The sequence below is a fragment of the Cricetulus griseus genome, chromosome 4 (genome assembly GCF_003668045.3).
Source record: "Cricetulus griseus strain 17A/GY chromosome 4, alternate assembly CriGri-PICRH-1.0, whole genome shotgun sequence".
In the NCBI taxonomy this organism is placed as follows: domain Eukaryota; kingdom Metazoa; phylum Chordata; class Mammalia; order Rodentia; family Cricetidae; genus Cricetulus; species Cricetulus griseus.
This window is the reverse complement of record NC_048597.1, coordinates 207,786,884-207,847,831: the sequence shown is the minus strand read 5'-3', so window position 1 is coordinate 207,847,831 and position 60,948 is coordinate 207,786,884. Positions and strand designations below refer to the sequence as shown.

At 48.1% G+C, this 60,948-nt stretch overlaps 1 protein-coding gene and 1 long non-coding RNA gene across 5 annotated transcripts; one reads left to right on the top strand and one right to left on the bottom strand.

Moving 5' to 3' along the window:
- The first annotated feature begins 437 nt into the window (after positions 1 to 437).
- On the top strand, positions 438 to 44,344 carry Mras (muscle RAS oncogene homolog). Of its 4 annotated transcripts, XM_027414268.2 has the most exons (7): positions 11,296 to 12,399; positions 12,885 to 13,023; positions 23,821 to 24,030; positions 35,578 to 35,731; positions 36,855 to 36,954; positions 39,972 to 40,051; positions 41,264 to 44,344. In XM_027414268.2, the coding sequence occupies exons 3-7, from the start codon at positions 23,838 to 23,840 to the stop codon at positions 41,361 to 41,363; spliced, it is 627 nt and encodes a 208-aa protein (XP_027270069.1). In that variant the 5' UTR covers positions 11,296 to 12,399; positions 12,885 to 13,023; positions 23,821 to 23,837; the 3' UTR covers positions 41,364 to 44,344. The 4 variants fall into 4 exon arrangements, with proteins under 4 accessions (XP_027270067.1, XP_027270071.1, XP_027270069.1 ...); XM_027414266.2 differs by lacking the exons at positions 11,296 to 12,399; positions 12,885 to 13,023 and adding an exon at positions 438 to 820; XM_027414270.2 differs by lacking the exons at positions 11,296 to 12,399; positions 12,885 to 13,023 and adding an exon at positions 438 to 820 and having other exon boundaries at positions 36,855 to 36,958.
- A 79-nt stretch (positions 44,345 to 44,423) lies between these two features.
- On the bottom strand, positions 44,424 to 46,419 carry LOC113835516. Its single transcript, XR_003485103.2, has 3 exons — positions 46,281 to 46,419; positions 45,189 to 45,479; positions 44,424 to 44,541 (listed from the first exon to the last, which is right to left on the bottom strand). It is a non-coding gene; the product is annotated as an uncharacterized LOC113835516 (long non-coding RNA).
- Positions 46,420 to 60,948: the final 14,529 nt, after the last annotated feature.

Genomic DNA, 60,948 nt, shown 5'->3' with positions numbered 1-60,948 from the left:
CCGGTCGCTAGCAAATTCGCATGAACTTTGAGGCCTGAAACTTCGAATCTAGCAGGCCCTCAGAACCCTGGGGGTCTGGGGACGCTGTTGACAGGAGTCGTCTAGGCCTGGGGACGTGTCCGCAGGTCTCAAATTGGCGGCCACTACTGAGAATTAAAGATTGGAGCTCTGACTGTTTTAAAGTCGCCCGGGGCAAATTCCCATTAGGTGTCCTAAGTTCGGCGGCGGCTCCCTGGCTGTGGGTCGGTGCGGTGGGTGCCTGGGGCTCTGGGAGACCCTGCCCGATGCCAGCTGTCCCAGCGCCTCAGTGGTGCGGGTTTTGGGGTCGCGGCGGCTAACTGGAAGGTGCTCGAGGCGCGGGGTGCGCGGTCGCTTTAAGACGGCTGTGGGGCGGGGACGGAGGCGGCGGCCGGGCTGGCTGGCGTGGGGCCGTCAGTCGGCGGCGCGGGGCCCGGCGGGTGCGGGCGCGGCGCTCCCTCCTCCCGGTGCGAGCGAGGAGGCGGCGGCCGAGGACCGGAGCCCAGCCCGGGCCGGAGCGCGCGTGAGCGGCCGGGCAGCCCAGTGGGGAGGAGGGCGGCGGGCGCTTTGTTCCGGGGCTGGAGGTGTGGCCGGCGGTGTGGCCCGCTCCGCGCTCGCTCGCCCTGCTGCGCTGCACCCGGGCGCCCGACGCTGGCTGTGCGTGGCCTCTGCTCCCACCAGCCGCCCCAGCGTAACGGTGTGCGGTGAAGTCGCTCGCCACCGACCTCAGTGGGCAGGGCCTGGCCACCGCTCAAACAGACTCCTTTGACTGTAGTCACCCCGGGGTTCCTCCGCTGCCCGGGTAAGGACTCAGCGGGGAGGTGGGCGGCAGGGTGGCGGGGCTCTCCTGGCTTAAAATGGCGTTAACCGGGTTAGGGATCTGCCGAGGGGTGGCACATTCATGCGGATAATGAAAAGCAGCTTGCTTCAAAAACAACTCTTTACTACGCCCCGAGTTAGGATGGCTGGGGCTCCGGTCACAACTGGGGCCTGCGCTCACACACTTAAGTGACGCGGGCCCGGTGCCCCACCATGTGTCAGGCTTAATGCCAACTCCTTTCCCACCCGGAGGGCAGGAGCATGAACTGAGCGACAGCCCAGTGCGGTCAGTGGGAGAACTCAAGAGACCCTATTCAAGGGTAGGAGGTCCCGAAGACTCTGAAGAAGAGCAGATATGAGCATCTGCGTGGGCTCTTGACATCCAGTTGGAAACTCCCGCAGAGATGAGCTGGCCTGGGGTTTGGGGCAAAGTGCAGTCTGGAGAGGGGACAAAGACAGCTTCACCTGGGCTCTGACCTGAGCGTTGGAACAGCTCCTGGTGGTGGGGAACCTCCTTGGGCTTGTTACAATGGTGTTTGCTCCTCTGGACCAAATTTGAGAGTAGACTGATGAGGCTCAGGACTGTGGCCTCTAGAGGTCTGCCTGGATGAGGGCTTTTGTAAGCAGAGAACACTTAAAAGCAAAGCTTGCCAAGACTGGGCACTTTTGGGGATTTACCCATTGTCAGTCAGGGCGCCGGCAGAAAGATGTTATTGTGGTGGTATCCAGAAAGGGGGAAATGGACAGACACCCTACCCAGGACGGTGTGGAAATGTGTACTTTTGACCCTGTGTCTGTTCTGGCCTGTTGTGAGTGGGGCTCTATGGTGCCTGGTTTGAAGGCTAGTGCAGCCGCGGTTGTGCATTTATAGTGCAGCAGTCCTCGAATCATGCAGTCGTGGGTTGAAGTGTGAGGTGGCGGCTATGGATATTAATAACTGACACATGTCAGGGCTTAGCTATGAACAAAGCGCTTTCACTGAAGCAGTTCTTAGAGTTTCTCCTGCCCCCCTTTCCCAGAGAAGAAATTTGAGCTGCTAACATTCCGTAAATCTTCTAATTTCCTGTAAATTGCATGTCCCTGCTGACTGGGGCTGAAAATGTTTCAGGCCATGGTGTTTACTCATGGGTCTGCTCACACTACCCAGCGGGCAGTTAGCATCTCCTCTGTCTGTGGTTTATGGCATGGTTGGGCCTTTCTCTCCTGGGGTGGGAGGTGTGGGCTCTGTGGCAGTGGGGTTTCAAGGTCAGTCTCTTTGTAGTGGGAGGTTAAGCAAGTTCCATGCGCTGATGCTCAGATGTGACCTTGGCTTTTTCTTATGAAGAGGAAAGGCCCTCTGGGGCTGCAGGTGACTGACTACCTTCTAGAGCTGTCAGCCTTGCTTCTGCATAAGGCCATTTCCATAGCCCCGACTGTCCTGGAACTCTCTCTGTGGACCAGGCTGGCTGGCACTCACTGAGATCTACCTTCCTCTGCCTCTTGAGTGCTGGGATTAATGTCACACACCACTACACTTGGCTGCACTTAGAAGATTTGTGTGTGTGTGTGTGTGTGTGTGTGTGTGTGTGTGTGTGTGACAAATGTAACTTTTACTAGTTTCAGGCACAGATATTTCACACTCTTTGGTAAAGTGACAGATCCACACCCTCCCCCAGGTTGGTCCCTGATGCCGGTGATCCTCCGGAACTAGAGAGGACTCTAATGAATTGAGCTCTTTGAGTGACTAGTCCTAACATCATATGTTTACCAGCCGCTGGGGTCTACTGAGTTCACAGGAAATTGTGATCTCTATGCTATATTTGATACATGTTGTCATTGAAATCTTGTCTACTGATGAAATACCCTCAAACAGTGTGCCACCCTAAAAGGAACCTGAAAATTCACTGCTCCTACATATTGTGTTAGCACTGTACAAACAGTGCTAACTGGAAATTGGTCCTTGAGCAAAGCTGGAATGTGCTGGAGTGTCTAGAGAGTATGAATGCAGGCATGAGCCAGCTATGGGGTATCATCACCTTTATATGGAGATTGGAAAATCAAAGGAGCCAGATGTGAGCCCCTTGCAATTTGTAGCACCTGGCAGATGCTCTTCTACAGGTGCTGAGCAGAGCATTTTGTTGATAGACTCCGAAGCCTTACCTCATAGTTTTGTATGATGCCTCTGGGCCCTGTGGTCCAAAACCATAGGGATTCATTGGACTGCAAGTAACAAAACTCAAATAACAATAGACTAGACAAGGCTCGGTTCTCCCAAAGGCACCCTCAGCTCTTGTGAGATCTTGTCTACTTCCAGCAAGGTACTCTGTGGGACACATAACCTAGGAGGCTGAGGTTCTGGAGTTTTAGAGTCATGGTTTTCATGATCTTGAGACACCACTTTTTAAGATATGTGTATGAGAAATCAGAGAACGTTGGTGTGCAGAATTGAGCATGTGTGTTGGTTATTTCACTTGTCACTGTGACAAAATGTCTGACAAAAACAACTTATGGAAGGAATGGTTCATTTTGCCTCACAGTTTGAGAGTAGAGCGCCTCCTGACAGAGAGTGCTGATGAGAATGCTTCTCATTGGGATGGCAAGCATATGAGATGGCTGGTCACACTGCATCCATAGTCAGAGAGGAGGAGAGATGAATGCTGGCTTTCCTCTTGTTTCCTCCTTTTTTATTTAGTTCAGGGGCCCCAGCCCATTGAATGGCATCGGCTACAATCAGGGCAGGTATACCCTCCTGCATTAAACATGTCCTGAAACAACCTCACAGACATGCCCAGAAGTTAGTCTCTCATATGGTTCTAAATCTCATCATGTTAACAAGATTAGCAGTCATAGCATATGACAGGGATGGTTAGGAATCTCTGAAAGTGAGCCACAGATTGGCCCTCCTGATCTAATGCCCATTGCTTCAGCACTGGTTTTTGAAGACTGTTGTGTGACCCAGCTGGGTACTGTTCTCTAGAACAGCCTAAAAGGTCAGATCTGTGTCCTCAGCCTGTAGGAGGCTCTGAGAAAGGGAGTTATGTTGTTACTGCAAAGCCAAAGGCCAGGCTGAGCCCATTACTACCTGCTGTGCAACCCACAGTGGTCCTCTAGGTAGCATTCTTATTCCTTGAGAATGTCACCTCACCAGCCCTCCTTGACTTGCCTTCCACACCCCCACACTCCCCAGAGAACCTTTTCGGCTGGCCAGTGTGCTCCAAGATCATTTTCTCTCATGGAAGTCATGGGGCAACCTTGTGAATTTATCCTGTTACTGTCCTTTATATGCCTGGCAGCTCCATTAGACTGGCTTGAGGATAGCCAGATGGCCAAATGAAAATATGGGTCCTCCCCAGCTGCTAAGGTGACACATTGGATCTCAGAAGGGCTTATTCCCTGTCTGGAGAGGTTGGCATAAGGTGACCTCTCAATGGATGAAAGTTACAATTTATATTTGGGTTGTTCCATTAGTGAGATTTTGGAGACTGCAAGAATGAAATTGAAAAAAAAAAATGGAATTGATTCTGTAGCAAGGAGTGATGGGCTAAACTGGGCAGCTTAGGGAGCTCTAAGCTTATTCCTGTTCCTCTGACTGTCTAGAGGACTTGGGTGGGTCCTGTGCTGGGCAGGCCCAGGCTCTGTTGGTGGTTTCTCTGCAGGTTGTCATGGCAATTAGATGAAATACACAGATGAAATATGCTGATAGACTAGAGAGGGCCACAAGAATTAGAGCATAATCAGGGTTGTAGCCATCTCAAATAACCGAATCCTGACCCAGCAGGCCCCTCCAGAATATTTAATGTAGTCATGCCCAGCAGAACCATTTCTCCTAAGACGTGGTACAGACAAATCTCTCATTTGAATATTTGTTAGTATGATTTACTTAAAAGAATAAATAAGCAGGCATCATATCAGACTAGTTTCTTTTTTTTTAATGGAAAATTTTCTCAGGTTTATGCTTCAGAAAGAATTTAGAGCCAGGTGTGGTAAATACAAGCCAGTAATGATAGCACCCGAGGTAGAAGCAGGAAGATCGGATTAAAGTCACCCTAAGATACATAGCAAGTTTGGGGCCAGCTTTGGGCGACAAGAGACTGAAGAACAGTGAGATGGCCCAGTAGGTAATGGCACTTGTTGCCGAGCCTGTTGACCTGAGTTCCCCTGGGACCTACATGATAAAAGGATGGGACTCGATCCTGCAATTGTCCTCTGCCTCCTGTGTGCACATGCACACACCCATAAGCAAATGAGTAAACTAACAAACAAAATCAAAGTAAAAGGAAAAGAGAAAAATTTACTAGGAAATAAAGTACTTTTAGAAAGTGTATTTTGGAGGTAAAGATTAATAGCGGTTGATCAGTGGACAGACATGGCCTCAGTGGGAAGTTAACCCTGTGTAGAGGATAGGCAGCTTTCCCCAGAGGAGTCCTTCCCTCTGTGACAGCTTTGGCTTCAGCTGGACCCTTGAAGAGTGGCACTCATTGCCCCTCAGGTTAGTCTGTTCCATTGGGGATTTTCTCATCGTCTCAAAGTTCTTTCCTCACCCCTTACCCTGGCCGGCACACTCCAGTCATGTGTTTCGTAGAGTGGGCAGTTTTGCTTTCTTCAACTTCTCAGTGGCTTGGTTTAAAGACATCCTATCTGTATGGTCATCTATACATCCATCTGCCTATCCATCTGTCTGTCCATTCATCAACCCAACCTGCCCACCCATTTACCTGCCCATCTTCCCTCAGCAAACACCCATGGACTTGCCCTGTCCTGTACACTTTATATCTGCCATCCCTGAACTTCAGAATGGTTGCTGGGTGCTGCTAGCCTTTTGCGCTTGTGGATTCAGGAAGGCTAAGCAGGTCTCCGTCATCATGAGCTTAGAGATGCTGTGCCAGGGAGGAGTCTGAGCAGTTCTATTTCAAGCATATGCGACTTCTGCTGCATCTGCTGGTCCCAGAACTGGAGGACCAAACAACCCAGTCCCCTCTCTGCTGGTGCTGTGAGCTCTGGTTTCCAGGTATGAGACCTCTGTCTGCCCTCATACCCAGGTGACCCACTAGGGATGCCTATAAAAGCTCCATCCTCTTCCTGTGACCACACTGGGAAGTAAGGTGTTGTGCACTGTTGGGCTTTGACCTTTCTCAAAGGTCTTTTTTCAAACCTGTCCATCTGTTCATCATCTGCCTTCACAAACATCTGCCTTGATCACTGGGTTTCAGAGCAAAATTTAGTTCTAACCCAGATGTAATTTAAATGGAGACTAGAAGTGGTGGTTTGGAAAAGAGAAAAGCTATGGCTCTCTTTTTAGAATCTGGTGATTTGTGACGTTCATCTTAAACACTCACTGAAAAAAGTCCATAGTATATTCTGAACTGTAGGAGTAAGCTGGGCACAGTGGTGCATGCTTGTAATCCTGTTATTTGGGAGGTTGTGGCAGGAGGTTCAGGGATTCAAGCTCATCCCAGCTATATTTTAAGGCCAGCCTGAGAGACATGAGACCCTGTCTCAAAAGAAAAGTATAAGGTCGGGTATAGTGGCTCACAATGTTAATCCCAGCCCTTGGGATACAAAGGCAGGTGGATCTCTGTGAATTCAAAGCCAGCATGGTCTACATAGTGAGTTCTAGGACAGCCAGGGCTCTGTACAGAGACCCAGTCTCAAAAAACAAAAACCAAACTAACCAAAGTACAGGACTAGCTTTAAGGAAGCCAACCAAGTAGAATGGAAGCACTTTCTGATCCCCAATTCTTCATGTTCCTGTTTTTCTTTTAGAACGAGCCCCAGGTGCCTCGTAGGGGATTCTGTTCTCTGCCAGGCAGGGATAACCAGCTCTTCAGCTGCAGAGGGTGGAAGCACCTGGTGACTTACTGGAGGCAGCCTCTTCTTTACACCCACAGGCTGAGTCCTGATAGCATTCAGCTTGGGCTTGAGTAAGAACAGCAGAGAACTACTTCATAAAGCTGTGGTAGAGATGCAGAAGGTTCTGGAAGGCCTTCCTTACTGGCAGATTTTTTTCCAATGTGTCACTAGTAGGGGCTGAGATTCGAACTAGTTTTGTAATACGCCACAGGGACCTGGGGTGGTCCTCAAATCCTCATGAACTGGTGAGGATGAAGCTCCTGTTTTTTGAGTTGCCCGCAAGAGGTCATACTTCTGGAGCCTACTCCAGATGATGGAGATACTACAAAAGTCACCAAGACTAGGAGTGGAGACCTCAGAAGGACCTAGGGTTTGTCTTACTGTCCAAGTGGCACCACTGACAGTAGCCACATATACTATAGAACTAAGTTCTATTTGATTATACAGAAATGTATGGATGTGTTGTCTACAGACCCAATTTCTAAAGAAAAGTTTGGGTTTACAAGAACCTACGCCATGGACTGGAGAGATGGCTTAGAGGTTAAGAGTACTGACTGCTCTTCCAGAGGTCCTGAGTTCAATTCTCAGCAACCACATGATGGCTCACAACCATCCGTTATGAGATCTGGTGCCCTCTTCTGGTGTGCAGAGATACATGGAAGCAGAATGTTATATACGTAATAAATAAATAAATCTTTAAAAAAAAAAAAGAACCTATGCCACATATTGTGTGTTGGGTTGCCCACAGTATATACTAAGCACTGAGATTAAAATTATTTGTAGTCAAGTGACGATGTGTGTGAATTGGTGGAATCACCAGTAATGAGGAGGGGACTTGGGGGGACCAAGTAACTCTTTAAGAATTGATCATTAGGGGAAACTTTGGGGCAGGCTCCTGCCTCCCAAAAGTGTTACATTAATTTCAAAAGATGGATTAATTTCAAGGTATTTACTATCTTTCTTCTTTTTATCATTTAGAATTTCAACACACTTTCTGGGAAATTCCCCCCTTTTTAGATAATCACAAATCCACCTCTTCATGCTTGAATTAACACCAGTGGAAACTGAAGCTCCAATAGAGAGATCAGAGCAATGCATCTTTCTCAGTCAGGGCCATCCTCTTAGGAATTGTGCCCAAATCCAAAATAGCCCCTTGCCGTGTGCTCTTGCAAAATCTGCTTTATCGGAGAAGAGGGAAGAAGGGTGGAGACACTGTCCCAGTGCCTTGGGGACATATATTTTCTTTTTAAAGCGTTGTATAAGATACGTCTCCTCAGCCATCCTTCCACACCCACATTCTTCAGGTTGAGATTCTTGGCAGAGGGTGGGAAGGTCTCCCACTACACACACCAAGCCCTTTTCCCGCTGAGGAAATCAGGGTCTACAAAGGTCAGGTGCCCTGTTGGCATTTAAGGCCGTCTGGCTTCCCAGCCTCCTGTCCACTCCACTCAGTGACCTAAGCTCCACCCACCCTCCGTGGATTGTGGCCTGAGTCCACTTATCTGGGACTGGGTGGGTGTTTCCTGCATGTTTAAGATTTTATGGAGGAAATAAAAATAAAGGAACAAAGCCTTTGTTTTATTTCTGGACTCCAACTGGGGATGGCTGGAAGGATGGAAAGGGGTGCAGGAACTGGTCACTTGGCACCTTAACAAAATAACCATTCTCATAGAGAAAGAAGTTCACAGGGACGGTCTATTTAGGGTTGGTGAATAGGAAAGATGGGCAGAGGGCTTGGAGAGAGCTGTGCGTGGGTGGGATGGAATAGGACAGGGTGGAGTGGCATTGCGCTAGACAGGGTCTCCAACAGTGCCAGGCAGGGGTCTGGGGCCACCCAACTCGGCTTCCGAGCAGGCATCCTACCCTTAGGGACTCTCTGGTTTGTCTTTCTTGGAAGAAGTCCCTGCTGTAGTTTCTGCCACTCTCTGTTGTCTGTGTGAGCTTAAGTGAGTCCCCTATTTCTGTGTCCCCTATTTCTCCCTTCCAAACATAATAGAAGAGCTGCCCCAGCCCCCTCTGTCTGCCTTTCCCCTCTGGGTCAGGCCTCCATTCCACACGTGTGGGGAGATAGGTATCCAGTATTTCTCAGTTCTTCCCGGAGGATTTTCTCCTTACCGAAATTCTTCAAAGGTACCGTGTTTTTGTTTTTGTTGTTTTTTTTTTAAGTTGCTTGGGGCTGGAGAGATGGCTCAATGGTTAAGAGCACCAGCTGGTCTTCAGAAGACCCGAGTTCAATTCCCAGCACCCACATGTGAGGATATGACTACAGTAGGCTTGGCTTATTTACTCCCTAAGCCCTAACCGACCCACTACTGTGTTATACAACAGGCTTTCACCAAGGGTTTAAGAGAAAGGGGATTGCCCATGGCTCAGAAAAGCCACAGGTAAAGTTGAGTGACATTCATCTTCTTCTTGCTTGGTCATTCCCTTGGAGAATTTCTCCAGTGGTTGTCTGTCTCTCTCAAACCTAACTTACTACAGCTTCCCAGGGACCAGTTTTCCTGGACACTTTCGGGATCCCAGAGCTAACAACTCCACACTTCTGTCTCTTGATTGCAGAGCAGTGATGGCAGTCTCTTCTAGACTAAGCCTGAGCCAAACCCTTTAAATCCAAAAAGGGCCATTAGAGCACTCCTCTGAGCAGAATTCAGTATGCTAGACGAGAACACGGGTGCCATAGGGTGGTTACTGCCTCCATTAAGGCTAGTGTAACGTCTGAAGTCAGGCTGCCTCTCCTGTGACCAAACCAGGAGGGAGCAGAAATGATAGATGGTCACTGAGCTCCGCAGGGATGTGCCTTGACCATCGAGTGGGGAAGTCACACTACATCATATACAACTGAGCATTAAGTACCAGCCTGTGAAATATGGTCAAGGTAGATCGCAGGGTGCTCTGGGAGGATATAACTGGAATCTCACCAAGTCCAAGTCACGTTAGGAGTCAGGGCAGTATATCATGGCGCTTAGGATGTGGTCGGGGTTTAATGAACAGCTGTTATAATGATACACCCTGGCCACAGGCCTCAGCCTGGTTCTTCTTCCAGCTGGTTGCTGCTGTCTGTCACTCACCAACAATAGTTTTGCACAGTTGTTAATTTGCTGGTGATTATGCAGCTAGCAGAGGGGCAAGATTGGTATATATATATTTTTTTTCCATGACAAGCTCTTATGTATCCCTGGCTGCCTTCAGACTTGCTATGTAGTCAAGAATGACCATGAATTTGGATCTTTCTGTCTCTGATTTCCAGGTTTTGGGACTTTGGATGTAAGCTGCTTTGTGTGGTCTGTGGAGTGCTGAAGACCAAACCCAGGACTTCATGAATGCTAGGCAAACCTCTACCAACCGAACTGCAACTCTAGCCCCTAGATGAATGATTTTGAATGGAAGTGCTATATGGAAAGCAGAGGGATCTAAGTGTGGTGGCACATACTTTGAATCTCAGCACTTGGGAGGCAGAGGCAGGTGGATCTCTGGGACTTTGAAGCCAGCCTGGTCTACATAGTGAGTCTACAGAACAGCCAAGGCTACATATTGAGACATTGCCTAAAACAAAAACAACAACAACAACAACAAGACAAAACAAAACAACAACAACAAAAAAACCAATAAAGGAGGGAAGGACATAAGCAAGCAAGCAGAGGGTGGGCCAGTGGCCACCCAGTCAGTGCTGACCTTTGGTTGAGCCTTGCCCTTGGGTCTAGAGAAGTCTGTCTGTTCTTCCTCTCTCTTCCAAGTAAGATCTGTTTGGTTAGGAAGGCAGAGGAAAACAGAGAAAACCATAGAGCTCAGAAGGTGAGATGTAGCAAGTGGCCCCTGCTTTTTCAGCTAGAAAGCTTAAAATCCTGAGTTTGGAAAAGTTGCTGAGAAAGCACCCTGCCCTGCCTTGAGCCTTGGTTGGATGCTCAGAGCCAGGCAGCTGGTCCTCCTCCCTGTGCCAGTCCACAGGCCTTCACACAGGAAAATCCCATCAGCCCGTTCATTGCCATGCCCAGCTCGTTTCCAGGAAGTTTCCCTTTATTTGGCTCATGCATCTGGTTACTCTTTGAAAATGGAAATTAGCTTGCCTCACCCTACCCCTGGGAAGAGCCTAGTCCCCATTTCTTTCTTTTTTGGTCAAGCATAAAACACGTTCACATTCTTTGATAATGGCGTTTAATGTTTTGAAAATAAATGAGGAAAACAAAATCCTATTTGAATGTGCCTTTTGCCCTCCACCTCCCTGGGTCTGAGCCACTCCTGAGGCAGGCTGTGTGCCCTCTCTGTGGAGAACACTCCACTGGAAATTTCCCTTCAGGCTGAGGAACCCCTGTCGCTGCATGGGGTTAGTTCCACTGCTTTCATCTTTTGGCGCTTTGCAGCTGATCCAGGCCAGGCTAGCGGTGAAAAGAGTCATCTGTCCCAGGCCACCACAACCCTAGGATTGTGTACATGCTGAAAAGAGCCAGGGAGGTAGCCATTGATCCAGGACAGAGCTATCATGAGGTATGGGGATCATTTGTTTGGCTTATACAATGAAAAACCTTTTAAACTGGTGGTAAGCATTCTAATTTATTTTTGTGTGCAGTGGTGTTTTACCTGCATGCATATCTGTGTGAGGGTGTCGGATCCCCTGGAACTGGAGTTCTAGACAGTTTTGAGCTGCCATGTGAATGCTGAGAATTGAACCTGGATCCTTTGGAAGAACAGCCAGTGCTCCTAACCACTGAGCTTTCTCTCCAGCCCCATTGGTCAGTATTTTAAACTCTGGAGTTCTCACACAAAACCCTAGACTTCTGGTTACTCTAAAATGGAAAGGTAGCTATTTGTTGGGAGGTGGAGGCAGGATAGCAAGTTCCAGGCCAGCCTAGGCCAGTGAGACCCCGTCTCAGAAATGGACCCAAACAAAACATCTGGCCTGCTTAGGTATCTGTGGCTACAGCTGCCAGCTGGGTCAGTTGAGGGTCTGCCTTCAGCCCCCTTCTCCATGCTAGCAGTAGACCCTGATAGAAAGGGTGGCATGGAGGGACATTCTCCTTAAAAGAGACAGTATGGCCATGTGGTCAAGTAAGAGCTTTGTGGTCAGACCTCAACTAGACATGTACCAAGCCACAGAACCCTGTTCTTAGACTGCCACTGGGAGTCTGCCTGAAATTCCATAGACTGAAACATAGGGCTCCATGGAGCTCAGAGAAAGAGGCCTCTCCGAGATTCAGTTCAGAAGGGCCTGCGAAGACAGAGGCAGCTCCTCAGAGTGTTGGAGTTCAGTTCGAAGGTCCTTACTGGAAGGCTGACTCTGGGCACCGGCACTCTGCAGCCTGGACACTATCCCTGCCCCTGAGGACATCCTGCTAGGCAGGCATTAGTGGGAGCAGAGATTGTACTGGGGAAGGAGTGATGAGCAGCTGAGGGAAAGCCCGGAAGGCCCTGTCTGTTCAGAAAGCAGAGATTCCCATGCACAATTTCCCAGGAGGGCCTTTGTGCTCAAGGGCAGCTAAAGAGTAACAGTGCTCAAGGATTGGGAGGACTGTGCTGGAGGAGGGAGCCCAAGCTGGGAGCAGACTGCAGCCACTGAGTGGGCAAGCCGCATGCAGCAGAGGTCCTGGACCTTGGTCTTGATTTTTGTGGTAAAAGGATGAAGTGAAGGAGGAAGAAAGCAAGAGAGTGTTAGCTTGGAGTGAGAAGGTGGGAAAGCCTCCCTGTGTGGTGCTAGCTCATCACCTCCTTTGGGACACCTGAGACCATCCGAGAACACAGGTATTTACATTACGACTCATAACAGTGGCAAATTTACAGTTACAAAGTAGCAACAGAAATGATTTTTATGGTTGGGGGTCAGCACAACACAAGGGACGCAGCATCAGGAAGGCTGAGAACGGATGTGCTAGCTGCATCTGTGTAGCCTGTGCACAGTTCAGTTGGATGGAGCTGGGGAGTAGCAGTGAGAGGAGCCGTAAGAGAATGCAGCTGAGCGAGAGCAGCGGAGGGGGGGGGGCAGGACTGTGGCCTGCTTGACTGTGGTGTGGAAAGCCCTCAGTGTGGGGAACCCTCCCTGGGAAGTGACCACTAGAGTGACCTTCCCAGTCACATGCAGATTCCTATGGTAGGCTGAAGAAATTCTGTCCCTTCGCTGCAGATGAGACTACCCCAGCACTGGGGAAATATTGTTTGATAACCCCACCCCCAGGGACTGAGAACAAGGATTTACAAAGCAAACCAACCACATCTGCCTCTCCTCTCAGCTGCCGCTGTAGCTGGAGCCCCACCCTCACAGAACCTGCACGGTTCCTCACCTCTCAGGACTGAGATCTTCCCATTCCTCCTGTCCTTGATGAGGTGCTGGGGACACAGTGAGAAGCAGAGCTGGGCTCCGGAGGCCAGGTGAGACCTATAGCCTAAAGGCCGCGTGGATCCTGAGATACGGAGGCCCCTGTCAACCCCTCAGCTCTAGGAAGTGAGACAAACTAGTACTCTTGCAACTTGGCCAGGGCTTGGGAGCAAAAATCTCAGCCTCTCCCTTCACTAACCTTTGGGCAAATGCCTCAGTATCTCTGACTCTGTCTCCCCTTTGATAAAATGGAGTAGCAGCCCTCCTTTGGTTTCTGCCACTGGACCTCACCTGGGTTACCTGTCTCTCTTTCTGTCCCTTTGGACTTTCTAATCTTCCCCTAGCCCTGCTGGTCTCCTCCAAGCTTCCTGTGTTTGGAGTTTGTATTGTTTGTATCTATCCAGCCTCACACACACTTGGCTGGGATTCGTCTACTGTGTAATCTCCCTGTGGCCATCACAATGAGTTGGAGGCCCTGTATCTCTGGGCAGCAATGCAGAGGGCCTAATTGCACGACTGTGTTGGCCTGCGGGTAGAGAGGATCTGTGGGCCTCTAGCATGTGCAGGCTCGCCAGAACCTCACCTGCCTAGCCCTGCAGCCCTGACCACTGGTTCCCTTATCATCGGATGTTTCTCAGGCAACCACTGTGTGCTGTTGCATCACACTGAGTGTAAAGGTGCAAAGATGAAGATCCCTGGTCTCTGACTCACCCTTACTCTCCTACCTCGTCATCCTCCACTCAGCCATCTCATAGTTTATGGCCCTCACTGTGCCCTTGGTTTCCTATCTCTGAGCATCACAGCTTTGTAGCTTCTGTTCCTCACCTGGGACATGCTTGTCCTTATTGTTTACCTGGCTAATACCTGGTGTGGTCTGAAAGACTCCATTCTGGCATTGCCTTTTACCAGGAAGACTTCCTCAGAGGGTCGTCCCCGCCCAACGTGGCTAAAATGCCCCTATTCCCAGAATCTTACTGTTGTGGAATATTTAAGATGTCTTACATTCATTTATGCTGTGGAATATTTGTTTAATGATGCAAAGATGTGTTGCATTCTTTTATGTTGCATTGTTTATGTTGTTTAATTCTGTGAATCTGTATTACTTTGCCTATTGAAAACACCTGATGATCTAATAAAGAGCTGAATGGACAATAAATAGCAAGGCAGGAGAAAGGATAGGTGGGGCTGGCATGCAGCGAGAAGAAAGAGAGGAGCAAGAAAAAAGGAGGAGAGGAGGATTCGAGGGGCCAGCCACCCAGCCAGATATGGAATAAGAAGAAAAGATATGCAGAAATAGAGAAAGGTAGAAGCCCAGAGGCAAACAGTAGATGAGATAATTTAAATTAAGAAAAGCTGGCTAGAAATAAGTAAAGCTAAGGCAGGGCATTTATAAATAAGAGTAAGTCTCCATGTGATTATTTGAGAGCTGGGTAAGGGGCCAGCTCCAGGCCCAGCCAGAAGCAGCTCTGAATGTGGATGGGCTGGGGGCAGGGCCCATATGAGAGTTATACAAAAAGAGGATTCAGGGCTGTCTAGTTTCTCCCATTTCTTTCTGGTCCACAAGGTATCTGCTGAGACTGGATCTGTGCAGCAGGCTTTGTCCCAGAAGGGAGTTGGGAAGTGTGTGTGTGTGTGTGTGTGTGTGTGTGTGTGTGTGTCTATCCATAGGTACTTGCATTTGCCCTGCCCTGGCCTGCCTTGCTGTCTGCTTGTGGGGCCAGTGATTTGGCCCTGGTAGTGTCTGACCCTGACACAACCTCCCTAGCTCACTGCTGTGCCCTCTCTGCCCTGGCCTGACTTTGCACACATATGTCCATCCTCCTGCCAGCCATAGGATACCCAGAGTGGTGAGGTGGAGGTGGCTCTGGGGGCACATTACTCCTCTCTAGCTGGGAGACCTTGGGGGAGTAATTTTAACTTCTCTGTGTCTCAGAGAGATTACATTTTCTTATTTATTTGTTTAGCTCATGTGTTTGTATGTGTACACATGCCATCATGTATGTGTGTACACACCATCCAGTGTGCATGGAGGGCAGAGGACAACTTGTGAAAGTCAGTTCTCTCTTTTTTACCATGTAGGTCTCAGGGTCTTCTTGGCAGTGCATCTTTTACCCACTGAGCCATCTCATTGGCTCTATGTTTCTGGAGCTGTAAAAGTGGGTTTATCAAATCAGTACTTAAGAATTAAATGAGTTGTTTGAATGGCAGATTCTCCCAACAGTTTTGACACATTCTTTGTGTTAAGTGTTGGCTGTTGACACAATCATTGCTCTGACTGTAGGTTCCTGCACACTGCTTGGAGACTCAGTGCTAAATGGCAGCTGTGTGCCCAGGCCCTGTCCAGAAGGCACCTTATAGTTGTGAGTTGGTCCCAAGTGTTAATGGTTATGATAGAAGAAACCTAAGGTACAGGGTGAACAAGGCACCAGGGCTCTCTCCTTGCTTGCTTCCAGTGTTATCCTTCTGGTTCTCTTGATGGTGGAAGATATTGGCAGAAAAGAGGAGCTATTGAGTTAACAGAAGACAATGATAGAGTCATCCAAAGATGACCAAGCAAAATGCCCCCAAAGACCCTGGGCCCTTCCCAAGCAAAAGGATAACCACTTCATGAGGTGCTTAGCAAGGACAAGAAGGGCAATGAGTTAGATCTGGGGTGCCAAATACATTTTCTACCTATGCCAATCACCTTGTTTCTGCCTTTCAGGAAAACTAGGTAGGAAGAAATCTAGGAGGAAGAAAGGGACCCACCATCAGTCATTGGCATCTGCCATGGCTCAGGGAAGGAGCAGTCCTCAGCCACACATTTGTCATATGGACTTGGGCTTTAAGTCCTATGTGGGGAGCCCTTACATACATAGCTGGATGGTGGTTAAATGCTAGGGATAGAGGGAGCTGGGTGCAGAGGTGGCTGCTTAGAGGTGATGAGTGGTCCAGGGACAGTGCTGGCACAAAGGTCATACAAAAGAAAAGGGGAAAGAGTTAGGGGTGCTGCCAAGTGCCCCAGACTCCTGGTGGGTCCTTCATTACTTACAGCCTGTAGGTCAGCAGCTGGGGGAAGCATCCCATTTCTGGGAATTGTGCAGAAGGGAAGGGCAGCTCCTGGAATGCACAGCCATTTCCTCTATATGGGTTGGGTCGCTCCCCCCAATGCGCCCTCATCCCCCAGTGCAGGGCACACCCAGACATCACAGAGATGAGATTAGCTTCCCAGGACTGATTCAGCTCCATGTGAATGCACTCTCAGAAGAGAATGCCATTAATAATGAACGCAGCCTCCTCTCCCAGACTGCTTTACTTAGAAAACTCCAGCCCAACTGCTGGGCTCAGGAGGCATTTTTAAAATAATCAGTATCAAACCAGAGAGGCAAAAGAATGGTGAGTACCAGATCTTCACTGAAATCGGCAGCATCGTTGGGGCACTTGTACCCTTGCTCTGGCCTCTTAATGATCTGTAGCCTTGTTTTTAGTGTCAGAGAAGCTGCCACAGGATGGACAATGCCCAGAGTAGAGAATCTCAATAGCAGCTGAAGTTGTGTGGTGCTGCAAATGAATTCAAGGTCAGTTAACCAAACAATCAGAGGCTACATGGCACAATCTATGGCATCTGTTCACTCACAGCCAAGATCCACTAAGGAATGGCAGTTGTTACCACTCTGTGCACCATAGGTTTAACCAGGACTATATGACATTGCTTTGAAAGTAGAACTAGGTGAGGTCAGTGGGTGACCAGGGACCTCCTTGGACCCCTTGACAGCATCTGCCACCAGCACCATTTCTTTAGCATGCATAGGTCTCTTGGAATAGTGGGTAGTGGGTTGGGGCTATGCTCTGTGGGACTTCTAGAACCTGGGAAGAAGGAAGCAGACTGATGTCAGGGTGAGCATCCTCCCTCAGCCCTGTGTGGGCTGAGCTTCCTCCCTCACCCCTGTGAAGGCTGAGCATCTTCTCTCACCCCTGTGTGGGGTGCCCTCAGTCCGGCCCATGCATGGACAAGGAATTGAACTAAGTCACTGGAAGCTAGTAGGTTGGAAGAGGAAGCAAGCCCAGTTAATTCCCCTGTCACACACATGTGCCTTTGCTTAGGTACCTTCCACATTATTTCCACTGGGTCCTTGTTCTCCTGTTGTTGTTTTTAACTGGGGAAACAGAGGGTCCAAGAGATTAAGAAGCCTCATCTTGGGACATTATTGTCTGCCTGGCTGCAGAGTCAAGACTGCTACTGATCCCCGTAGGCTGCAATACTGACAGCTACTGAGCTTTGTTTGGTCTTCTTGTCCCTGGTTTTTCTGAGATGTAGTCACCACACTTATTTATTTACTTTAATTTTATGTGCCTGAGTGTTTTGCCTGCATTGTTGTCTGCACACCATGTATGCACTAGGAAGACAAAAGAGGATATCAGATCTCCTGGAACTGGAGTTACAGATGGTTGCAAACCACCATGTAGGTGCTAGAAATTGAACCCTGGTCCTCTGGAAGAACCGCCAGTGCTGACCCATCTCTACAGCCCACCATACTTTGAAACTTACTGAATGGCAAGATTATGCTAGACCCACCACCCAAACAAACACCTGCTTCTCACGGGTGTGAGCTGGCCTCTAGTGGAAGAAGCGACATTGGTGGGCAAAGGGGGTAGAAGGGCTAAGTGGGGCAGGATGGAATGGCTAGCGAATGCACAGACCCCTGTAGCCCTGTGAGGGGATGGGAAGGTGTGGCTGTCATCCCCATGGAGCTTCTGATCTGCTTGGGGAGGTGGTTCTGGAATTCAGGAAATAATTTCATGTTAAGATGGTGTTATGGAAAGAGACGGGTAGAGGGGGCAAAAAAAAAAAAAAAAGACAACCAAAGAGAAAGCTTACTTTCCAATTTAATGATGCTTGAGGGTTCTTATATAAAACCATTTTTAAAAGCAACATTGCCTTTTAGGAGGAAGTTTCCAGTGCGAGTATTGGTTTAGGCTGCTGATGCAGCCTGTGGGCTGGGCGGGGTTCTGGGAGCAGTGGTTACCATGGGAACTAACTCAGCTGCCTCCACTGCCAAATGGCTGCTGTTCCAAAAGTTGGTTCCTATGTGGAGGGAGCTGGAACCTCAGCGCCTTTCCCATGGAAACAATGCCCTAAATGATGGGCGGCATTCCCACACGGGCCTGCATCATCTGGCTGTAATGGAGATGAGGTGGCAGTGGATTTCAAACGAGGGAAGAGGCCATGGCTAGGAGTCACATGACTGAGACGGAGATGCTTTTTGCTTCTGGGAGCATAGTAAACAGGGGAGAGAGGAAATATCTGGGTGCCTTTTCTGAACTTGGCATATTTCGTGCTGTTTTATTTCATGCTTAGAACAGATTCCAAGGCCATGAAATGTGGCTTATACAACTGGTCAGTGGACAGAAACACAACAGAGGATGAATGGCAAAATGTGATGAGAAACCATGCCTATCTTAAGCTATGCCCTACCTTCAAGGGGCCACCTATGACCCCCAAAAGTGAAGAATAAACATTCGGCAATGACTTCGGCAATGACTTCTACTAGAAGAACAGAGCACTACAGATGTAATCAGTTTGCTCTATGGCTACATGGCAAGTTTTTTTGCTCCTGTGGTGACTGTTATCTTAGCCTTTGAGATTTAAGAATCTCTTTTCTTGCACCATACAAGGCCATCTTATTTTGTATAAGTGTGGCATGTACCCCCATCATCTTCATGACTCCATTTACAAAGACACTTGATCCATGTTTCTTCCTGGGTGGAAAAAACATGGCCCCCCAGGAGAAGACACAGCCAAAACCACTTCTGTGTTAGGGTCTCTCTGGATCCACTTTGTCATGGTAGCCCTCTCTTCCTTTTGGCTCACACTTATTCGAAAAGAGTCCCATCTGTGAGGGTCATCTGACCCCTTGGACACAGTCCCAATGCCTGGCTGAGAGGGGCTCCCTTAGTCCCGTGTTTACTGAGGCCAGCTCTGTGGTTGGCAGGTTGTGCAATTCTTTTGGGAATGCCAGTGCTTAAGCCCTGGAGCTTTCAGTCTCTTCTGTGCTAGGCTTTGTGAGGATAGAGGGGAACAAAGGCAGCCCATGCCCTTGGGTACATAACAAATGTGTAGAAGAGTCCAAGTGTGATGGTGGCTTCTGCATGGGGACCATGGGGCTCTAAGCACAAGATGGAGGCTGTGTCTCCCCTGTGAAGTGACTCTTGGGCCTGAGCTGACTAGAGTGTTCTGTGCCCCCTCTGCACACTGACATTCTGTGCACAGTGGGCATTTTATGACTGTGGGGCACACTGGGAGAGCAAAGGCTAGTTGGGGTGAGCGTAGAGTGTGGCTGGCACACAGGTGTGGCTGACTGATGCAGTTACTGGGGGCTCCTGGGGATAGGTTGTAATTAAATGCTGGGTGTAGGAGTTTAGACTTAACTCATCAGCCGAGGGTGGTATGAGAAGGATTCCTAGCCTGACACAGTGTGAGCCTCTTCCACTGAGTCCTAGGAAGAAGGAAAGACCAAGAGAAAGGGAACCCTGACCTGATGCAGTTCCCTGTGGCCTAGGAAGCCTCAATCCCTGAGGTCAGAGCACTCTAAAAAGGAGGGGGCCCTCAACTCACCACTTCCTGCCAGCTGCCTTAGCAACAGGGGCATGTTTATAGCCAGTCCCCAGGTGACTCTGCTGTGGGTGGTCTGAACTGTGACTCAGAGGGCAAGTTTGGGTCCTCTCTTGCTAGTGCGCGTCTCACCTTGTGTTCTTTTGAGGAACACAATCCACAGAAATGGTTTATTTCCTCACCCATTCCCATCTGCTGCTGCTGCTCACTTGCTCCTATGGCTTCCAGTGGAGAATGGAAAAGTGTCTCTTTCACTAGCAACCACCTGAGCTCATTGTCACCAGTGTCATTGTCCACTGGGGAGAGGACAGTAGTCGTTCGTTAACAGGGGGCAGTGGCACCAGCTCCACTGACATGAGAGGCACAGAAGAGGATGTTTGTCCCGCCTGCCTGCCCTTGTTGCTATGGTCCTGTGGTCTGTGGTCCACTCTCCTGTGGCCCTGTATTCTGCAGCTCAGCCAACCGAAGCTGTAGGTCATGCCATTGTTGATTCTGGGGCTGCAGCCACATCCAGCTCCACCCCAAAGAGCTTAAATGAAAGTGGAAAGAACATTTTCAGGTACCCTGAACATTTTATTTTGTGAGGGACATTTTAACACTGTCAGATTGTTACACTATGCAAATCTATTACAGGCATGCCTTGGCATGGGATTGGAGCCTTGGTTTCAAGACCCCTGACAGATATCCAAATCTGTAGATCCTCAAGTCCCTTACATGAAATGTCATAGCACCTCCCCATACACTTTTAATCGCCTCTGCATTATACATGCCCAATACAGTAGATATGCTGCATAAATAGTGACAGCCTGAAGATGACCTTGAACTTCTGATCTTCCTGCCTCTACATCCCCAGTACTGGAATTACAGGCATTCGTCACTACATCCAGTTTACGGGTGCTGGAGGTTTAGTGCATACTGAGCAAGCACTCTACCAACCAAGCTACAGAGCCAGCCCCAAATAATTGTTTCACATGCAGAAATGTTTTTATCAATATAGCATATACAAACTATAAAAGAACGTATGCTTTAATATGTGCATTGTGATACAGGGGTGGAAATTCAACATCCAGGGCTGAGAGAAGGCTGGGAGAAGAGTGCAGCAGGTTATATTCCCAGTGCAGCAGTCCTCCTCGCTGAGATCAGCATCTGGCCATGCAGTCTCGAGCACTGGAGGGGAAGAGCCTTTCCCCTTCCAGACAGGTGTCATCAGAAGCCGCAGGGGAGCTTTAGGTTTCCCACTGATCTTTTTCACCGTGAAAGTTAGTTGGTTTTGTTTGAGGGACTGTCGGTCTTCTCCGGCTTTTCTCTAGTACTGTTGACAGTCCCCAGCGCCTACCTGCCAGCTTCAGGTAAGGCTGGTGAAACACTGACCATTTTTGATAATCATGTTAAACCTGTGATTTCCCACTTAAGGCCTTTAGCTCGTCCTTAGGAACCACATGAGCTGTCCTTAGCAACAAAGATCAGAGCAGCCACTGTAGATCTCCAAGAACCCTACCTCAAATAAATTTTCAAATATTTACAACCTATGGTTGGTTGAATCTGTAAATGTGAATCTCAAGGCTAAGGAGGGTTGACTGTGCATGTGTGCGTGCGTGCGTGCGTGCGTGCGTGTGTGTGCGTGTGTGTGTGTGTGTGTGTGTGTGTGTGTGTGTGTGTGTGTGTGTGATAGAAAACAGACACAGGCAATCAAGGGATCCACCCCAGGCTGGGACAGTCATGGATACCTGCCTTCCTGGAACAGCAGCCCTATTCCTTTGCTGTGTAGGTCTGGTATTTTTCCATGTATAGTATATGGAAAATAAACAGATGGTTTGTTAACCGCCCTGCTTTGGTTTTGTTTCTATGTATGTATGTGTATATGTATGTGTGCAAGAGGGTTTTGCTATGTACCCCAGGTTTGCTTGAACTTGTGACCCTGCTGCCTTGGCCTCCCCAGTTCAGGGATTACTGGTGTGCACCATTGCACCCAGCCAGTTAACTGGTTGCTATGTGTATTTTTTCCCCTTTCTTCCCCCAACATTTGAATTATATATTCACACCTCCATCTCCCCATTCCTAACATTTTTGTCAAGTTCCCCAATTCTATACTTTTTCTTGCAATAAATTCCCACCTGACCCTGTAAAAGAGGGTTACCCCTTTTTAATTTTGATCCATTTCTGAAAGCATATTCTCAGCCCAGCTTTGACAGATTTATATCCTTCCTGCCTGCAGAGAAGCCTGTACTTCCCCCACACTTTGGGGCAGTCCTAAATGTCAACATCAGCTTTCAGTGACTGCAAAGGGTCCAGCAGCAGCCCTGGCCTTTAGCCACATGCAAATCAACACAGCCACATAACCCACATTCTTGTTAACACCCTTTTTTTGTCACAGCCTAGAGTTCAAGATCTTGTAGAGCTGAAAATAAGTATAAAAACCTCTCAAAGTAGCCACTAGTCTGGTGTACAAGAAACCTATGATCCTGGGTGGGGTGGGTGGGGGTGGGCGCAGTGGGAGTGGCGGGATCCCAGGCCCTGGTCCTCTGGGCTATGCTAGCTGCACCCCGAGCCTCTTCTTCCCCAAAGCAGCACTGGAGTGTTTTCTTTTCATCTTTACAGAGACAGGAGCAAGCTTCTACTCCCCAAGTGGTTAGGATTGGTGTTTCTGCCTCTTGGGAATGGCCTGCGGGGAGGAAGGCTTGCTTTTCTCTGGCAGGATCTTCAGTGGGCAGCTTTTGTCCCCGTCAGTGCTCCTAATTGTTCTTTTCAAAATATTTTTTATGTCCTGCGTTTTGATCATATTTGCCCCCCCTCCAGCTCCTCTCACATTTACCCTCTCTACCCTTACTTCCCTACCCACCCAACTTTGAGTGTCTCCTGTCTCGTCCAGTTCGTGTTACCCAACTACTCTTGGGCATGGGGTCTGCCCCAGTATGTGGTTAATTAACCAGAAAGCTGACTCTCCTCCTTGCAGCTGTCAAATGCCAATGGTTCCTCACTAGTGGTGGATTTGGTGCCTGCCTCCCCCTGCCTCCCCCTGCCTCCCCCTGCCTCCTCCTGCCTCCCCTTGCCTCCCCCTGCCTTCACAGTGGGGTTTTGCCTGGCCTAAGCTTGTGCAGCTCTTGTGTATGTTGCTGTGAGTTCATGTGTGCAACTGTTCTGTTGTGTCTGGGAAATTCATTCCTTGAAGTCAGACACCACCTCTGGCTCTGACAAATTGTTCTTCCCTCACCAGCGTGTGACTTCTGCTGCCAGCCTGCTGGAGACTGATAGCACTCCCACTGTGTTCCCTCAATGACCCCTGCTTGCCTCTCTTTCTGGGCCCTCTGTGACAGCATTTCCCAAGGTCACTCTTCTCTGTCACCTCGTCACAATCAGTCTTGGCCTGTGAAGGCCTTCATTCTTCAGAACCCTAGACCCACATTTCCAGCTCTGTCCTTAGCTGGGAGCGTCTCAGTACCACAGATCTTTGCAGGAGAGGGTTGGGCTGTGCTTCCTAGAATGTTAAGTGATATCCCTGACCTCTGTCCCCAGAAACATCCTGACATTGCAGATATCCCGGTAGGGGTGAGAACTGCCCCTGGCTGAGAACCACCACAACACCCGCTCTTTCCTTCTCTTTGGCCCAGCTTAAATGGATGGGTGAGAGTCCCTTTAATACCAGCATGACTTCAACATGATACAGTACAAGAAGATGGAAGGGAAGGATAGCAGATTTGAGCTGGAAGGGGCCTCCCAGAGCACAGGCGTGCTAAGTTTGCACAGCCCCTTTGTCCTCTGGGCTCAGCAGCCTCAGATCTTTCTCAACAGAGCATTCCAATCCATAAGAGATGTTCTGGTTGACAAGAGGTGATGTGAAAGGTAAACTCTGTGTCTTCTATCCCTGCAGAGCCCAGAGCCCTCTTGCTTACGTGTGTAGCTCTGGGGTAGAGGCTCCTTGTAGAGGAACTCCCTTGACACAGCTTTTAGCTGTACTCACTAAAGACCAGTGAGTGGTACAGTGTGAATCAGACCAGCCCCGGCATGTAGTTGTTGTTCAGTGAGTAATGGTGAACAGATCATCAGCAATTGTCTCTGGGTGGTGGGACCCTGTGTAACACACTCAAATTGTTTTGCCTTGTTTCACTTTCTAATCTACCTTTGGGAGGTTTTTTTTTTTTTTATAAGAACCAAACCCATGAATATTTCTCTCAAATTCAGAAAAGAAAGCCCATGGATATTTTCCCCTAGTTCAAAAGGAAAAGACCCCTCCCTCATTCCGTGTGTCTTTCTTCCCTAGGTGTGACTACCAGCAGCATGGCAACCAGCGCTGTTCCCAGTGACAACCTCCCCACGTATAAACTAGTAGTGGTGGGAGATGGAGGTGTGGGCAAGAGCGCCCTCACCATCCAGTTTTTCCAGAAGATCTTTGTGCCTGACTATGACCCCACCATTGAAGACTCGTACCTGAAGCATACGGAGATTGACAATCAGTGGGCCATTTTGGATGGTGAGACACAATGACAGCCTTGCATGGGGTGGGTTATTACATGGGGAGGATCGGGGAATTTGATAAGCTTTAGTGGTTTCCTGCTTGATGTTATTATGGGATGGTTGCTATAAGGCAGTATGCAGCTTCCAGGGGGAATTCTAGATAGAGATCAGGTCCTGGTAGAGTGCTTAAAGGCCTTAGCAACAGAAGTAGACAGTGAAGAGGTCGGGCAGAAGAATCCTGCCAGCTCAGAAACTCTGTGCTGGGAATTGCTTCTTTGAGCAGAAGTTCTGATGAGCAGGCACAGAAGTTTCAAGCTAATAAAAGTGGGAAAACAGAAATCATCCTTTTTTTTTTTAGATTTACTAAGGAAAACCCAGGAAGAACTCCCAAGAATAAGAGGCGCTCACAACACCTGAAAATTTATCTCTTATCAATCAGAGTTTACTTAGGAGGTGTCCCTTTGTTGGGAGATCTTGCGTCTGGGATTGGACATCTACTCTAGTCAAAATGAGTGTTTTTCAAAGTGTGGTGGTCAAGGAGCTTCCTAAAAATGTGGATAATTCCCAGGCCCTTTCTCATTGTGAAACTCAAGGGTGGAGGGCAATGGCTTGTTTTTAGCACAACCTGCAGGGGTTGCTGAAGCTGGAGACCACTGCTCTAGGTGCCCAGTGGCCATGATTTCCTATTGCCCAAGTGTCTTTCCTGAAAGAAGCCCATTAATCACAGGACACTGGTCTAGGAGGAGGCTTGGAAGCTGCTGACTTAAAGTTTCTTTTCAGATAAATATTTTTCTCAGTCTGTGTCTTGTTTTCCATGCTCCCGACAGTTCCTTTCAAAGACTAGACGTTTTTTGTTTTGATGACGTCTAGTTTATTCGTTCTTTCACAGGGTGTCCTTTTGGTATTTTGTCTAAGAAATCTTTGCTTAACCCAAGGTCATGACAGTATTTCTCATGGTTTCTCCTGGAAGTTTGTTTGGGTTTTTCATTTGCGTTTTGTTCTATTCTGTACACGTTGCGTGTGGTATGGGGGTGGAACAAACCTCCCAGAGTTCCTTGTTGCAGATTCTTCCTTTCAATTCCCAGCTGACTTTGTCCCAGTAGTGAGAACCAATTCCCCGTGTGATCTGTCTTTGATCTGGATGTGTGATTTAGGACAAATTACCACTGCCTTAACAGCTATAGCTTTATGATAAACTTAGTAGTTAAAGCCATGAGAATGAATATATGAATTATAGACTCAGTTGAAGTTCTGATTTTGTTAGGGATAGTGTTGAATTTGTGTACAATCTGAATGAATTTTTGTAGTGTTTTGTGCTGAACCTGGGGCCTTAACACTTGCTAGGCAAGTGACCTAGCCCTGAACCATGTCCTCAGTCCTGAGAGCTGATGTCTTAGCTGACAATGCAGAGCCTTTTTAACCTGTGAACACAGTCTCTCTCCACTTCTTTAGGTCTTCCTTGATCTCTCAATTGTTTTGTTCTTTTGAATACATAGGTTTTTTATGTACATTTTGTGAGATTTATACTTACTCTGCATTGGTGTTATGATAAACGTTTTAAATTTCAGTTTCAATTGTTTCCTGCTAGAGTATATAGCAGTATATAGAGTATATAGTCAGAGACATATTGCATAATACATACAGAGAAGAACACTGCCTGGTACAAGTTGTGGCTCAGCCACTGTTATTTCTTTTTGTTGCCATGTAAGTCCCTTTAATGTTTTTTCTAAGTAACTTTGAACATTTGATTCTGAGGGGGGAAAAGTATTTTCCAGAGTGCCTTTTAGAGTTTGTGATAACATTTCTTAGCACCATGACTGTGACATTACTTTGGAAGTTGAGATCAGTGAAACCAGGCCTGACTTAGTGTCTTAGTTAGAGTTTCTATAGCTATGATGAAACCCTGTGACCAAAGCAAGTTGGGGAAGAAAAGGTTTATTTGACTTACGGTTCTACTTCACAGTCTACTTCACACCATCAACGGACGTCTGCACAGGAACAGTCAATTGGGGCAGGAACCTGGAGGCTGGAGCTGATGCAGAGGCCATGGCGGGGTGCTGCTTACTAGCTTGCTCACCATGACTTGCTCAGTCTGCTTTCTTATAGAACTCAGGACCACTAACTCAGGGATGGTACCACCCACAATGGGCTGGGCTCCTCTTAATCACTAATTAAAAAAAAAAAATGCCTACAGCTCCATCTTATGGAGGCATCTTCTCAGTTGAGGCTCCCTCCTCTCTGATGACTCTAGCTCATGCCAAGTTGACATGAAACATTTAGAATTTAGGCATTTAGAATATGGCATTGCCCACCTAGGCCTTCCCTGAGAATAGATACTAGACGCCCAGACTAGCACATCCGATAGCATAAGGTCTCCCATTAAAAAAGGACTTAAAATGTACCAGCTGAATATGGATTTTAAAAGGATGACTCCATAAATATAGAACCTTAATCAAAGGCTGCGAAATTTAGGCATGGGCATAACATTGAACCTTTCTGGGGCCAGTCTCTTTCGGGGAGGCTTGCAAACCTGGGAGGGACAAGGCTTTTCCTGGGCAACCAGTGCCCCAAGGTCCTCCTTCCCTGCTGGCTACCATATAGAGATGTGCCAAACCTGTGGGTAGATGTCTTCAGTTACGCCACACCCAGCCAGTCTCAAAGTGCTCTGGATTCTGCTTTCTCTTGTTCCAGACTAAGAGAACCAAAAGCATGACAGCATGAATGGTGATGGTAGTGAAAGTGATTGAGTGTGTGTGTGTGTGTGTGTGTGTGTGTGTGTGTGTGTGTGTGTATGGGCTGGGTGGGGTGGTGGAGGTCATCACAATAGTGATGATACAATGGACATTACTGCTGGACAGCCCTTGGACACACTCTTCTTACAAACACTCTCATGGTAGCTGCTGTTGCAGGTGAAAATAAGGGTTAGTGTTATGGTTTGAATACAGAGTGTCTTCCACGGGCTTATGTGTTGAATGCTTGGTCACCAACTAGTGACAACAGTTTTGGAGGTGAGAGCTACTTGGCAGAAGCAGGCCACTGGAGGTATGTCTTTGAAAGTTCTCACCAGTCTGCCTTGCTCTTTGCTACCTGTCTGCCATGTGACAAACAGCTTTATCCTCCACATATTCCTGCCACCCTGAGATTTGGTCTCAGCACAGCCCCACAACCAAAAGAACCAAGGACAGCAAGCTAAAAATCTCCAAATAAATGCTTCCTCCCTTGAGTTGGCTTCTCAGGGACTTGGTCACAGTGCTGGTGAAACTGACTGATATATTGAGCTACTGGCAGCCGGCACTGGCTCAAACACCCAGTGACCACCACACACACCGCATAATCTGTTGGGCGGGAGAATTTTCTTCAGTGTGACAGCCAATTCTGGTGCCTCTTGGAATGGGAGTTGAACTCCCAAGGAGAAGGCACAGGCTGGATTGTCAGATTCCATCTCACTCCTGGCCCCCATCTTCCTGTGCTCTGCTCCCAGGGGCTGTGGTCATGTATGCAGGCAGACTCAGGAGGAGCCCTCTGAGGTCCCACTCCAAGGAGGCCCACCGGCTTCTTGCTATCTTACAAACCTGCTTCTTCTTTTACTTCAAGGAGCCACACTATCAGTGTCCTCCCAGAACCTGAAGGATGGAAACAGAAGTCTGTTCATCCCAAGGCTGTGCAACCCTGGGCTTTGGAGCAAGCTGGCTCTGATTCTTTCCCACAAGGGCTTGAGACCCTCTTCTCACATTCCACAGTCAGGACTGGGAATGTCTCCTCTACACAGTCTGTCTACCCCTCAACTGCAGGCTTCTCTTTGGTGCTTCCTCCTGGTTGTCTGGCTTCCCTTCATGTCTCTGCCTTTGGCTCCTTCCTTACCCTGGCTTGTACCCGTGTGTCTCACTCCATTCCAGTTCTCCTATTTCATGAATCAGGAAGCCCTGAACATTCGGTAGAGTCTTGGAGTTGTGTGTTTGAGGTTTTCTGTTCAGACATACACATGCCTGTGCATGTGTGCGCGCGTGTGCACACACACATACACACATACACAAACACACACACAATCTGCTATTAGAACTATGTTTAAATATATAGGCTCTACAGCCATCCTCACCACCCATTTCCAGAAGTTTATCCCCCCCATAGATACCTTTTTTTTTTTTTTTTTTTTTTTTTTGGTTTTCTGAGACAGGGTTTCTCTGTATTGTTTTGGAGGCTGTCCTAGAACTTGCTCTATAGACCAGGCTGGCCTTGAACTCACAGAGACCTGCTTGCTTCTGCCTCCCAAGTGCTGGGATTAAAGGCATGCACCGCCGCCACCACCTGGAGGCTTTCCTTCCTTTTTAAAGCTGAATAATACCTCACTACATTCTAATGATAAACACATGGGCCTTCCCTCTTTTGGCTGTGATGAACAGAGCCACTCTGAATGGTCTGTGGTTCTCTTTGGGTCCCTCTGTTCAGTTCCTTGCCTTAGCAGTGTTGTGTCCCTATTGGTTCTGCTAGATTAGACCCTGAAGGCTGCTGAGCTCATCACATCAGCCCCCTCTGTTGCACCCAGTGCAGACAGAGAAGTGATTTGCTTGGAACCCTACCTGGCTAATGGCGGAGCTGGGCCTCAGCCTCCTGACCTTGCCAAGCATGTTTTCTGTCCTCTCATGTTGACTTCTACTTTGGCACAAGCTTTGAGTGTGTACTATAGCTGTGGACACACACACATCTGTCCACTTACAAGAGAAGCAAGTGTTCCTGGGCTTCCCCTCCCCACATGACTCTAAGCTCACTCTTTCCCTGCCAACCTTCTATTGCCACAAAACAGCCATGAGCTCTTCCCCAGACCCCTTCCTGCCCAGGAGCTCTCAGACCTTGTCTGTCGCTTGCTGTCTCCTCAGCAAGGGCTGTCTTGTGAGTATCGAAAGTCTTGCTGTCTGTCCTCTGGCACCCTCAGAAGCCAGGACATTTCCACCCTGGCTTCAGCCCCAAAGTAGACACAAGTGCTCTTGTCTTCTCTGGGGGGCATGGACCTGGCTTTTCCCTGAACATTTGAATCCATGTTCTTTCTGGATAGCAGGAAGAGAGGAGGACATGGGAAGGGCAGGAAGGGACTGGAATGCTATGGGGAGCTTTTTCTGGGCTGAGTTTTAGCCCAGCGGTCATTTATGCTCACCACTGGGAGTGGCCCTGATAGTTGAGGAAAAAAGGAGAGATACAATGCTGGCCAACAGTAGAGTGGGAACATCAAATGCTTTCCAACCAAGAAGCGAGTATAGTCAGAGCTGGCTTGTCCTATCCTTAGTCCTCTTTCCCGGACAGTAATTTGGAGAGAATTTCCCTCTTTCCCTGTAGGAGCAAATATGGTCCCTGGCCTCAGGTGATGAATCCTGCCTTGCAGGTCTGTACCTGACTCTTTCTCCTGGCTAAATGAGTCATCCCTATATAAATGCTCCCAGTGGCCTGGAACTCCCTGATGTCCAGGGTGCTGGGGGCAGGGGTTGCAAGCAGAGAGCTCTCACACGGAGGCTCCTAAATCCTTATTTGCTGGTGATTGGCTCTTAGGGCTGTGCTCGAGGAGGCTACTGATCAGAATTTCCCGGATGGCTACAAGCCAGGTTAAGAGCCTTGCAAAGGTTCTGGCCAGTCCTTGACAGCTTTGCTAGGTCAGGTGGGATGCAGGGAGCTAACAGGTGAGATGAACTCGCCTTGCAGTAGACGCAGGTGCTCTGCATGGCTAATAAAAAGAGACTTGTAGCTGAATTGAGGAGGTGACTGGATGGGACTGGTGGTTTTAAGCAGAGGAGGGATGTGAACTTTCTGTGGTTTCAGGCTTGCTCTGGCTCAAGGGTAGAGGAATAAAACAGGGGCACGATGAGGTAGTGACCTAGGGCTGTGGGGAGGAAACAAGAAGGGGTAGATTCCAGATATAGTTTGAGGAAGAACCACAGGATTTGTGGATGGAGAATAGGCATGGGATGGGGGAAGAGAAAACAAATTACAGAGTGGGCCTGGGAATAGAGAGACTGATTTTGGTCTTGTGAAATGTGAACTGCCTTTCATAGGAAGAGCAGAGTTAAGTGCTGCCTAGAGGGAGTGATGGACTTAGTAGTGTAGACAGGCATCTGCCATCAGGAGAGGAGGGTAGAGCGTGGGTCTCAGAGGAGGGGAGGGAGGCTACTTTCCTCATACATTTTTCATTAAGATATAACCCACAGCTGGGCAGTGGTGGCACACAACCTTAATCCCAGCACTCAGGAGGCAGAGGCTAGCAGGTCTCTGTGAGTTTGAGGCCAGCCTGGTCTACAGAGCAACTTCCATGACAGCCAGGACTACACAGAGAAAACCTGTCCCGAAAAACTGAAAAAAGAAAAAAAAAAGGAAAAAGATAAAATCCACATTCACAATTGTGGGTTTTTTTTGCATGCTTATTAAAGTTGTATGTCTATAAACCACAAATTGATCCACAAATTCATAATCACTAGAATTACATCAATTCCTGAACCTTTCCATCTCCCCCACCTTGCCAACCGGCCCTAGACAGACATTGAAACATGAGCAGCCACTCCTCATCCTCCCCGCCACCCCGAAGACCCCAAACTCTCTGGTCTACTCTCTGTCCTCGTATATTTCTATGCTCTCACGTCTTACATGTGTAGAATCGCACAGCATGAGTCTTTGTGAATGGCTTCGGTGCGTGCGGGGTTCAGTGAGTTGTGGTAGGCATTTAGACTCTTGTCTTTCACATGTGGCTGACACTGGTGTACAAGCTTTGCTCACTCTTTAGTTGGTTCCTGGGCTGTCTTCACTTCTTGGCTCTTGGATGGGTGGTGTTGCTGGGAACACTCGGCTGCATACTTCTGTGTGGACTTAGAGTTTTCAGTTCTCCTGGGTGCACTGCTAGGGGTCGTGGGCTTAACATTACATCCCACCAGCAATGCATGATGGGTCCACAGACTTGAGGTGAGCTGTTTGGAGGCGGGGTTGTGAAATTTATTCTGAGTAGGCTTCGCTTCTGAGAGAGAATAGAGGAAGTAGTGCTTACAGAGGAATAGGAAGCTAGCTGGTTTAGAATCCTTAGTGCTCAGGACCCTATTAAAAGGGAACAGCGAGCACATCCTTGCATCTTTCTTCCCAAGTCTGCGTGTCTGCCCGGGGTTAGGTGTAGAGCCTGGGGAGAATGTGATGCAGCCAACTGGGAGTGGGTATAGAAAGTACAGCCTCAAGCCTTTTGTGACACCAGCCTCCGGGGTCTGTCTTTACCCTTTCTTTATACTACCTGCCTGCTATCAGGCTTTGGTCATGCTGCTGTTAACGTCTCCCTCATAGGCAGGTAGTCCTAAGGAACAGAAAGATCTTGACACAAGGATGAGTACAGACCTACTACGTGAGTTTTTAGCACACCAGCCTGAAACTTTCCAGCCTCAGTTTTTTCACTGAGATGGAATCAGGTTGTGGGCCAGCATTGTATCTCTCCTTTTTTCCTCAACTATCAGGGCCACTCCCAGGCTCTGTTCCCTTCCCATGATGCTCCTGAGCTTTGGCTATACCACTGAGACCTCTGCTGCCCCCTGCAACTTCTAATCTGTATCTGGTAGTCTTTTCATTGAAAAATACCCGAGAGCACGGTTTAAAAGGAAGAACTTTATTGCCGCTCACTGTTCTCAGTGTTGCAGAGGGCTTGGTTGGCAGTCTGCTAGCTCCATCACTTTGGGCCCAAGGTAAGGCAGTATATCACTATAGCTGGAATATAGAGAGGGGGAAGCTGTTTGACAGAAAGGAGCAGGGGAGGGAAGGAGGGAGGGAGGGAGGGAGGAAGGGAGGAAGGGAGGAAGGGAGGGAGAGATTGAGAGATTGAGAGAGATTGAGAGAGAGAGAGGGAGGAGAGGGGCCAGAGACAAGAGTCCCTTCAAAGGCCTGTCCCCAGTGGCCTGCTTTCTCTACCTCTGCAAGTTTTCACCACCAGCTTGGATCCAAGCATTCAACAGATTTAATATTTAGGCCATAACATTCCCATCCCTGAGAGCAGCATCAGAGTGTGAGTGTTCCTGGCTCCTCTCACAACTCCGCAAAGCCATGGAGCATCTTCCCAGAATGGACACTCACACCTACAATTTGCACACCAACCCAGGGAATCTTGGGCCTCACACACAACTACCCCACAGTCCCGTCTCTCCAGGCCCCATGACTGAAATAGTATGGCGTCAAGAACAGACATCGCTAGAGCTAGTATCTGTGGGATATTATTTGCTGTGTCCTTTAGCAGTCATGTTAAGGAAGCTGGTGTCATTGCCAAAGGGAATCCTCCCCCAAGGGCCAGGGAGCCAGCTGTAGGCTCCTTCCCTGAGGCAGTCCCGGGTGACCTGGCTTTCATAGCCTGTGTGCTTTGCAGCTGAAAAAAAAAAAATCCCCTTTTCTGGGGACAGTGAATGGTTGATGCACCCAGCCTGGCCACCAGACACTGGTCTTACCTTGTTATGCACCTGACCCAGAAGGAGCACAGTTCAGACAGGAAGGAGCAAGCCTGCCGCTGAATAGGGAGGCACAGGCTTCCCCACCTAACTTGCCTCCAGGAAAGCAGGCTTGATCACCCTGCCTCCGCACAGCAAGCGTGGGGAGTACAGGAAGGCAACCGTCTCTAGATGGGGTCCTTGTGGACGTGTCATCTCTAGAAATCACTATCTTTATTGCTCTGTATTCTGGAACCCTCATTTCCCACCCCCCTTCCCCATTAGCGAAAAGTTGAATAAGTCTGTTTTTAGTGCTTCTCCTTAAAGTTCAAAGGGCCCTGTCACCAAGGTCAGGGCATTTCTTGCCTGAGTCAGGGCATGCATCTTGTGCTTTTGCACACCTTTTGGGGCCCTCTTTGGAGCTGTGTCTTTGGGTGAAGAACCAAGGTACCGGTGCCTGGCTCCTGACCTCTGCCACTCTGCTACCAAGTGCAGAGCTAAGCCAGGTGAAGAAGCACAAGTATAACAACTGAGGGCTATGCAGGAGGAAGGCTTCAGGAATGGCAGCCGGAGGCTGAGCCCTCCCAGGAGGGAGCCAAAGGGCAGCTGGGACAACCAGCCACGGTGGGGGATTAGGCTTTCAAGTTGGAAGTCACAGCTTCAGCATGTGTTTGGAGTCTGGGCAGCTAGTCTGCATCCAGGTAGCCAGGCCCACATCTAGATGAATAAAGACGAGGAAGAGAGTAGCGGGGGTGGGGGGGTGGGGTGGAGAAGGAAGAGGGAGGTGGGAAAAGGAAGTGAGAAAAGGAAGAAGAGAAGGAAGAAGAGAAGGGAAAGAGGAAGAAGAGGAGGAGGAGGAGGAGGGGAAGGAGGCAGTCTTGACAGAGACATCAGAGACCCTGGCCGGCACACTTCAATGTTGGCTGCCCACGCACCTGAGACTTGTGTAATGCTAGCATGTGGGACTAGATCTTAGAGCAGTCTGCACGTGATCCTGCCACACTGGTGTCTTCCATCTCTAGACTCCTCCTAGTTCTGCCTGCATCAGTGGGCACACTGGCAGAACACCTCTTCCCCCACAGTGAGTAAGACTTTCTGTCCCCAGAGGCCTCCTCCTACCTTCTTGATCAGGCAGGGAAAACAGGCAGTTAACTTTCCTGAGAGCTGGTCCTTTCAGGGTCCCAGCCCCTAGGGAGGCTGGGTGGCAGGACATGGCTGGGGTCTGTCCCGGGTGTTTGCAGGTAGGTGTGTCAAAGCAGACGCTGTCATCTGAGGGTTTTTGTGTTATTGTTTTGAAGATAGACTGTCTTGTAGCCCAGGCTGGCCTTGAACTCCTGGTCCTTCTGCATTCACCTCCCAAGTGCTGGGATTCCATGTTGGACTTCAGGGGAGTCTCTTTTATTTTCCCATTTGTATTGAGCTTTACTTTTTGGATGATCTCTAGTTTGTTTTGATAATACGTGGCTTCAAAGTCTGTGAATATATTAACTACAATGTTAGTATCATGTCTTCTGCTCACACCCATCCCATGCTCATAAGCCAATCATACCAAGTTAGAGTAGGCTTTATTTAGGAAGAAAGGCAGAACTCCCGGGGGTCCCCAGATTGCTCATCCTGTGGCTTTCCTTTCACTTGTCCACAGGTGATTCTTCATGAGTGCCCTCCCTTCTTTTCTCCTCAGGATCTGACTTGAGGTGTTGCATGGGGTCTGCCAGGCTCAGCAGCTCATGTGAGAAACTGAGCCTCACAAACTGTCTTCTTTACCTCAGTTGCTCAGCTCAGGGCCCAGGGCATCCTCAGTTCAGCCATGTCTTAGAAAGTGTTCAGCATCTTGTCACTTTCCCAGCCGTGGCCAGCCACGTCCATCACATCTTGCCTGGATTATCCTGAACCTCCTAACAGTTCCCTGCTTCCACTGGTGACTTGTCCTCTGAGCCTCTAGCATTGGACTAGCCTTTTCACAATGTCCTCTGGATTGTGTCTTAGCCCTCATTCTCCACTGGGCCCCATCATGCTCAGGATGAGGAAGACTCTTAAGACCTCCCCCATGCCCACCCCCAGCCCATCAGCTGTTGGCCATACCTCTACCTCTTGAGTTTTTGGGGGATGTTTCCTCTGCTGGAATGTTGCTCCCGGGGTCACATGACTCTGATCCCTCCTGCATTTAGTCATTGCTCAAAGGTCACCCACTGGGAGGTAGTTTCTTGACCTATCCAGAATGACAACAAAGGCTGCAGCCACCCTTCAGCTAACTAGATTGACCCTTATACTATGTATCTACCTCTGGTAAAGTTACATCGGCCATTCAATTGCTTATCTGTTTCACTACTGGATTTTGACCCCCATTCACCCTATAACCAAAGGTCCTACAGCCTGCATGGCATATAGTAAGTGCTCAGATATTTCTTAAATTAATAGACATAATTGCCCAGCTGCATACTCCTTTAGTTGTGCAAATACAACACAAGTATTTGGGGGGTTGGATGTCAACTAGATTGGAGCACTCTATGTCAGGGAAGGAAAAATGAGCATCAGGGGACCATGCAGTGCCAGCGGTGACAGTGTCAGGGGGCTTCAGTGACAACCCCCCAGCTACACCTGATTCCTGCCTCAGATGCCCCTGTCCTACCATTCCCATCCTGGGTTGTGGACCTTGACTCCTGGAGGCTGTCCCTTTCTCAAGGCCTGCATGGTGTCTGTCCACACAGATCTTAGACAGGCCCCCCTGACTGGGCTGGTTTCTTTGGCGCTTTCCCCACCTGAGAGCCTCAAGGTGGAGGCCCTGTTTCTATCTGTGAAGGAGGAAATGGAAGTGCTGAGGGTCAGGCACACGCAGAGAACCCCAGTTTGTAAGGGCTAAACCAGGAATCCAAGCCCAGCTCCGGGGTCTTCCAGAGGGGCTTGTGAAAATTGATCTGTGACTTCATGAGGCTTGTCCTTGGGCCATAGTGTTGTGGTCCAGCGAGCCCAGAGGCTGAAATGATCCAGGTAGATCCTGACACTGAAGCAGCCTCTGAGGCGGCTGCTGTCTTCCTGAAAGGATAGCTGGGACTGAGACACAGTGGCCTGGGGGGTTCTACAGTCTATAGTGACTCCAACGGGATCAAGGACAGCCCCTGAGTGACCTAATTCCTCTCTAGTTCTAGACACAGCCGGGCAGGAGGAGTTCAGTGCCATGCGGGAACAGTACATGCGCACTGGAGACGGCTTCCTCATCGTGTACTCCGTCACTGACAAGGCCAGCTTCGAGCACGTGGACCGCTTCCACCAGCTCATTCTGCGTGTCAAGGACAGGTGAGGGCAGCAGACAGGGCCTCCCTACTCTTGGTCTTGGCTTACTAAAGCACAATCCTGCCTCTCCCTCCCCGCCCTCCTCTCTACCCCCTCCCTCTCCCTCCCTCTCCCTTCCTTCTCTCCCCCCTACAGATCATTACTTCCTCTAAGGTCTCCCTTGACTCCCAAGACTCCAAGCCTCATGCCCCTCCCGTTTTTATAAACTATCCTTCAATCAAGGAATGGTTGGTAACGTCTTTTGTTTTCCAACTCCAATTTAACCAAATTGCATTATATGCAAAGAAAAGTGAATTTCCCCTCCAGAACACACTGGAATTGGCTAAATTGCATTTGACTACAAGATGTAAAAGTTGTTCACTAAAGCCCATCTCACACTGCCAAAGAAGCAATGCAGAAAGAAAAACCAAATGAATTGATAAATCCCAATAAAGGTGGAGAAATCCAGTCAATAACTATTCCACAGGAAAGGGCTTGTAACTTTACCTGGCAGAGGGGCGAGTGCATGCAGAACAAGCTGTGACTGGCTGATGTGCATTCAGCCCATGAATATACGGACTTCCAGAGAGACACCCTCAGTGTCCAGTGGTGGGGAATGTACTTGTTAATCAAAGAAATAAAAAGGTAGCATATTTCTCAATTACAAATTTCAAGTTTCAAATCACAGGCTTTTTTTTTAATGTGAAAATACCTAATATTGCCCAGAATGCCATGGGGCTGATGTTTTGTTTGGTTCACATGTCAGTAAGATGCTTATGGGGCATGCCTCTCTATCCCACACTTCCTCTTCTTGGAGCCATTCTTATTTTGCAGCTGCCATTTGTGCAGGACCAGCCCTGTCCCTGGTGCTCTTCATAAGCCCTGGCTGAGGACTGTAGTAGCCTTGCATGGTTTGTGTATCAGAGCATTGGAGAGCTGAGGAGTGTGTCTGGGAAGCCAGGTCCCTCACCAACAGCCTCAGGCCAGCCTCAACACTAGCCTTGCAACAGACCCCAGGCTCCTTTCCAGCCTTTGTCTCCTCTGGAAGAGAGGAGGCCCACTGGCGAGTTGTTGTGGGGTGGCATGGCACAAAGTCCTGTTGGCAGGAGGATGAATCTCACTTGGCTATTGTTCTCCTGTTTCCCAGGGAGTCATTCCCAATGATCCTCGTGGCCAACAAGGTGGATTTGATGCACCTGAGGAAAATTACCAGGGAGCAAGGAAAAGAAATGGCGACCAAACACAATGTAGGTGTGTGTGCATGTGTGTGCATGAGTGTGTATGCATGTGTGTGTGCGTGCGTGCGTGTGCGTGTGCGTGTGCGTGTGCGTGTGCGTGTGCGTGTGCGTGTGCGTGTGTGTGTGTGTGTGTGTGTGTGTGTGTGTGTGTGTGTGTTGGGGCCTTGGGGCTATGTGTGACAGTCTGTATGTCATCCCTCCTGTAGTGCTGGTCTTTGGAAATGGGACTAAGGCTTCCTCTTGAGCAACTAGGCTCTGCAGAGAGGCCAGAGGTTACAAAGTAATGGGATATTATTTGGAAGGAGCAGGAAGCCAGTGAGAGAGCACCCTCTGCAGCCCTAAGAGGCTCTGGGGTGGTGGTGGCTTCCTTCAGAGTGGCCCAGAAGCTGTGGTATTTGGTACATTCCTGAATGAGGGCTGCTCTGCCTGAGGCAGCACATAGCTAGCCAACACGGGGCCATGCAGAGGTGATAGTTCTTCTGGCTCAGGAGCTAGCTTTTCCAACTCAGGAGCTAGCACCTGGTGATACTAAATCGTGGAAATCTGCTCTGTTCACTGAGCCCATCCTATGCCCAGCACTGTACTGGGGGAGCATGGATATCAAGTCCTCTACTCTTACAACCATAGGCATCATTGACCCCAGTTGCATTAACACTGAGATCACTCACTCCAGTTGTATGTACCCTGTCACAAGCATGTTAGCTTTCTGAGTTCCTTGCAATGTGCTTGCCCTCTGGATAGTGCTGGGTCAGGTCCCTGTTCCCCATCCCCATATTGGCATGGTGCACTGGCCTCCTTGGGTCCTGCCTGCTAGCTGGAAAGTCTGCTGCAAATTAGCCCCATCTCTGCCCACTGGCCTACCCTACATGTAGAGAAAGGCATGCTGGGAGCTAGTTTTGCCTGTTTGTCTTCTCTGTTTATTCCTTTTTTAATCCCATTATCCTAGGTCCTGGGGAACAAGAGTTCCATGCCTTTTGGTTCTTACCTTTAATGATGGAGACAGGCAATAAGCAAAGTAAATTACAGTTTGTCTGAAGTTTACACATCTGTGAAAACGCACAAACCGGGAAAGGGAGGTCAGGACTGGGAAGAGGAGGTGCCTTTAAATAGGGTGGGATGGTCCATTTCATCAAGGACTTAAGGAGGCAAAGGGATGGCCAGACAGATGTCTGGGAAGAGAACATCCTGGCAAGGGAAATGATTGTGGGAAAGCCCCGAGGCTGGAGTTTGCAAGCTAGCCAACAAGCCACTGTGGCTGAGCAGGTGGATGAGGGCAAGTAGTCAGAGAGCTGACTTAAGAAGCTGTGGCTCTTACATAGGCTGTGGAGGAAAGCCACTGGATGTTTTAGAGAGGTGTGACATATGGCCGAGCAGCTTCTCTCCTGTGACATGTTGAGAATAGTTCACTGGGAAAGGAGGAGAATCATGCAGGGGCTGCACCAGCATCCCACATAAGGCTGAGCAGTATGTGGGGGCATCGTCGTCAAGATTTGGGCTGTACTTCTAAGAACCAGCAGCGTTTGCTTTCACGCTGGATATGGGTTGAGAGAGAAAGGTGGGACCATGTGTTCCGAGACCCCCAGACACTGAGGATTGCTGAGTTCCCAAGAGTGTGGGATGCCCAGGGGTAGGGCAGTTTCCTGCATGCATCCAGGGCTGCACAGTGTCCTGACCCATAGGTAGGTTTCTACCTGGTTTCTATCAGGGATGCCTACCACAACTAGCCATGGTGTGGATTTCACAAGAAGCTCCAAAGCTGATATAACACACAGCTGCCCATGGGAGGCCAAGTCAGGAAGTAGAAGGCTCCCACTGACCCTCTGCTGGCCTGGAAATGTGGAGTTCTTGTAGGCATGCCATTCTGAGCTCTGTCCCCATACTGCAGAATGGTGCTTGCCTCCAAGGGTTAATTCAGCAAAGGCCAGGGATAGGGAAACCTGGGAAGTCATCCCACTGTGGAAGGCACTGTCCTCTCAGGGTTATCAGAAGCTCAAATAAAAATGCCAAAAGCCTGAGCTAGGCCCTTTGTGTGTCTCTGCACTACACTAAGACCTGTGCTTGAAGCCACTGCAGTGTGTGGACACCTGACCTCACACTGACGGATGCTGAGCCTCCTGGGTATCCTGGGCAAAGCTTCCCACCAACTGCTCTAACACTGCAGCTTTCTCTAGCACTCTTCCCCCACCCCGCCCCCATGCATTTAAGGAACCGATGACTTTAATATTCTTCACTGTACTTAGCTTCTATAAATGTATTAGAATAACAGGCACTAACTTTGTGATTAGGAAAAAATGAATGTTACGAAACGTAGCAAAATCCTTTGGTCTAACCTCAGCCAGTTTACTTCTGCCCATTCAGGAGGCCATGTTTGTGTGTGGAGGGATAAGTACTTCCTAACTCTCTGGGGTACCTGTCTAGGACCTAGAATTGTAGCTTAACCTCCCAGAGCCTTTGTCCCACTCAGCCTGTCCAAGGCGTGGTATGAATGTGGTCCGTGAGGCAGCAGCCACAGCTCCCAAATGCTGCCCCCATCAGCATCCTTGGATAAACAGGGCTGCTGAGCTGCCAGGCTTATAGATCTAGAGTCAGCCAGAGTGGGGCTGGGCTAGAGAGCTGGGGGAAAGGGGCCAGGGGGACCCAGGTCCAGAGTCCTTCCCACAGCACACCTCTCATCAGTCCTCCCACTGAAGTTTACCCTGGAGGAGCCCAGGGAAAAGGTCAGAGGTCACCCCCAAAAGAGGAATGGAGGAGATCATAGTATGCCTTGGTCTGGGAAGTGAAACAGTTTGCTCTGGAGTATAAAAAGACTATCTGGATTCTATTCTAGGGAACTATTAAGTACCTCTGTGACTAGAGAGCAGGAGGGAATTAGAGAAGCCACTAGTGACACTCTTCAGCCTTGCAAGGCAAAAAGCCTCAGAGCCTTGTGGGGGTTCTGTCTGATTCTCAGAGCCTCTAGAGTGTCTGTTTTAAAGGTGGAAGAGGGCTTTGTGGGTCACGGTGCCAGTATGAGCTTTGCCTTCCAGATCCCGTATATAGAAACCAGTGCCAAGGACCCGCCTCTCAATGTGGACAAAGCCTTCCATGACCTCGTTAGAGTAATTAGGTAAGCATTGTACCCTCCCTGACAGCTGTGCCCCTCCCTGGCAGTGGCCTCTGTGGTGGAAGGGGACAAGCCATGTTGCAACTGGAATACAAAAGGAACACAGTTCCTGTGCTGGGCCAGGAGTCTGGGCAGTCCCAAGCCTAGTTTGTCATTTCTTGTACCTCTTTGCATTTCCCCCTGCCGTTTACCTCCACCTGTACACTGCCCCGGATATAATGGGGTGGGGACATGGAGGGTGCAGGCCTGCAGGATCAGAGGTCCTGGTACTCTCAGAAGCCTGAGCTTTCAACATATCCCACACAGCAAAGACCAGGCCCCTCTTTCTGTGCCCCGAAACAGCCAATTATGGTTCCTGGGCTCAAATTCTAGAGTGTGTGTGTGTGTGTGTGTGTGTGTGTGTGTGTGTGTGTGTGTGTGTTCCTAGACTCACAGCCTGTGGGTCTTCAAGTGCCAGCAGCCCCAAGAACAGACTCCTGAACGTTCCTTTAAAACCTTACTTGGTTCATGTTGGATGACTGAAATTGCCTCCCAGCTGGGTTCCCTGCCACCATCAAGTCCATATTCTAAACCCTTCATGTTCCCAACAGTTAAACCCCTGTCTTCAGTACCTTGTGTGGGTGACTCAGAAGCTGTTGGTTAGCTGTGACTCAGATCTAACCTTGTAACAGTGCTCCTTGTTTACCACCTCTTGGTCCCCTGCCACGTGCACACCCCTGCTTATAGCCCCCCCAACACACACACACTCCACAGCCTGATCTCATCATTACTCCTCAGTGCAGCCCTCACTTGGTGTTTGTGTTGGCAGTGATGTGGTCACCAAGCTGCCGTGTACTGTTTATGGATCAGTGGCATCAAAGGTACCCTTTAGACCTAGGAGATGTTAACAGAGACCATGTAAAGGCTTTTGTACTTGGTTGTCCAGTTTTTTTTTAATCTAAAATATGGAAATTAGAAAAACAGAAGCCAATTCAGTTACAAAGCGTGATGGTGCTTATGATCTGAATAAACTAGTCAGCACCTATTGTCACTGATTTCCAGTCAGGTGGCTCTGGTTTCCCCTTCCCTTCCTCTCCAGTCTTCTTACCCTGGATACTTCGCAGCCTGGTCTCCACCCTAGGACTGTCCAGAGCAGGCCTTCTTGAGTCACAGAGAGGGGACAGAGGAGAAAAAGCTTGGTCTGACTTTGTCTTTCCGTCCTTCGTTATTCAACAGGCAACAGATTCCAGAGAAAAGCCAGAAGAAGAAAAAGAAAACAAAGTGGCGAGGAGACCGGGCCACTAGCACTCACAAACTTCAGTGTGTGATCTTGTGATAGCCTGAAACCCTGGGCATAGCGACCATCAACTGCCAGCCCCTGGGACCAGCCCACTGCCTAACTGCACTGAGAATCACTTCTAACCACAACCCTTGGCTCTGGACTGGGCACAGGAAGGGAGGGGGGAGGATGGGCAGGAGCAGACAGGGTCTGGCTTTGCCGCCTCTCCCAGGAGAGCCACAGTTTCCAAGCCCTTCGTGTGTTGATTGAGCCCTGTTCCCAGTCTCTTGGTGGGTGTGTTGTTTCTTTTAAGTACATAGGGCTGGTTTGCTGTGGAAGTGTTATCCACATCCAATATACCAGACAAGCCATGAACAAGTTTCCTCCCCGCCCTCATCCCCAGTGTCTGAGCTCTGGTGTCTTTTGTAGATTTTTAAATTATTTGAGTAATGATTGTTTTATTAAAGAGGTCTGTTCCCACTGCCCGGTGAAGCCCGAGGCTTTGGCAGACCTCTCCGCTAGTGTCTGGAACAATGCTCTTGTCTTTTTAACCGAGAGTTCCTAGCAGTGCCAAACTCCAGCCAGGATGAAGGACTGAGATGGCAGAGTTAGTGGAGACCTTGGCAGAAGTCTGGGATGGAGTCAAACCCAGGAAGCAAACAGGCCCCAGAGACTGGAGAGAGGGAGATGGATTTATCTGGAGGACTTCGGTGTTGTTGAAAATGTAGAGATTAGAAAAGAAAATGCCCTCGCTGCTACCCGCCCCCACCCCTACCACCATTGAAGTGAGAGCTAGCTGGGACCATTTCACCGCCAGAAGGATTTCCTTATCCTGAAAGTGGGTGAGGCAAGCGACTGGCTTTCCCAAACTGCTCCTTTGCTTTTCAGGCAGTGGGTAAATTCTGCATTCAGATGTGGACAGGGCCCTGGGCTTCTCAGATGTGTCCCTCCCTGCTTGCTCACATCCTGTGTGTTGCCGTGCCTCTGACACAAACATAGAAACATGTCCAAGGAGGTGAATGTGACACCATCCAGAAAGCTGTTGTCTATGATGGCCCTGACTTGAAAGCAGCCAATACTGTTACCACCGAAGCACCAGGACCTGAAGCCATTTGCATCTGAGTCGGCTGGCCAGCTAATGAGCACACTCTGGCATCAGCGGTACAGTTTTCTTTTGGTGCACACTTTCCTTGCCCTCTCTGTCTTAGGTGGAAGGAGAAAAGTGAGTTGAGCTGAAGACACAGTCCACACACTCATTTCGTCAGGGACACCCTTCTCCTGCCACGATGCACCCCTCCTTGTGGTTCTGCTGCTGGGGTAAAGATTGGGGTTTTGTAGGTGGAATCTGGGTGCGGGGACAGCAGAGACAAGGTACACCCCATGGGAGAGTCAGAAGAGGCAGCGCAGCTAGTGAGAGCATTTGCCAGCTCACCGTGCAAAACAGAGTTCCCCACCAGGTGGCTGGGCCACTCTGGAGAAAGAAACTGGTGGAAAGAAATCCAAGGCAAGGGAGCACCAAGTGGATGTCCAGCCTCACGATTCTTTTCCATCCCAGAAAGTCCTATCACAGGAAGCCTGTCCAAGGGACAGCTCTGCTACAGAAGGAAGTGATTGCTAGCTGAAGATCAAACTTCTTATCATCAAATGCAACGCCTTCCCACTCCACTTTTTTCTGTTCCTAGAAAGGCTACCAAAGAACATTCCAGATGAGGTATCTCACCATTTCCCAGATCCTGTAGTACTTATGATTTTTTCAACACTAAAAGGACCAGGATTGCTTCAGCCTTAGGAGCTGATCTGCACCCACAGCAGCTGCCACCTAGAGAGAGGGGGACAAATAGGAGTGAGGTCCTGGTGCTCCACACAGACTGCAGAGACAGAAGGCCCTGCACTCGGGGCAGCAGCCACTGCCAGAGAGGCCCCATCTCCTGCCACCTGCCACCAGCACACCCCTGCCTCTGTGGAGTGACACCTCCACTGTGCTGAGTGGGGACTCTCACTGGAAGTAGAGCAGTTACCTAGACCAAAGCCCCGAGTCACACAGGTAACTAGAAGGAAGGCTCCCAGAATTCCTGCTCCTCTCAGAAGAGGCCCATCATCCAGGCCCGTCATCCAGGGCATCCCTTCTAGCATCTGGCCTTCCACAGTCTCTGATTCAGGGCTCCTGATAAGCTCTCATCTCCCAGAACCCCATTTCTCCAATAAGTGAACTGGGTATGTGACACTCCAGAGTTAGAAATGGGCCTTTGACAGAGTTTCCAGAGAGGCCAAATAAAATACACTCAGAACACCTCCATCACCAGCCGACAGGGAAAGCCAGGAATCCTAGCTGGCCACACACCGGGTGACTGGGGACCCTTTGGGTCTATAGCCAAGTTGTCATAATGAGGTTTCCTCTCTGGTTTTGCAGAAACGCGCGTTCCCATCATGTCCCCCGATGTACACCCTCCCTGGCATCCCCTCACCTCTACCCCTCTATTGTGAACCCCTCACCCCATCCCTCTGTTAACCCTGCTTTTCTCCCACTACTCTGACACCTCCTTTTAGGCTCCTTTTCTCTCCTTAGCCAGCCCCTCTCCCCCAGAATGGGGCTATGCCATGGCTACTTCCTTCCCAAGCACTTTGCCACACAGGAGACATCTGGATGTTTCTCTTAGGAGTGTCCCACCTCTCCACGGCTCTTGCTGTGAGAGTACCTGACTGAATTAGTGTAGCTTGTCTTGCCTGCCAAGAGATGTGACCCACCAACCCTGGCAGCTCTAACCCCAACGCCCCTCAGACCTGCTACACTAAGTCCAGGGCCACAGAGGGGTCCCTTCCTTTAGCAGCCCACCTGGGTGGAGACTCCACATTGGCTGGGGTTTCCCTAGAATGCCAGATACTTGAAACACTGAGCCCTTTGAGTGACAGTATTAGCCGGTGGCCATTGTCAAGAAACAAGAGTGATGCCTAGACGTCTTGATGATGCTTGAGCCTTTTATGTAACTTTTTATCGAGTCTTTGTGTATCTCTACTTATTAATAAAGAAACAAAGAGAAGTGCTGGTCTGATTTCCTGTTGCTCAAATACCCCTAGCTTTGTATTTATCAGTCCTTTACCCAAACACTCACCTCTTCCAGAGCATGGCCTTGGGCTTAGCCGGACCTAAAGTACAGAGAATGCTCTCTGGTGACCGTGGGGCCTCTCCTGTAGGAGCCCACCTCATCAGCTGCATAGCATGCGCCCCTCTGTCATCCTGTGGGAAACAAAATGGTATTCCTGACCACTCTCCCCCATGACATTTTCACCCAGTTCCTTGCTACCAGTTCTTAACCCCAAAGTCTTAGACTTGGCCTTCATCCACCTCCACCCCATCCTGTAAGCAAAGACTGTTGATTCCCCCCCTACCAAATATATCTAGAATCTCTGCGTTCCTAAAGCCTCCACTGCTGACATTTGATGTCTCGCTCTTGTGTTCCCACCGTTCATTCTCAGCACGGCCAGCAAAGAAGTCGGGGGGAAATTTATGAACTTACATCTCCACTCTGTCTACCTCACCCTCTACCCAATAGCTTCTCCTTATTTTACAGGAGTGCCAAGGTGGGCTTTGTCATTACCCATAAGCAATCGATGAGCAGGTGTCATTAGTGGCAGAGAAGAGCAACCCAATGTGTTCCTTCACTTGGTACCAGATGCTCTCTGAGTTCTGAGCCCCACAGCAATATCACAGAGAGCATCAGAACCACTGACTAGTTGAAAATCACAGTCGAATTTGAGATCCACCAATTACGTCACTGTTAAAGTGTAAGACCTCTCTCCTAGGCCTAATCTACAAAAGCGCGATCTCTCTACCTCCCCACCCACCTCCCTGTATATGGTCCATGTACAAGCTGGTATACATACAAGGGTCAATGTCACGTGTCCTCCTCAATTGCTCTCCACCTTTTTGAGACAGTCTATTTTACTGAACTGGCAATGCACCAGTTGCACTAAGCTGGGCTGACCAATAAGCTTCAGGGGTCAGGCTGCCTCTGCCTCCCCAGTGCTGTGATGACAGTACACTGCTCGCTCTGCTTTTGCACAGGTGATGGAACTCAGGTCCTCATGCTTGCCCAGCAGACACATCACCAACTGAGCCACTTCAGTCTCTAGAAGGACTATTTGAAGAGTCCACTCTGATTTCTTTTGAAGAAGCTGTGGGTCAAAGGCCCCAGGTGTCACAGACATCAACGTTGTCATCACCCTACAACTTACTAACATGCAAACTGGGCCCTGTCACTAGACCCCAAATTGGAGTCTTCGTTTTAACGAGCTCAGTGATTCATGTGCACAGTGACTTAAGCAGCATTGCCCTAGTAGAAATTCAGTCCAGGTTCACTGCCTCTGGGCCAGGCTCTGCCATATCCACTCACAGGGATTGCCTAAGACCATCAGAAAACAGATATTTACATTATGATTCATAACTGTAGCAAAATTACAGTTAGGAAGTAGCAATGAGAATAGGTTTATGATTGGGGGTCACCACAAATAAACTGTCACAGCATTAGGAAGGTTGAGAACCACTACACTAGAGGAAGACTCTGCTGCAGACAGCTGCAGGAATCTGCCTAGTGACAACAGGAACTCTGAAGTGTCCTGCCATAGGTAGGCACCGCATGCAACCATTGATTATAGGAAGATTTTGCACAAAGGACAAATGGGCTCCTAGGGTTTTTGTTGTTTATTTATTTATTTATTTATTTATTTATTTATTTACTCTTGGCTTTTTCTTTAAGTGTAGGCAATTTGCCAACTGTGATGGTGCATGCCTTTAATCCCAGCACCCAGGAGACACAAGCATGCAGACTCCCTGTGAGTATAGAGGCCAGCCTGGTCTATACAGTGAGTTCCAGAATAGCAAGGGTAACATAGTAGGAACTTATCCAAAAAAAAAAAAAAAGAAAGAAAAGAAAAGAAAGAAAGGTCAATAATCTTGCAGACACAGTGAAATCTCACCATCCACCATCCAGGCTGAGAATTCTTCAAGCATCTAGATAACGGGTAGAACATTCTCTGCAAGTGAGGGATGCTCTCATTCCCAGGATTTCCATTCTCTGAGGCTCCTGGGGCTTCAGCATTGTGCCAAATAGCTCATCTCTATGCTTAGGTGAACATTTAAGCATAAAAAGGGCTGAGTTCACAGTAAGCGAAGAACCTACCGGGACTTTCAGTGCAGAGTGCAGCTGACCACGCTCATGCAAACCATCTTTCTGTTCTGTCCTAAGACCTACGCTTGGGCCGACAAACGGAGGTAAGATCCTGGGTAAGTGCTTCCTTCTCATTGTGTCCTCCAGAGCAGTGGCCAGCATCAGCAGGCCATTTATTAAAATGCCCATTATCCTGCCGCACCACAGACTGTCTGCTGAGGCAAAGTCCTACACTCTGTGTTTGACAAGGCCTTCATGGTACTCTAATGCTCACTGTGGTTTGAGAATGACCAGATTAGGCAAGTGTGGGTAAAAAGTCAAAGCTTCTACACTGTGGAAATAAACAGCTGCAGGGACTGCTCTTATCTGCTAAGCAGCTGTGGTCCCATTGGGTGACGGTGCTCAGGTCATTCCTGTTTGCTTCCCGCATCTAATTCATTAGGGTGCCTCAACATCAGTGTGACAATGAAGCAGCCTAAGAGCTCTCTAATCGATGCCAGGCTCTTCTGGAAGTTTCACACAGCCTCAGAGAACAGGAAGGGGAAATGAAAGGAGTGAAGATCCAGCTACTCTGAAGAAGCGCTGACAAAATTGTTAACTGAGTGGACATGTCCCTGCAAGCCCTCCCACACCATCCTGCAGGAGGGGATGGGGTCAAACTGCCTTTCTCGAAGTTCCCCCTACGTGACCAAGTGTGTGACCTCCTTCCCTACCGTGGCAAACATCATCGTGAGTGTGTGTGTGTGTGTGTGTGTGGTGTGTGTGGTGTGTATGGTGTGTGTGTGGTGTGTTGTGGTGTATGTGTGTTGTGTGTGGTGTGTGTGTATGGCGTGTGGTGTGTGTGGGTGGTGTGTGTGGTGTGTGTGTATGGTGTGTGGTGTGTGTGGGTGGTGTGTGTGGTGTGTGGGTGTGTGGTGTGTGTTTGTATGTGTGTGTGGTGTGTTTATGGTGTGTGTAGTGTGTATATATGTGTGTTTGTGTGTGTGTGTGTGTGTGTGTGTGTGTGTTAGTGTTGGAAGGGAACCCAGGAGCTGTGCATGCTAGGTAAGAATTCCACCACTGACCTAGATTCCCAGCCCCACAATCAACTCTCATATTTTCATTAAAGCGGGTCCCCTTTGAGGCTGGCCACAAACTGCAGTGACATTTCATTTGTCTATCTATATTCCTTACATTTTTATGTCCCCAGGCCCAGAGAAGGAGCTGGTGGCACAATGGTGATACCCTAATGTTTATAAAATAAATCAATAGTTATTACAGATATTGGCCTCCAAGCCTTAAAACCCAATCCTTCTCAGTTCAGATGTGCCCTTTTTGGCCCTATAAGGTATGACACTCTCATACCTTATAGCAGACCCAAGGTCACTGCAAATTTCAAACAGTTTCCCAAGATCTCGCTCTCACAGAGACCTCTGCATCTGCCTCATTCTACAGCTCCTCCCCTCAAGTTAATCCCTACCCCAGTTTCCACAAAGAAAACCCATGCTCATAACCACCCTGAACTTTGCTGAGGACTTGGATGGCCTCTTAACGGCCATCACCTGTGTCACCAGACCCTCTCCTAGCTTAGCTCCTCCCCCATGTCAAAGCCCTCCCCTCGGACCTCCCTGGATGCAGATGCTTTTTAAGAGCCACACCCCACAATGTCTTCTTAGGATGAGAATGTCTCCAGTTTGCCCAGGCAAGGAATTTTCTGTATACTGCTTTGTCATAGGTGTAGCATAGATCTCAGCCAAACTTACCCTACTGTTAAGAGGGAAATGTTCTTCCTGTTCTAGTGTAACGACCCTAATAATTATGAATTAGTGGCAGGTCCTCAGGCCCTAGCCACTGTCATTGTCCCCTTGGGATAGGGGTAGTTGGAACACAGGCTTGGGAGTTGGCAGCTTTAGAACAGTTTCTCGGTAATGCTATTGCTGTCTGTCTGGGCCCTCTGAGGACCACGAATTAGCAAATCCATGGGACACACAGGGAGAGAACTTGCTTGCATTGTAGCGTACTTTCAGTAAGTCAGGCACTGTCCCACTTCTGGGCCAACCTCATTTACTCATGACCCCACTGTGACATAGGTGACAATGTTTTATAGAAAAAGAAACTGAGGCCAGGGACAGACAGGAATGACTGAGTCTCAACATGCGCCCAGTTTTGCTCCTGAAGCCTGTGCTCTGTTCCTCATCATCTGACACCCTGAAAACCGAGCTAGCCCAAGCTGTCTCCCCTCACCCATTTTCAATCTTACCCTGGTTTGAGAGAGCATTTTCAATGCGTGCCACACTTCCTTGCTTTCTTTCAAGGGAGCTGAATGTAGCCCAACTTCCCCCAGTGACTCATCACGGCATTTAAGCTCCAGTGACAAGTCATTTTCCAGAGTGTCTGCATTGGACCTCCACCCAGGGCAGCCCTCCCGTGACCTTGGACTCTACTCCAGTTCTGTCCCTCTTACTGTCCTTCAAACTGAGACTTCCCAGGTCAAGAAGCCCCAGGGGATAGCATATCAGGAGCTCTGGCATTCTGCCTAAAGAACCACCCATAGCCAAAAGCCCTAGCAACTGTCATCGTCCCCTTTGGGTGGGGGTAGTTAGAAAACAGACAGGATTTAGCAGCTTTGTTTTGTTTTTTTTTGTTTTTTTTGTTTGTTTGTTTTACAAGACAGGGTTTCTCTGTGTAACAGCTCTGGCTATCCTGGAACTCGCTCTGTAGACCAGGCTGGCCTCAAACTCATGGAGCCTGCCTCTGCCTCAGGAGTGCTGGGATTAAAGGCATGTGCCACAGCCTCCCAGTCTTGGGTTTATCAGTTTTAATTTGCTTTTTAAATGGGTTCCAAGTAATGCTATGTCGGGGACCTCTGAGAACCATAAGTAAGCAAACCCATGGGACACATGCTTTCTTTGCCCCTAGTCTCATAGCTTGTAGCAGACCCAAGGTCGATGCAAATTTCAAAGTTTCCCAAGGTCACGCCTTCATGGTGGCTTCTGCATCCACCTCTATACCACAGCTCCTCCCCTCAAGCTAACTCATGCCTCAGTTTCCACAAAGAAAACGCTTCCTCATAACCACTCCTGAACTTTGCTGAGGACTAGTAGGCCCTAAGGTGGTCTCTCAGTTGACCTTTGGCCATGACATGCTTGGCCCTGCTCCTTTGCTATAGCAAATGGTTCCTGGGATGCAAGGCACTATGACTAGTATTTGTCAATAGAGAAGTTCCTCCCTCTCCACTCAGCCCAGACTTTTGGTTCCCTCTGTGGTTGGTGTTTCTGAATCTCCAGTGTTGCTGGTGCTGGGAGCATGTGAGGTGGTGGCCAGTATACAGGCTGCCTAGGTCTAGCTTGGCTATGCCACTGTCTGGTGACCTTAGCCAAGTGGCCCAGCCTCCTCGTGTCTCAGTTTAGTTGTTAAACTTTAAGTAGGCTAATGAGAAGGATGCTTCTTAAGGCTACAAGGCTATTGTTAGGTTTTAATTGAGTGTGTGTTTGACTGACAAGTATAGAAATTCTAAATGCCGGGCTGGAGAGATGGCTCAGCGGTTAAGAGCACTGACTGTTCTTCCAGAGGTCCTAAGTTCAATTTCCAGCAACCACATGGTGGCTCACAACCACCTTGAATGATATCTGGTGCCTCCTGCTGCCATGCAGGCAGAAAACTGTATGAATAATAAATAAATAAAATCTTTTAAAAAATTCTAAATGCCAGCCAGGATCCCAGGATGAAATCAATATATGCTCCCCAGGCCCCAAAGCAGCCTTTTGTTGTCCTCTTGTCTGGATCCTGGGGCTCAGCTCATGCTATTTCTCCTTGCAAAGTACATTCAGAGGCATGTGTACATGCTTAAAATCCCAGCAAGGAGGGTCACATATTTGAGAGTAACCGGGCTACACAAGTTTCAGCTCAACCCAGAATGTAAGGTGAGATACTATCTAAAAAACAAAACAAAAAACAAACAAACAAACAAACAAGGCCAGGGAGATATCTCAGTGGATAAGTGTGAGGCTCCAAGATTGGCTCCTTAGCACCCATGTAAAAAATGGGGAGGGATATGTGTGGTTCATGACTATCTGCTGAGCCAATTAGTCACCATCTTGGGAAGTTCAGATGCACCCTCTTGCAAAAGGATTATACCAGCTGGGCTTGTTAGTTATTTATACCTCTTCATGGATGGGTGGGAAGAACCACAAGACTCTCACCTGAGCTGCCTACCACCTGTTGTATGCAATGCTGCCTTAGTTGCATGTGACCTTGGGGAGGAGCTAAAGTATATAGGCAGGGGAAGCCCAAGGGGGAAGAGACTCCGTCTGGCTGCAGGAAGCCCTCATCCCTTTGGGGTAAGGACTTAGCAGATGTAGCCTATTGAGGGTAGATTGCCCACACCTCTGTAAGTAACTCCTCACCTACGATCTGTTAAGGAATCCCACAAAATTCATTGGCTTTCCAGAGTGAACTTTGATGGAACTGTGCCTCAATTTATCTTTGGGACCTTAGAGGAAGGGTAGGTAGGACTTAAATCTCCTGTAGGAAGGGATTTTAACAATAGTGTGTTAAATAGTGTCTCTGAGGGACAGAGACAAGAGGATCCTGGAACTCACTGGCCAGTCAGTCTAGCTAAAGTGGGTCTCCTGGTTCAGTGAGAGAGAATCTATCTAAAAAAATAAAGTGTAGGCTGGGTGTGGTAGCACACACGAGAGGCAGAGGCAGGCAGATCTCTGTGAGTAGGCTGGTCTACAGAGTGAGTTCCAAGCAAGTCAGGGTTACATAGTGAGACCCTGGTCTCAAAACAAAAACCAGTTAAATCTAGGTTTCAGCCTAAAATTTTCTACCCCCGAATGCCACCCTCTCCTAGTAAATAATCGGAGAGCCACAGTTAATAAAGATGGTCTTTGCATTCATAAACAAAGTGTGTCAAGGACCTAAGTGAATCATAGTTAGGGAATGGTTAAAAAACTAAAACTACACCACTATAACTGGCTGGTGACTAGCTTAAAATCTTCATTTACCGAATTCTCCCAGCTCTAGAGGTTATAATCTCTTTTGAAAGACCTGGGTGTCTTCAGACGTCACAAGCCTTGTGGCAAAGCTAGATGGGAGCCTTGGTGCATCTGATTCATCCCTTGCCAGTCCCAAGGTAGCACTAGAGGACATACACTCAATTATGACGACTTTGTGGGTCTGGGTTCCTTCCTCTGAGACTGGAGTCACATGACCACTCACCTCTAGTGCTAATGTGGGGATTAAACGAGTCAATGCGTTCGAAGAACCTAACAAAGGATACTGGTCATGTGTCGACGAAGCTTCTCAGAGCCCTGTAGTTGTTATTTCTATTTATTTTGTTATTTCTGTTATTTTCTGTTATTACTGTCCTCACTCGACACTCTGGGAAGAAAGCCTGGGAAGCTGGACCAACGTCCCTCTTGACCACCAGAGGGCGCCATTGTAGAGCGAAAAACAGCTTTCGGCTGCATCTCCAGACTCTCTGGGGGGGGGGGGGGGCAGTGCCTGCTTCCTTTCTTGCCCATGCCCTGTGGGACTTCTTAATCTTCTAGAGCTGCTAGTACCAGAGAAATGTACATTTGGAGTTCAAGTCCACCATTTGTATATGTCAAATGTTTGTCACGCTGCCAAACCAAGGGCTTCTGGAATTAAATTTTGCCACCCCAGGCTCACGGGTCTCTTTCAGACACTTTGTGCCTAAGGATCAGCTCTAGTCCCTCACAGTTGACCTCATATGCTTTCTGGAGACTTCTCCATTTGCTTGAGCCCCCCAGGTAGGTGCAAGGAACCTGAGGTTCCTGAGGTTCCCAAGAAAGAATTTCAGCCCGTCTCTTGGCTCTGTTCACACTATTCTTTCTACATTCTACATGTGGAAGTCTCCCTTGAATTCAGCCTTCCTCAGTCAGATGACCCCCTCCTCACCAACGCCAAATTCCCCTTGACCTTTGGTTTCTTGCACACTTTGAACCCAGTATTTCACGGTGTTAGGTGAGTGCCACTTCCATGGATGGGGCTTTGGGGAAGGATTCCTAAGGTCCAAGTCTGGGTCAGTAGCCTTCAAAGTGCAGTCTTGGTACAAAGGCCACAGTCCTGGAACATTCTCCAGACCCACTGCACCCCAGTCTCTGGAGAGAGGCTGGGAAGCTAAGTGGGTAGCACTCTTGGAGTGGCACAGGACTGTTGGGGATGTCCCAACCTGCACTCTGCCCATCTTTGGGAGCAGCAGGATCCCTTCCACAGACAGGTGAAGCTGCTCTTGTAGCATTGCAGCAGTCTAGCTTATAATTGGCCAGGTTGAGGGTCGCCCTGTCTGACATAACTTTAAGCATTTTTCCATAATGGTATGGGACACTATTGTGGTTTTAGTCCTCAATCTTGATGAAAATATGTCCTGTTTGGCTATAGTTGCTTAGCGAAGAGCCCTGACTTAGGACAGTCACTCCACAAACTATCAGATAAAGTGATTCTGCTGTGACACTGTCCCTTAAAGGCTGGGGGAGGTGGCAATGAGACACAAAGGAGAGAGGAGAGAAGGCAGCAGTTTATAAAAGGGATAAGAAGCTGAGATGATATTAAACAAAATACCATAAGCAGCCCTTTCCCAGCAGAGGACCCAATGGCAAGATCCAGCCCCCATCCCCAAAGAGACCCCGTTTCTCCGCCAGGCCACTGGAGTTCCATGTCCCCATTTCAAGGGTTGGGTAACTCGATTGAAGCGTGCTTGACTAGCATGCATGAGGCCCTGGATTCCATCTCCCCCATCACAAACAACAAAGAAAGAAGAGTGCTAGGATTCTCTGGCACACTATGCTGCTGTTGAGGGTGAGGCCACAGCACAGCACAGGACAGAGTGACACAGCCTGACCCTGTGTCTTCCTGTCACCAGCACAGGTGCCTCATTGTCACCTACCTGCTGCTGGCTTAGCTCCTCCATCCTACACTATCTCCATGGCTGGCCAGCTGGCCGAAGGTGGCTGGATTCAACAAAGAAGCCCTCTCTACATCCAGTAAATACAGTGATGGTACAGCTACTACAAAAGAACTTGCAACTGCCCCGAGGTCACATGGTCACAACCCAGCAGAGGCTGAACTGCAGGATATGATCCAGGAAGTAGATGCTTCCCTAGGCATCATGGACTTCTCAGAATTTTTGTTTTGCTATGATAGCTAGAAAAAAAAGAAAAAATACAGAGAGAAAAGAAGAGAACCTTGAGGCATTCTGAGTCTTTGGCAGTGATGCAGATGGCTACCTCCATGCAGCAGAACTATGTCACGTGACGATATGTGAGAGCCAAGCTAATAGAATATGAAACCATCAGAGACACAGATGGCGATGGAGGTGGGCAGTCAACTATGAAGAGCTCATACAGGTGATGGTCATAAAATGAAACCAACATAAACAAGTCCCCTCTCCAGAAGTGTGAGACTGAATCCTTTGCATCAACAAGAAGGTCCTTTATTCCTCCTGTTCCTATTTAACAAATACCAAGCCTTCTCGGTTTATAATAGACATGCCTGCTCTCAATGATAAAGAAGTGAATCCTTAAGATTCTATTTATGAATTCCAGCAAGATGGCTCAGTGGATGAAAGTGCTTGTCACCCAAGCCTAACGACCCAAGTTCAAGTCCCAGAACCCACAGTGGAAGAAGAGAATTGATTCCCAAATGTTATCCCGCTGTGGCATGCATGTGGCCCCCATACACATCATGCATCCACACAACACTACAATAGCTCTTTAAAGTTGCATTTGTTAATGAAGGATAGGCTGGTCAAGTTCTCATCAATGTAGCTTGATGTTTAAGCATAGTCAGGAGTCTGTATTGGCTGATAAACTGAAGAACAAACTCAAAACCTATTTAAAAGGGATCTTGTTCAGTTTGTTAGTATATGTTGTCTTATATGGCTGTCAGTGAAAACAAATGGTTTTCAGTGAAAACGAGTTGAAATGTTGGAAGATTGTGTGTGTGTGTGTGTGTGTGTGTGTGTGTGTGTGCGCGTGCGCGCACGTGTGACAACAAATGCCATTGAAATCCAGAGAATAATTAGAAATTACTTTGAACATTTATACTCCAATAATTTGGAAAATCTGTCAGAAAAGAATAAGTTTCTCAATGCATATGATCTGCCAAAATTGAATCAGGAGAGTGGAGAAAGCCTCAATAGATCAATAACGCATTATGAGGCTAATGTAGTAATTAAAAGTCTCTCACCAAGGAAAATCCCAGGATGGAAAGATTTATGGTTGAAATTTACTGCACTATTAAAAAAGAACTAATGTCAATGTGCCTCAGGCTTTCTATAAGCTAGAAATAGGGTGGATGCTTCCAAGTCTATGAAGCCAACATCAACCTGATGTCAAAATGTGACAATAAAGGATACTCTAGACCAAAGTACTTGAACAAATATGCAAAAATCCAGCCCAAAGTACAGGCCAAATTCAACAATATGTTGGAAAGGTCATAACACATAATTAAACATTGTATTTTGTGAAGATCTCTATAAAACTCCTTTAAATATTAAAAAAGATCAAATTCAAGGATGAGAGGATGATTCAACATGCAAAGCAATAAAAGTAATATAGTAAACAATAAAAGCTATACATGAAGACCTGTGGTCCACATCATACTTGAATGGACAAAACCTGAAAGTATTTCCTTTAAAATCAGGTCCTATAAAATAAGGAACAAAACAGGTGTCTGTGCCTCATCACTAATAGTCAGTGTAGTACTTGAGACTCTAGTCACTGCAATAAAGCTTGGGAAAGAAATAACAGGGACAGAAACAAGGGAGGAAGAAGTCAGACAGCTCTACTTACGGATGATACGATGCTGAACTTAGAAGACCTGAAGAGTCCACCCAAAGCCTTCTAGACCTTACAAGGAAATTTATGAACTAACAAGATACAGAATTAACGAACAAAAATCCAGTGGTTTTCAAATATACCAGTAACAAACTCATTGAGAATCACATAAGTAACACAGAACTATTCAAGATAGCCTCAGAAAAAGAAAATAAAACATGTAGGCATGGCCTTAATCAAAGTGGTGAAAGATTTCCCTGATGAGAAACTGCAAAACCTGTATAAAGAAGTTAGAAGAGCCATAACTGACTGACATGCATCATCAGAATTAATATTGGGAAAATGGCTACATTGCTAAATGTGGCCTTAGCAGATTTGATGAAATCCCCCATCAAAATGCCAATAATTTGTAGAACTAGAAAAACAAAAGTAAAATTCACCTGGAGGCACAAGAACCCCAAAGAGCCAAAGTAACTCTTAAGCAAAAGGAGGAATACTGGAGGTGTTGCAATGCTTGATTTTAAAGTCTGCCAGAGAGCCGTAAGAGGAAGACCAGTGTCACGGTGGCATTCAGACACTGCACTCATTAGTTTTTATTGACAACTTGATGCAACTTAGAGTCACCTTAGAAGAGGGAATATCAACTGAAGAGCTGCCTCAATTATGTTGCCTTATACCCGTGTCTGTGAGGAATCACCCCGGTTAGTAATTGTTGAGGAGGGTCCACTATGGGCGGCCCCATCCCTAGCAGATAAACCTAAGCTGTGTAAGAAATCTAGCTGAGCAAGCCAGAGTGAGGCTGCAGGCCATATTCCTCTGTGGTTTCTGCTTCAGTGCCTGCTGTTTTCTTCCCTGACTTCCCCCTCAGTGACACATTGTTATCTGGAAATGTAAGCTAAAATAAGTCCTTTCCTTCCTTAGTTGCTTTTGATCAGGGTGTTTTTTATCACAGCAACAGAAAAGCAAACAGAAATAGAGGCATACAGAAGAGAACAGAGAACCCATAAACAAATCAAGTTATCTCCCTACATGGATCTAATTCTCAATAAAGCAACCAAAACATATTAGAAAAGATGGCCTGTTTTATAAACGATATTTGGAAAGCTGCATTTCCATATATAAAAGACTGGACTTGGGGCCATCTCTCTCCCATGTTATATAAAATCAACTCTAAGGGCTGGATATGGTGGCACACTCTGTAATTCCAATACTTAGGAGGCTGAGTCAAAAAGACTACAAGTTTGAATCTGACTTAGGCCATATAGTGTGCTAAAAGGCCATCCTGAGCTATATATCCAGACATCATTTAAAAAGAATGTATTCAAAAGGGATCAAGACCTGAAACCTGGAAAGTACTGGAGGAACACACAAGGGAAACACTTCGAAATATAGCCACTGGCAACAACTTCCTGAATAGGCCTTCAACAGCCTGGGAAATAATAGCAAACTGACAAATGGAGTTGAGTCAATTTAAAAAGGGTCTGCATGGCATGGCAAAGGAAATAGTAGCAGAGTGGAGAGACAGCCTGCAGAAGGGGAGAAAACCCTTGCTAGGATTCTCTTCCAGCATAGGTCAAGGATTTGAAAAGTGGAACACCAAAGGAATGATTGATCCGAGTGACAAATAATGAGCAAATGAACTCGACAGACCTGGCCCATTTGTTTGTGGTGAAGTCTCTCCCACATAGCCTAGACTGGTTTTGCATTCTGATCCTCCTGCCTCAGCTTCCTGAGTGCTGAGGCTACAGATAAGCATCACTGTAGGTGGCTGAACAAACACGTTTTAAAGGAGGAAATGCAAATGATAAATATATGAACAAAGTTCAACATCATTAAGATTTTTTTATTACATTCTTGTGTTTGTGTATGAATGTGTATTTGCCACTGTGAAGGTCAGAACACAATTTTCAGTAGTTTCCTCCCCACTACCATCTTGGTCCCAGGGATCAAACTCAGGTCATCATGCCTGGCAGCCAGTTCCTTTACCTACTGAGTCATTTTGCCAAGCCATGTTCAACATCTTTACATTTCTTGTGAGGGAAATACAAGTCAAAAGTTTGTTGAGATTCCATTGCACCCTAGTCAAAATGGCTATCATTAAAAAGACAAAACAAAAACCACGATTGCCAGGTAGTGGTGGCAGACGCCTGTAATCCCAGCACTTGATGTGGCAGAGGCAGGAGGATTTCTGAGTTCAAGGCCAGCCTGGTCTACAGAGCAAGCTCCAGGACAGTCAAGGCCACACCAAGAAATTCTGTCTCAAAACAAAAACAAAAACAAAAACAAGATCCAACAAAACAAAAAATGCTGTCAGATGTGGACTGGCAAAAAGATCCTTTATACACTGTTGATGAGGGGACTTTAACTAGTCCATTATGAAAATCAATATGACTAGATGAGGTCCTTAAAATAAACAGGGTGGACTTGGGAACGACGATGTGATGCAGCTATACTAACCCTTTGGGTATACCCTCATACATGCGGAGGATAACTCATAAGTCAGATTTAATAAAAAGCTAAACAACCAATAGCTGGGCAGGAGGTACAGGGGGGACTTCTGGGCAGAGAGAGCTCTGGGATGAAGAAAGGGGTTGACAGCTGGATGCAGAGGAAACAGGACCTGCAGGAGGAGAGGAAAAAGCCACGAGCCGCATGACAGCACATAGATGAATAGAAATGGGTTTATTAAGTTATAGGAGCTAGTTAGGAACAAGCCTAAGCTAAGGCGAAGCTTTCATAATTAATTAGAAGTCTCCATGCTGTTTTTTTTTTTTTTTTCTGAACTGGCAGCCCAAAGAAATACCTGTTTACAAAATTTAAAAACGGAAGGCAAGGATATAACAATAAAGTAGGAAGGAAGGAGGGGTTGAGTGTAGCTGGGCATGCTCAGGAAACTGAGGTGGGAGGGTGTCTTAGATCCTGGAGTTTGAGGCCAGCCTGGGCTATATGGGCAAACTCCATCTCAAAACACAAAACATGATATCAAGGATTTCTTGATATACAGTACTGTAGGAATGAACTCTAAGCAAAATAAGCCAGTCACAGAAGAGAGAAAGTGCCCTATGGCTCCTCTTAGTAGATGGCTCCTAGCCCAGTGACAGCCCCAAAGACAGAAAGTTGTTGACACCAGGATCTGGGTAATGGGGTGGATGAGGATTCCTTCATTTTTGTAGTGGGTATAATTTTTTAGGTTTACGAGATGGTAAGAGTTGTGGAGATTGGATGTGGTGATGACATACCACAGCTCAAGTGTCCTGTACACCAAGTAAAGCCATGTAAAGACTGAGGACGGGGTTCACACACAGGCCTAGGTTTGATCTCTCTGCCCCTATCCTCTATCCCCTCCCCCACTGGGAAACACATCTTGAACTGATTGTGGTGGTGTACTCCTGTGATCCAGTCATCAGAGATGGAAGCTGGAGGATGAGGAATTCAAGGTCGTCTTCAGCCACAAGGAGAGTTCGAGGCCAGACAGAACCGCAGGAGACGGTCTCCAACAGAACAGGTAAAAATGGTTGAATGAGTAAATACTGTATTTTGTGCATTTTTTACTTAGTTTAAAAATTGGAAAAAGTGTACCCAAATGCACTCTTGCTTTAAAAATCAGACAATTCAGACAAAAGTAAGTTTCCCCTGCCAACTTCCTCAGCTGTGCCAGTGTGCCCAGCATGCTTTACGTATAGCATGGCTTACTCGACAGCACAGCCACCCTATGACTCAAGCTTTATAATAATTCCCATGCTAAGGATGAGGAAGTAGAACAACCTAGAATCATGGATCTTTTTCCACAATCTCAGCGTCCAGAGCATCTGAGCTGGATTTAACCCTTCAGTGCAGACCCCTCTTTCCAGGTGGCTCCAGACAGAGTCAAGCTGATACCCTGGTACTGAGACACAAAGGCAGGCGTGTCACTAGCAGATCCTGAAGGAAGCCTGGTGTGACTTTGATGATCAGGCCCATGTGGGATGCAGAACTAATGACACACACACACGATGGGATTTTTACCTTCCTGTTCCAGAGGAGAGACGATTTCACAGGGTACTGAGGGTTTTTAAAAGGATGGAACTGTATGTACATGTTTACTCATCTTTTACATTAGTTCACAACTCAAATGCCAGCTCTAAGTTTCCAAGTCACTCTGGCCAAAGCAGCCCCTGCCCTGGCTTCTCTGTCTCACACACAGGCTTCATTGTCCCTTTCCTTACCCACAGTTACTGTGTGTCGTCTATCAGAGTCAGCATCCTCTCCTTCCCGTCCATCCAGAACCTCCCACGCCTGGACTAGTCTCTGGCAGCTGGTAAGTGGCCGTGCACTTTTCAGAGGATTATGCTGCCAAGTTACACAATTTACATGCCTTAAATTTTGTTGTAAGACGCTGGTAGCCTGAAAACAGGGTCTCCTTTGCTTTTTATCTACTGCTGGGTGGCCAGCACCCATCCTTTGGTTTGTAGCCCCATCACTCCAGTCCTAACTTTAGTCTCCACATGACTTCTCTCTCCATGTTTCCTGTGTGTCTCCATGCACAAATTTCCCTCGTGTGTGTATGTGTGTGTTTAGTGTGTGATGTGTAGGGGTGTGTGTGTGTGTGTATGTGTGTGTGTGCTTGTGCATGTGTGCCTGTGAAGCAAGAGGTCAAATTCAGTTGTTTTCCTTGATCTCTTTCCATGTATTTATTTATTTATTTAGAGACAACTATATAGCCATGCTGGTCTGGAACTCACTATATAAACCAGGCTGGCCTTGAACTGACAGACATCTGCTTGCTTCTGCCTCTGGAATGCTGGGATTGGAGGCATGTACTGCCATTCTTTGCCCTCCCACCCCCATTCCCCCCCTTTTTTTAAAGACAGGTTCTCTCAATGAATCAGAAACTCTCTGATTTCCAAGATATGCTGGTGAGCTTCAGGGCACTTACCTGTCTCTGCGTACCCACATGGACACTTGCTGCTTGTGCCCGGTCCTATTTACATAAATGCAATCTGTCAAAACCTCCCATCCTCATGTCTGGTACAGGTACATACACACACACACACACCCCTACACATCACACACTAAACACACACATACACACATGAGGGAAATTTGTGCATGGAGACACAGAAGAAACAAGGAGAGAGAAGTCATGTGGATACTTTATTGACTGAGTCTTGTTCCCATCCCCAATTTTCCCCTTTATTAAATGGGTCCTAATTATTGGATTTAGGGTTTACCGTATTCTGGCCTGATTCTGACTTGATTTCATGTGTAATGGCTATTTCCACATAGGAGCACTGTCCCTCAACAAGGGAGGATACACCTCACCTGTAACAGCATCCAACTCCCATTTAAGCAGCTATTCTCTGAGGAGCTGGTTATAGTGTGATCTCTCAGGTGAGTTCAGGCATAAGCTCTGGAAGTTTCTCCCTAGAGTGCCCTGTGATCAATCCCCACAATACCTCCATGGGATATTGTGACCAGATCCAGGTGAAGAGAAGGAACAGCAGCCATGTTCTCAGCACAAACTTGACAGGGTTTGGGTTTGGGAAGTTAAGATTTTAGATGCAGTATTTTCAATCATCTCATATAGGTAACTTAGGAAAGAAATTTATTGTCATTATAAACAGGGTTTAGTAGAATAAAACAAATGTCTGCTAACATTCTCACCACTCCAATGTAGTGAATGACTCAGGAGATGACCATTCTGGGGAGAGGAAC

Excerpts from the sequence above, each read along its gene's own strand:
- Mras (XM_027414266.2), top strand. The coding sequence starts at position 23,838 with ATGGCAACCAGCGCTGTTCCCAGTGACAACCTCCCCACGTATAAACTA. Across the intron at positions 24,031-35,577 it reads TCAGTGGGCCATTTTGGATG|TTCTAGACACAGCCGGGCAG; the intron begins GTGAGACACAAT and ends ATTCCTCTCTAG. Across the intron at positions 35,732-36,854 it reads ATTCTGCGTGTCAAGGACAG|GGAGTCATTCCCAATGATCC; the intron begins GTGAGGGCAGCA and ends CCTGTTTCCCAG.